Genomic DNA, 72,089 nt, shown 5'->3' on the forward strand with positions numbered 1-72,089 from the left:
AAACATTTTCACTTCTATAACCTTTGAAACTAATGGTTTTGTCAGTTGTGAGTGATACAGTGCAATCGTGTGGTGTGAATTTGACTTCATAACCCCTATCGCACAATTGACTAATGCTTAGGAGGTTATGTTTAAGCCCTTTCACAAGAAGTACATCATCAATAATAGTATAGTTAGATATACCTATTGAGCCGATGCCTTCTATGATCCCTTTGCTGTTGTCTCCGAAGGTCACCGATCCCTTTTCTTTTGGTCGAATGGATTGTAGCAGCTTCTTTTCTCCCGTCATGTGTCGAGAGCATCCACTGTCAAGATACCAAGTGCTCGATGACTTGTCTCCCCTTTGTCCCTACAAGGTTGAGATACAGTTTGATAGTTGGTACCCGTTTCTTTGGGTCCTTTGGGGTTAGTAGTAGTTGGGGATTTGGGGATCCATTTCCAATAACTATTCTTGTTGTGTTGGTGTCTAAGTTTCTTGCATTTAGGTCTTATGTGGCCTATCTTACAACAGTAAGTGCATGTTGGTGGTGTTCTTGGTTTTGCCTTTGCGATAAGACTAGCGAAGTTGACTGATTTCTTTTCATATCCTAGACCTCCTTTGTCGAAGTTACACCTTTGCATGCTCAAGAGGTTTTCTAGTTTACCGCTACTCACATTGAACTTGTTGAAGGCTTTCTCTAAGTCTCTTAGGTTTGTCTTGAGCTTAGTGTTGTCATGCATCCTAGCTTCTAGTTCAGTTTTAAGTTGCTTATTCTCATTTCTAAGTGACTTAGCCTTATTGTACATACTAGTGTAAGCGGAGAGTAATTCATCGTAAGAGGGTACCTCGTCGTCATCCGAGTCGGTCAGATGATCTTCCTTCGCCATGAAGCATAGGGTAGACTCCTCTTCGTTGTCGCTGTCGCTCCACGTGGCTAGAAGGGCCTTTTTCTTGTCTTTGTCGGCCTTCTTCTTGGAGGGACACTCGTTTGCATAGTGACCCTTTTGTTGACAGTTGTAGCAGGTCACTTCCTTCTCAAACTTTTTGTCTTTCTTGTTGAAGTTGGAACTCCGCATGAATCTTTTGAACTTTCTAGTGAGGAGTGCCATTTCTTCATCGTCGCTATCTTCAAGTTGACTGGTCAAGGCGATCCCTTTCGCCTTTACTTTATCGTCATCTTTCTTTGTCTCCTTCCGGGTAGATACTTCAAGTTCATGGGTCTTTAGGGTCCCATGAAGTTGATCAAGGTCGTAGGATGCCGCATCTCCCTTGTTGGATTCAATGATAGCTGTTCGCTTTGCATCCCATTCCGCCGGTAATGCTCGAAGGGCTCTCCTCCACACTTGTTTAGTTGGGTAGTTCTCACCAAGTTGGGCAAGCTCATTGATGATTTGGGTGAGCCGCCGGAACATGGTGTCGATATCCTCCTTGGGTTCCATCTCAAAGGTCTCGTACTTGAGTTGGAGAAGGTCTATCTTCGTTTCTTTGACTTGATTGGTTCCCTCGTGGCAAATCTCCAATTTGTCCCAAATCTCTTTGGCGGAGGTACAAGCCGAGATTCGGTTGTATTCATTCATATCTAGAGAACAATGAAGAATATTCATAGCTTTAGCATTTTGAGAGATAAGTTTCATATCGTCCTTGGTGAAGTCATCCATTCCCTTAGGAATTTCCTTATTATCCACCGTTTTCATGGGGATATAGGGACCTTTCACCGTTATTTTCCAAAGGTCGTAATCGACGGATTGGATGTATAGAGATATTCTATTTTTCCAATATCCGTAATTAGTACCATTGAAAAGAGGGGGACGATTTGTGGATTGTCCTTGGGCATACTCGCTTGCTAGATTGGCCATTTTAAAAGATTTTGAAAAACCTTGCTCTGATACCACTTGAAGAACCTAAAGGGGGGGTGAATAGGTTCTTTTAGGCCCTTTAGCGTTTTTAAAACGAGTTTGCAAAAATTGCAAGCGGAAGACTTGAGGGACAATCACAAATAAAATGAATGCGTAAAGTAAGTGCGTAAAATAAATGCGTAGTAAAGTAAATGCGTAAAGTAAAGAGGGATAGAGATGTTTATGGAAGTTCGACGAAGAGTCGTCTACGTCTCCCCTTCTCGATGAGGATCGAGGTATCACTATATCGACTTGGCTTTAGGAGCTCCAAGCTAGCTTTTACAACCACGCCTCGATGCGTCTACTTGGCCTTGAGGGCTCCAAGGATAGCCACGAACTTTACAACCCACTCGAGAGTATTACTTTCACTCTTTTTCTACAACTCTTTTGATATTACAACTCTTTTAATCAACGCACACAATAGATAGTAGAAAGCTTTGTAAGAGACAAGAGAGTGGAGTGGGATGTTTGAAAATGCATCCTCAAAGGCCTATTTATACTAGTCTTGGACGCCAAGGTTCGGATCTTCTGTTTATGCTTCGGAACGTCCGATGTGATTGAAATCAATTTCCGTAATTTTGGGATGACTTCGGATCGTCCGTTCTTGACTTCGTAGGGTCCGAACATATGCTTCGGAGGAACCGATCAAACTTCGTTGCTTCCGAACAGTTCTTTCAACCGTCTATGCACAGCTTCGGAAGGTCCGAACTCCAGTTCGTACCGTCCGAACATTCCCGCGTTTCTGGAGATTTGAAATCTTCAACACTTCGTAGCGTCCGAAATGTCCTTCGTAGCGTCCGAAATCTTACTCGATCAATCAGTCATATCAATTTGTCTCCGCATTGAAGTGATTTGATTGCTTGTGTTCGGAACGTCCGATCACGTCTTCGGACCGTCCGAACTGGCTCATCGCAGCTTCCGAACAGCTTCTATTTTGCTTCTGATTTGCAATATTTCGGAACGTCCGAACAACATTTCGGATCTTCCGAACGTAACCTGTTCTTAATTTCCTGCATGCCTCAATATAAAACATTAGTACATTTTTAAGCCAAGTTTTGGTATCATCAAAACAAAAACTTTGGGATATGTTACAGCATTAAAAACATTAATCTCATCCTCGAGATTTGTATGCGTTTAAGGCGTAACAGTAATGATTGTACTTGGCTTTATGAGAGACCATTTCAAGTCATTGTAAGCCAGCAAGATTTTGTCAGCCCTTTAGCCATGACCGATTGGACTTAGAAATCTTCGGTTATATGTAAACTAAGCCAAAATGCATGCCATCGTTCTTAAAATTTACATTATGGTTGGATTGAAATTTATGCTGGTCATGTTCATATATCGTGCTAGACCAAATAAAGTTAAACATTTTGTATTTTCCCTTGTCTATGCATGATTGAGTACTTACCTCAAAAGAACTGCACTCGTTATCACCAAACCTTGTCCAGTTTTATCACCGGCTGGTTTTGCAACTCATCCATCTTCTCTATGGAAGTAGAAAACTTGTTCCAAGAGTTGAATATAAGTGTCAATCATTTGTTTTCATTTAACATTGCTCTGAACACTCTCCGCATATCATAATTTTCAGCTTCTAACAAATTAACTTTTATTTCAGACCGTTAACCTCTTTTCGCTGCAAATAGCTAGAATTGGTTGACTTATCTTTCAATTTTTTGTTTTCTATCTTGTGTGGAGGAAAATGGACCTAAAATGCTGGTATTTATAGACAATTTGCGATGATTTTTGGTGAAACTCTCGCTATTATCGACGGTTTTTTATTAGATCGTCGCTAATTTAAAAATTGCGCCGGTTTTAAGTAAAACCGTCGCTATATATAGAACCGTTTTACGTAAAAATGTCGCTAATTTAAAAATTGCAACGGTTTTGCTTACAACCGTCAATATATAGAGCGACGGTTTAAAAAAACCGTTGTCGTTTGTCCAAAAAACACGCTAATTGACAATGATTTTCTAAAACCGTTGTCGATTGTCCAAAGAAACATGCTCAAAGACAACAGTCGTTGTCTTTTGCTTAAAAAAAGCACATACGACAACGGCTTTCACTAAAACCGTTGTTAAAAAATATACGACAACGATTTTTAGTGAAAAACCATTGTCGTAGGTGCGTTGTTGTAGGCGCTTTTTTTGTAGTGTATACTGATCCTCTGATCAAACTCATAAGCTTTCAAGTCAGCAAACAAATCATACATTTCTAGTTTGTTAAGATCTTTGGACTCCCTCAAGGCCACCGTCTATACATCTCATTCTATGAGTAATGCTCTCATAACCTTCAAAGCAATCTCACGGTTAGAATATTCCTTACCGAGATATGTAAGTTCAATAACGATACTACTAAATCGTTCACCAAACTCATTCAAAGTTTCTCTGGGCTTTATTTTGGCATTATCAAACTTCTGAATATTGAATAGCAACGGTTAGCTTGTTCTCTTTGGTCTGGTAATTGTCCTCACAGAGTTGGGTCAGTTTTTCTCAAATCTCTTTGATTGTAGAACAAGTCTTGATTTTACTACACATGTTCTTGTTCAAATTCTTGTAGAGGATATCATTGACCACATTGTCGATATTGAACTTTTTATTCTCCTCAGTCATCCACTCAAATCGGCACTTCTCCGCCATCTGTGAAGCATCATTAGATACTGCAATGGCTGGGTTGACTTTTAAGATCTTCATTGGACCGTCTGTGATAACATACAACATTGCTTTGCACATTTATGACCGATGGTTGGATGGTAACAGTTTGTATTGAATGTTTATACAAAAGCTTGTTCTGGTCAGAACTTTGAGTGACCTACTGCTTGAAAGTATTAAATAACTTGAGCAATCTTACTTCTTGACATAATAAGCTCGAACTCCTGACAGCTTGAAATGCCTGTTTTGATCCAGCTATCTAAATAAACTATTTTACATAAAAAGAAAACAGCTAGATCCTGAAACAACTCGATGTTGTTTGTTTTTGTCAATCACCAAAACTTAATGGTAATAGAAATATTCTAACATAACATATCGAAAATTCGTCCACCAGACCAAAATTTCTAGTAACGCCTCAGCAACACGTGCAAATCCCTGAACATGTTTGAAGTATGTAGTCCAATTGATAATATTATGCTGACGTTTTTAATCACATGTTCGGTTCATCGTTTTTGTTAATAAAAAAATATGATAGTAAAATATTTTTTAAAAAACACAGATTCACATACCATGGGATACGTAGTCTAAATATGTGAAATTAATATATCAGCATAACCATATTGAAAATGAGTCCCCCGGGAGATGTTCAACTATTTACTCTTCGTTCTCTTAAACAAACTAGAATATTGAGCTGAGGAAATCATTGACATCCACAAACTATTTCTGTTCTAGCAAATGATTTCGTGCCCAACAAAAGTCTTCGGAGCGTGGAAATATTTAAAATATATGGATAACTTTTATGATTTTGATTTAAATGATATATTTTCTAAAATTTTAATCATTTCATAAATCTATCTACTAAATATATCTTCACTTAGATTTAGACTCTTTTTGATAAATATTGATAGGAATATTTTATTTCTTTATTATTTTGATAAATTTATATTATCATTTAATATTTTGTCTTTCTAGATTATGAGATCTTGCTTGATTTATTTTTAGATAATAAGATCTTGGTTGATTTATATCTAGATATTATAGGATTTTTTTTAATATGATTTTTATTTTCAAGATATTTTATCCTTGTTAAAAAGAGTTTGATATCTAATGAAAATCTTGTTTCCATAATTTCTAGAACTCTTTTGTGTGTGTGTATATATATATATATACACAGACACACACACACACACACACACACACACACACACACACACACACACACATATATATATATATATATATATATATATATATATATATATATATATATATATTAGGAAGATACACGTGCGTTGCACGTGTGATAATAAAGAAACCAAGTTTTTTTTAAAACAATAAATGAATTTTTTTTATAACTAATTATATTATATGATATGTTGAATTCATACAAATAAGACAAAAAATATAAAAAGTAGTTAAATAAGTGAAACGAGTACTTAAAAAAAGTTAAATGAGTGTTGATAACACAATGAGAAATCTCTTAACGTCTCCTTTATTTTGTCGTCATAGAAGCATTGTTTGTTTTTTTGCATGAAGCCGTCGTTTAATTCGTGTTGTATACTCCTTAAGAAGCTCGTCGTCCGCAAATTCTATATTAGTGTCGTGTGATTCACTTCTACTGGGAACGTTTCTCTTCAAAGATGTGGAAGCGTAGCTCTTTGATCCTTCTTTGCTTGCATTATTTATCTTTCTTAACGATCTCTGTTTTTTTTTTGGATTTTTGGAGTGAATCGGGCGTGGTTTTTGAACACTTTCAGCAATTATTGAAACCATGTATTCACTGTTTATGACATTCCTATCCAATTTTAACAGAAATCTATGGCTCTCTATGTTGGGTAGTGATGATATCATCGATGTTCTGCACCATATGTGAGATTTATAAGCATTATATTATATACTTTCAAATGATATGATATATGGGGTAAAAATGTTTTCTTCCGATAAGTAGTAAATGTATTTATATGTATTTTTCCCTACCTTATTGCGAGTTTTGATGTATTCTTCAATAGGACGGCCAATAAATGGACAATTTCTCCTAACATAGTTAATTTTGCGATTCTAGTTCCATCTTCAATTAACACAGTAAGTTTATACCTGAGATCGTATATAATAAGCGCATCATTATATGTAGTAATCAGGATATATTTAACAAAGATCGAAAATATAGTTAATTAAAACCTTGGAACTATTTCAATGGGTATATTTGTACAGTCAAAGCAAGACATTCCACTTGTTGTCTTTGTAGTTGATTTGTTACAATGGTTGCACGCATCATAAAATAGAGATGAGTTGTTTTCGATCTTCTTTATTCTTCTCTGAACACAGTAGTAGTTGTTCTAAAAAAACAGAGAGAGCAGATTTAGTTATTTTGTTCATATATTTTTTTATGATGTTTTATATTTTCATGCATAATATTTCGAGAGCACAAAGTTGATATAAGTGAACAATGGTCATCATAAATGTCGAAGAACGAATTAAAGTACGTAGAAATTTGGTTCTTAATCTTGGTGTTTTACAATGTAATTTAAATAGTTAAAAGAGAATTGATAAATGCAACTATACTAAAAATGAGATAGACCAGGTCAGTATCTTAATTTCCCCGCTGCTTCGCACAAACTCGTCAAAAAAAATTTATTCTTTATGTGCAGTAATGTAGTTGTCGTGTTTTTTGATTTCATAGTTAAGATATAGGAAGTGGTTAATATGATGTAATGAATCCTTAACAAAGAATACCTCAGTCAGTGTGTTTCTTTTTTTGGCGAGTTGTTCTAGAGTTACTTCGAATGCTTCCGCAAACTTTTTCTTGGTCCAAAGTTCATTCACTCCATGTATAGTGTCATTCGTGTGCAACCTGATATTTATATCCCGTTATGTTATAACATAAATGAAAACCGGGATTATATCATTAAGTAACAAAATATAAATTTCATAAAGAACCGTTTATGACACGCAAAAGAATCGTTTCTTTTAGATGCATGTATTAGTTCGGGGCAAAAGTTTCTGAACTTGAAACATAGCTACAAATAGATGCAATGCTTCACAATGAAGAGATATTAAAATTGATCTTACCATTCGGTAAGTTCAACTGCTCTGGAGCATTGTGGATTGAGTAAACGTATGGTGTTGGTGTAGATTTCAATTGAGAAACATTTAAAATCGAAAGTATAAATGAGTGTTATTATTTGTAAGCATGATAAACAATAAAGATATTCGATGGTTAGTATAACTATTGTGTGTTTGCATTCTGAAGTTTCATATAGCCGCAATAGGTGCACGAGCCTCATTTTTTTTTTTATCAATTGGCCTTCATTGACAGCTAAATCATCCCACAATCCAATATCTATATTTTCGTACCTATTGAAAATATAACCATTAAAAGTGTGCACCAAAAAATGGGTAAAGAACAGTAGCAAAGAAAAGGATTTTTGTAGGTGTATTTAGTCATTGTTTATCATGAATAACCGTTCATTCATGAGGACGATATATCTTAAATGTCCAATTGTTCCAGTCTTCGGTCTCGTGAAATTATGAAGTGGTCGAACGTTTTTGACAAAACCAATTATATCTGCAAAGTTATCACAAAGTTAATGAAGCATTTTTTTTGAAAACATTTTGAAATAATTGTCGAAGATGAATCTTACGTTGGTCTTCATTTGCATTAAGCTTAGTAGTGATTTCATTAAATCTCTTGAAGTTGATATCCATTGGCATCGTTGGTTGCATAGCTTGAAATTCAGTAATCACAGACCTTGTTTGGACAGTAAGTTCGAGGCTTGGGTTGACATTAACATAGTTGGAGTTTATTTTCTTCACCAGTGGATTACAAATCAAGTAGGTTTTATTGGTGCGCAACAAGGTCTTAAATTGGGATATCACTTTCGAGAACATAATAGCGTAAATCATATTCCCCTACAAATATAAAGAAAGAAACGGGTAACACACATAAAGGATAAAGTACGGTTACTATAAATATATATGAAGATGACGTTTATTTCTGTTAAGCGAAGCAAGAAAAAAATTTGTGAAGACGGTTGTCATGCCCCGAACCGAGACGTGTCATCGGCGTTGTTTAACAATTTAAAATCGTATAACAACAAGCCACGCAGTACATCAAATAGCTAAAATCCAGTCTATTACATAAATTAACAATCATCTATACAATGCGATTAAAACAAAATGCGGAAGCGTAAAATAACTAAAAGGTAGAATAACAAGACTGATCTTGAATCGGATCATCATCTCCAAAACTATTCTTGTTCTTTTTCTTCGATTTGTTCCTCGTTCTTATCTGAGGGGGGAATGTAAGGGATGAGTACTTGGGAAATACTCAGTAAATGGGGGTCGGTCGGGCATAATGAATATCAAAGTGATAATTATACGAATATATTATCATAATTTCAATCATAAGCGTGTTGAATCGAATATGAACAAGATACAAACATAGCACTGAAAATCATCTCATTTCCATAGTTTACTGATCAGTCCCCTATATGTTACTCCTCTAAGGGGCGAGGCCAAAAGAATGGTTATTATATCCCACCGCATCAGGGTCTTAAACAAAGCATATCAAATATCGGAATTTCCTTGTCATTTTTAATTCAAATCATTACAGTACATTTCAGATATTTCAAACACGCTTTCAAATATTATAACTAATATCCAACAAAAAATTGTTCAACAATGTTCATAACAAATATGAACGAATATATCATGCCTGATCGAATTTCAAGAAACATACATAACGTATTTTTAAGCAAATGTGAACATACTTACAAAGAACAAGTATGTCGATATATATATATATCGAGTAGTACACTTATGAAATGCAAAGTGTACATAAGATTATAGCAAAAACCCACTTACCTGATGATAATCTTCAAAGATTTGAGGAAAAGACGACTAAAATTCAGACATGAAAGCGGCTGGATTGCGTCGAATCGGACAAGAATTCGGCTGTTGTGGTGCTTCGAAAATAGCTGCTAGGGAGCTCGAAAGTATGGCTATTTTTATGCTGAAGTTTTCCGAATGTTTGTGAATGTTTTGTGCCTTCTTTTTGGTCATCATGCATGGTATTTATAGGCTTGTGGAGGGGAGATGAATAGGATCTCATTCAAGGCCATTACCACCATGTTTATGGCCTCCTTAAGGGCTATTAACACCATTAAAATTGCTGTTATGGACTCTTCAAATTCAGCTTTGATTTCATGGCTTGAATGAGACTTAAGGCTGCATTCATGGCTTTGTGTAGTAAATTTTGGGTCTTCACAACGGTCCTATTTTTGTATAGGTGACGATATTACGATGCGTGGTCGGAATAAGATATAAATTACATACATGCTTGTCAATGAGTATCGACTTTCTGATTCTTATGAAACCTTTATTTGTTTGGGTTTCATAGCCTTGTCGAAGAACGAGAGCTTCGATGACGACATCAGATTGATTTTCCTTAAGATCTTTAATCATGACAACGTTGGGTGTAGCCATATAAGTTTCTTGGTTGTGTGTGAAGCTGTTGGATTTGACCATGTCAGATTAAATTGGATGTTTGCAATGCTTCGAATGGGATGCTGTAATTGGTGCCAACTTGTATTTGCTATTTATATGTAGCATTGTTTACACGTACATCAATTGTTAATCAATTCCACTAAATAAAGTAGCATAAATGTTTTAATTAGGTAAAGAAGCGTTTTGTACATAACGGTAAGGATTTAATACAATTTTTATTGATAGTTGGGACCGTCCAATTCCAATTATTGAGTAACTGTTGTTTACAATATTCCAAAGGGCAATATTTTTAAGTAAACTTCATTCATTGTTTTGTTTGCATCCAGTGTCCGATTATTTCTGTTCACTGTTTTGAATATTTACCATTATTCTGCATAAGTAACATTTATATATAGGATGTGAATAGACATTATATTGAAGTAGAGATTATGCGTATTTTATTTTAAATTAGTATTAAATATAGGTTATATATATATATATATATATATGGAAACAAATCCTAGAAAATAACAAGATTTTCATTAGATATGGATATATATATATATGGAAACAAATCCTAGAAATAACAAGATTTCCTAGAAAATATGGAAAAAAGATTTTCATTAGATATAAAACTCTTTTTAATAAGGATAAAATATCTGGGAGATAAAAATCATATTAAAAACAAATCTATAATATCTAGATATAAATCAATCAAGATCTTATTATCTAAAAATAAATCAAGCAATATCTCTTAATCTAGAAAGAGAAAATCTTAAATTGATAATACCAATTTATCAAAATAATAAGAAAATAAAATATTCCTTTCAATATTTATCAAAAAGAGTTAATCAAATTAATTATTATTTTGATTTTTCTTTGTAAACTTACTATTTTACTTTTTTTTGTTTTATAATTTGTATAATTTTCATGATATTCTTTAAGTTATTTTCTACTTTAGTTTAATAAGATTATTAATAGAGCACTTGACTCAATCAAGCTATTTATTATTTTAATTTTACTTTTATTTTAAATTTAAATTTTACTTTTTCTAAAAAATATAAATTTAATTACTTTAATTTATACAATGATCCATTATTATTATTATTATTATTATTATTATTATTATTATAATATGAGTTTGAATTGTGAGTTTATCTTTTTACCATTTTATTTATTTTATAATTTGTCATGTTCATTTGGTTCTTTAAGTAATTTTCTATGTTAGTTTAATATGTTAATTATTGAGCCCTGGGGCCGAAGAGGGCGGGAGGTGATCGCCGATGCCATGAGGTGGCACGGACAATGAGCGGCTCCTGACAGGCTTCTAGGTGGAGGGAACATGAATGAACCGTTCTTACACCGAAAGGAGAGGGATTTCGAGACTGTTCAATGTAATGGACTGTACAGTTGAAGAGTGCTTAAAAAATTTAATTGATACTACTCATATCACGAAGGTGCATCTTCTTTTCGGTAGCACATGTTCGGTTAATCGTTTTTGTTTATAAAAAAATATGATAGTAAAATATTTTTAAAAAAACACAGATTCACATACCATGGGATACGTAGTCTAAATATGTGAAATTAATATATTAGCATAACCATATTGAAAATGAGTCCCCCGGGAAATATTCAACTATTTACTCTTCGTTCCTCTTAAACAAACTAGAATATTGAGTTGAGGAAATCATTGACATCCACAAACTATTTCTGTTCTAGCAAATGATTTCGTGCCCAATAAAAATCTTCGGAGCGTGGAAATATTTAAAATATATATGGATAACTTTTATGATTTTGATTTAAATGATATATTTTCTAAAATTTTAATCATTTCATAAATCTATCTACTAGATATATCTTCACTTAGATTTAGACTCTTTTTGATAAATATTGACATGAATATTTTATTTCTTTATTATTTTGATAAATTGATATTATCAATTTAAGATTTTGTCTTTTTAGATTATGAGATCTTGCTTGATTATTTATTTTTAGATAATAAGATCTTGGTTGATTTATATCTAGATATTATAGGATTTGTTTTTAATATGATTTTTATTTTCAAGATATTTTATCCTTGTTAAAAAGAGTTTGATATCTAATGAAAATCTTGTTTCCATAATTTCTAGAACTCTTTTGTGTGTGTGTATATATATATATATACACAGACACACACACACACACACACACACACACATATATATATATATATATATATATTAGGAAGATACACGTGCGTTGCACGTGTGATAATAAAGAAACCAAGTTTTTTTTAAAACAATAAATGAATTTTTTTTATAACTAATTATATTATATGATATGTTGAATTCATACAAATAAGACAAAAAATATAAAAAGTAGTTAAATAAGTGAAACGAGTACTTAAAAAAAGTTAAATGAGTGTTGATAACACAATGAGAAATCTCTTAACGTCTCCTTTATTTTGTCGTCATAGAAGCATTGTTTGTTTTTTTGCATGAAGCCGTCGTTTAATTCGTGTTGTATACTCCTTAAGAAGCTCGTCGTCCGCAAATTCTATATTAGTGTCGTGTGATTCACTTCTACTGGGAACGTTTCTCTTCAAAGATGTGGAAGCGTAGCTCTTTGATCCTTCTTTGCTTGCATTATTTATCTTTCTTAACGATCTCTGTTTTTTTGTTTGGATTTTTGGAGTGAATCGGGCGTGGTTTTTGAACACTTTCAGCAATTATTGAAACCACGTCTTCACTGTTTGTGACATTCCTATCCAATTTTAACAGAAATCTATGGCTCTCTATGTTGGGAGTGATGATATCATCGATGTTCTGCACCATATGTGAGATTTATAAACATTATATTATATACTTTCAAATGATATGATATATGGGGTAAAAATTTTTTTTTCTTTCCGATAAGTAGTAAATGTATTTATACGTATTTTTCCCTACCTTATTGCGAGTTTTGATGTATTCTTCAATAGGACGGCCAATGGACAATTTCTCCAAACAAAGTTACTTTTGCGATTCCAGTTCCATCTTCAATCAACACAGTAAGTTTATACCTGAGATCGTATATAATAAGCGCATCATTGTATGTAGTAATCAGGATATATTTAACAAAGATCAAAAATATAGTTAATTAAAACCTTGGAACTATTTCAATGGGTATATTTGTACAGTCAAAGCAAGACATTCCACTTGTTGTCTTTGTGGTTGATTTGTTACAATGGTTGCACGCATAATAAAATAGAGATGAGTTGTTTTCGATCTTCTTTATTCTTCCTTGAACACAGTAGTAGTTGTTCTAAAAAAAACAGAGAGAGCAGATTTAGTTATTTTGTTCATATATTATTTTATGATGTTTTATATTTTCATGCATAATATTTCGCGAGCACAAAGTTGATATAAGTGAACAAGGGTCATCATAAATGTTGAAGAATGAATTAAAGTACGTAGAAATTTGGTTCTTAATCTTGGTGTTTTACAATGTAGTTTAAATAGTTAAAAGAGAATTGATAAATGCAACCATACTAAAAATGAGATAGACCAAGTCAGTAGCTTAATTTCCCCGCTGCTTCGCACAAACTCGTCAAAAAAATTTTATTCTTTATGTGCAGTAATGTAGTTGTAGTGTTTGTTGATTTCATAGTTAAGATATAGGAAGTGGTTAATATGACGTAATGAATCCTAAACAAAGAATACCTCAGTCAGTGTGTTCCTTTTTTTGGCGAGTTGTTCTAGAGTTACTTCGACTGCTTCCGCAAACTTTTTCTTGGTCCAAAGTTCATTCACTCCATGTATAGTGTCAGTCGTGTGCAACCTGATATTTATATCCTGTTATGTTGTAACATAAATGAAAACCGGGATTATATCATTAAGTAACAAAATATAAATTTCATAAAGAACCGTTTATGACACGCAAAAGAACCGTTTCTTTTAGATGCATATATTAGTTCGGGGCAAAAGTTTCTGAACTTGAAACATAGCTGCAAATAGATGCAATGCTTCACAATTAAGAGATATTAAAATTGATCTTACCATTCGGTAAGTTCAACTGCTCTGGAGCATTGTGGATTGAGTAAACGTATGTTGTTGGTGTAGATTTCAATTGAGAAACATTTAACATCGAAAGTATAAATGAGTGTTATTATTTTTAAGCATGATAAACAATAAAGATAGTTGATGGTTAGTATAACTATTGTGTGTTTGCATTCTGAGGTTTCATATAGCCGCAATAGGTGCACGAGCCTCATTTTTTTTTTATCAATTGGCCTTCATTGACGGCTAAATCATCCCACAATCCAATAGCTATAGTTTCGTACCTGTTGAAAATATAACCATTAAAAGTGTGCACCAAAAAATGGGTAAAGAACAGTAGCAAAGAAAAGGATTTTTGTAGGTGTATTTAGTCATTGTTTATCATGAATGACCGTTCATTCATGAGGACGATATCTCTTAAATGTCCAATTGTTCCAGTCTTCGGTCTCGTGAAATTACGAAGTGGTCGAATGTTTTTGACAAAACCAATTATATCTGCAAAGTTATCACAAAGTTAATGAAGCATTTTTTTGAAAACATTTTGAAATAATTGTCGAAGATGAATCTTACGTTGGTCTTCATTTGCATTAAGCTTAGGAGTGATTTCGTTAAATCTCTTGAAGTTGATATCCATTGGCATCGTTGGTTGCATAGCTTGAAATTCAGTAATCACAGACCTTGTTTGGACAGTAAGTTCGAGGCTTGGGTTGACATTAACATAGTTAGAGTTTATTTTCTTCACCAGTGGATTACAAATCAAGTAGGTTTTATTGGTGCGCAACAAGGTCTGAAATTGGGAGATCACTTTCGAGAACATAATAGCGTAAATCATATTCCCCTACAAATATAAAGAAAGAAACGGGTAACACACATAAAGGATAAAGTACGGTTACTATAAATATATACGAAGATGAAGTTTATTTCTGTTAAGCGAAGCGAGAAAAAAATTTGTGAAGACGGTTGTCATGCTCCGAACCGAGACGTGTCATCGGCGTTGTTTAATAATTTAAAATCGTATAACAACAAGCCACACAGTACATCAAATAGCTAAAATCCAGTCTATTACATAAATTAACAATTGTCTTTACAATGCGATTAAAACAAAATGCGGAAGCGTAAAATAACTAAAAGATAGAATAAAAAGACTGGTCTTGAATCGGATCACCATCTCCAAAATTATTCTTGTTCTTTTTCTTCGATTTGTTCCTCGTTCTTATCTGAGGGGGGAATGTAAGGGATGAGTACTTGGGAAACACTCAGTAAATGGGGGTCGATCGGGCATAATGAATATCAAGGTGATAATTATACGAATATATTATCATAATTTCAATCATAAGCGTGTTGAATCGAATACGAACAAGATACAAACATAGCACTGAAAATCATCTCATTTACATAGTTTACTGATCAGCCCCCTATATATTACTCCTCTAAGGGTCGAGGCCAAAAGAACGGTTATTATATCCCACCGCATTAGGGCCTTAAACAAAGCATATCAAATATCGGAATTTCCTTGCCATTTCTAATTCGAATCATTACAGTACATTTAAGATATTTCAAACACACTTTCAAATATTATAACTAATATCCAACAACAAATTGTTCAACAATGTTCATAACAAATAGGAACGATCATGCCGATCGAATTTAAAGAAACATACATAACGTATTTTTAAGAAAATGTGAACATACTTACAAAGAACAAGTATGTCGATATATATATATATATATCGAGTAGTATACTTATGAAATGCAAGTGTACATAAGATTATAGCAAAAACTCACTTACCTGATGATAATCTTCAAAGATTGAGGAAAAGACGACTAAAATTCAGACACGAAAGCTGCTGGATTGCGTCGAACCGGACAAGAATTTGGCTGCTGTGGTGCTTCGAAAATAGCTGCTAGGGAGCTCGAAAGTATGGCTATTTTTATGCTGAAGTTTTCAGAATGTTTGTGAATGTTTTGTGCCTTATTTTTGGTCATCATGCATGGTATTTATAGGCTCATGGAGGGGAGATGAATAGGCTCTCATTCAAGGCCATTACCACCATGTTTATGGCCTCCTTAAGGGCTTTAAACACCATTAAAAGTGCTGTTATGGACTCTTCAAATTCAGCTTTGATTTCATGGCTTGAATGAGACTTAAAGGCTGCATTTCATGGCTTTGTGTGGTAAATTTTGGGTCTTCACAACGGTCCTATTTTTGTATAGGTGACGATATTACGATGCGTGGTCGGAATAAGATATAAATTACATATCTGCTTGTCAATGAGTATCGAGTTTCTGATTCTTATGGAACCTTTATTTGTTTGGTTTTCATAGCCTTGTCGAAGAACGAGAGCTTCGATGACGACATCAGATTGATTTTCCTTAAGATCTTTAATCATGACAACGTTGGGTGTAGCCATATGAGTTTCTTGGTTGTGTGTGAAGCTGTTGGGTTTGACCATGTCAGATTAAATTGGATGTTTGCAATGCTTCGAATGGGATGCTGTAATTGGTGCCAACTTGTATTTGCTATTTATATGTAGCATTGTTTACACGTACATCAATTGTTAATCAATTCCACTAAATAAAGTAGCATAAATGTTTTAATTAGGTGTAGAAGCGTTTTGTACATAACGGTAAGGATTTAATACAATTTTTATTGATAGTTGGGACCGTCCAATTCCAATTATTGAGTAACTGTTGTTTACAATATTCCAAAGGGCAATGTTTTTAAGTAAACTTCATTCATTGTTTGGTTTTGCATCCAGTGTCCGATTATTTTTGTTCACTGTTTTGAATATTTACCATTATTCTGCATAAGTAACCATTATTCTGCATAAGTAACATTTATATATAGGATGTGAATAGAAGAGATTATGCGTATTTTATTTTAAATTAGTATTAAATATAGGTTATATATATATGGAAACAAATCCTAGAAAATAACAAGATTTTCATTAGATATGGATATATATATATATATGGAAACAAATCCTAGAAAATAACAAGATTTCCTAGAAAATATGGAAAAAAGATTTTCATTAGATATAAAACTCTTTTTAATAAGGATAAAATATCTGGGAGATAAAAATCATATTAAAAACAAACCTATAATACCTAGATATAAATCAATCAAGATCTTATTATCTAAAAATAAATCAAGCAAGATCTCTTAATCTAGAAAGAGAAAATCTTAAATTGATAATACCAATTTATCAAAATAATAAGAAAATAAAATATTCCTTTCAATATTTATCAAAAAGAGTCCATCAAATTTATTATTATTTTGATTTTTCTTTGTAAACTTATTATTTTACTTTTTTTGTTTTATAATTTGTATAATTTTCATGATATTCTTTAAGTTATTTTCTACTTAGTTTAATAAGATTATTAATAGAGCACTTGACTCAATCAAGCTATTTATTATTTTAATTTTACTTTTATTTTTAAATTTAAATTTTACTTTTTCTAAAAAATCTAAATTTAATTACTTTAATTTATACAATGATCTATTATTATTATTATTATTATTATTATTATTATTATTATATGAGTTTGAATTGTCAGCTTACCTTTTTACCATTTTATTTATTTTATAATTTTTCATGTTCATTTGGTTCTTTAAGTAATTTTCTATGTTAGTTTAATATGTTAATTATGTGAGGCCCGGGGCCGAAGAGGGCGGGGGGTGATCGCCGGTGCCATGAGGTGGCACGGACAATGAGTGGCTCCTGACAGGCTTATAGGTGGAGGGAACATGAATGAACCGTTCTTATACCGGAAGGAGAAGATTCCGAGACTGTTCAATGTAATGGACTGTACAGTTGAAGAGGGCTTAAAAAATTTGATTGGTACTACTCATATCACGAAGGTGCATCTTCTTTTCGGTAGCTCATCACATAAGAACTCCAAAGTTAAGTGTGCTTAACTTGGGGCAATTTTGGGATGGGTGACCTCCTGGGAAGTTTCCGAGGGTGCGTGTAAGTGAGGACATAAGCACGTTGGAAAGACCCGTCTTGATACAGTGAGGACATTCATCGAATCTGGAACGTTACAAGTGGTATCAGAGCCAACCTCTCCAAGTATGGTGTGGTTCGGGGACGAACCAAGCGGAAGCTGGTGGGCATGTAAGGCCCGGGGCCGAAGAGGGCGGGGGGTGATCGCCGGTGCCATGAGATGGCGCTGACAATGAGCGGCTCCTGGTAGGCTTCTAGGTGGAGGGAACATGAATGAACCGTTTTTACACCGGAAGGGGAGGGATTCCGAGACTGTTCAATGTAATGGACTGTACAGTTGAAGAGGGATTAAAAGATTTGATTGGTACTACTCATATCACGAAGGTGCATCTTCTTTTCGGTAGCTCATCACATAAGAACTCTAAAGTTAAGCGTGCTTGACTTGAGGCAATTTTGGGATGGGTGACGTCCTGAGAAGTTTCCCAGGGTGCGTGTGAGTGAGGACATAAGCACGTTGGAAAGACCCGTCTTGATACAGTGAGGACAGTCATCGAATCTGGGACGTTACATGTACCCATATTGCTTTCCCTCCTAGGAATTCCCCAGAATAAAATTTAATCAATCATCAGGCTTTTTTATTTGTATTATCTTTTTTACTTATACAGGTACTTGGCAATGTCTTAGAATCTGTGGCCTAGACAATCATTGTTGATTCTGGCTACAATAAGGAGATAGTATTTCAAAGTATCAGAGGACTTACTGATCACCTGTGTGATACCCTTGTCCCACATCGAAAAAATCAAACATTTAAAATGGGTTTATAATGGCTTACAATGGACTTCTATAGCAACTTGGGTTAATCATTTTCGTAAAGCGAGGACGAATACGAAATAGTTGCTATATGAGCCCATTGTGCAGTCACGCAGGTGCGGGCCCGGGCTCGGGGCGTGACAGAATGGTATCAGAGCCGGTCACCGGCATGGAACACCGAGAAATAAGTGCTATCCGGGGCAAAATGCTACGTGCATGGGAGCCACCTCTTGAACCTGCGGGGCAAAGTGCTACATGACGGGAGCCACCTCTTGAACCTGTAGGAGCCACCTCTAGATTCTCGGTGCTGGTAGATCGAGTGGTCAAGCAGCGACGAGGACGTCGCGTTCTGAAGGAGGGGTGATTGTGATACCCTTGTCCCACATCGAAAAAATCAAAAATTTAAAATGAGTTTATAATGGCTTACAATGGACTTCTATAGCAACTTGGGTTAATCATTTTCGTAAAGCGAGGACGAATACGAAGTAGTTGCTATATGAGCCCATTGTGCAGTCACGCAGGTGCGGGCTCGGACTCGGGGCGTGACAACCTGATACACTGACAACCATCCCTATCAGAGAGTTGACTGAGTTATGTCGAAAGGAACATTATACGCTCAAGAAGCTTTTCGTTTCTGACCAGAATGAGGTTGCAATATGTTACAGTAGAGGTTGAACATAGAAATATGAAAAGAGCGATTTTGGAGATTGAAGTGACATATTTATAATAGATTCATAATTAATAAGGGTGTCAATGTAAATTCACAATTGAAGTGACATATTTATAATAATAATAATAATAGATATAATATATATATATATATATATATATATATATATATATATATATATATATATATATATATTACTTCATGGTCGCAAAAAGTGGTTTTGAGAGAGAAGAGGTTTTCGTGTGAGTCTTTTGGTGTGACTCTTTCATGAGGTCGGCAGAGGAGCGCATACATAGAAGAAAAATACGAAAGCCGAACTTATTTTGATGAGAAGCTTTTGTGTGATCGAGTGATCACTTTGCAGCACAGGAGAGCTGCTGGAGTTTGTCTCTGAACACACTCATAGTTCAGAGTTGAAGATTTTCGTATGAAGAGTTTGTGTGATTGATTCGCATATTTACCGTGTTGCTGATTGGTATCGACGATACTCAAGAAAAACACCGACGTCAAGTGTTGATCGAAGAGTGTTCTTTTATTTGTTTTAAACAACTTCAGTTTATGTATCTAGATTTGATTTGTGTTTTTTATGCATATTTTGATTCCTTGGAGTGTCGAAGAATTTAGTTTTGATATTTTCACTAGTATTATTTTTGTGTAAATGATTTACATATTTTTCTAGTGAATTTTTGCCATAAAGCATCGCACAAGTACTTGTGCATAATTTGAAACTGGTATTGATTCATTAAAAGTTTCGGTGTGTTAAAAATTAATTTCCGCTGCATGTTGTATGCCCGTGTTAACAATACCAGAGCACAACACTAACTACTGAAACACACTATATATTTATTTCATATTCGTTTATGAGCAACAGCATCCTTTCAAATATAATTTTGTTTTAAGAAAATTAAGAAATTTTCTATATAGTTGAACTTGGACATGCAAGTATTAAAGCATTTGACTATGTTCTTTTCAGGTACCCATGATAAATTTCATGACATCTTCTAAAAAATGTAAGAACAAAAAGTGTAGTTTACAACTATTATGTTAACCTAAGGATTTGCCCAATACACACTAAAAAGTAGCAGATACAAGTTTCTCACGTCATTTTTAAAAAAAAAAAAGAAAGAAACACAAAAATCTGAGAAGATTAAATTTAATCAACTAACAGTGCATTAATGATGGCGAATATTGGTGTTGCAATGATGAATCTAAAACAAGTTCGTGCTTAATTAAATGATTCAGGGAAGTAGCATATATTAAATTCTAATTGAGTTTGTTGTCTCCATCAACTTTCACCCAATTGACATAGGGGAGTATGGAACACAATATAATTACCATGAATCCCATCAATGCCTAAGTGAAGGATTCATTTCATTTACTTAAAATGTGATCAAATAATGAAAAGCAAATATGACATTAAGAGAAAAAATAACTTTTGTCATAAATCATCATATCATTTAGGCCTAAAATTAGGCCTTATGTCCTAATTGTTCACTCCATACTGTTTTCATCTTTTTTGACAATGTAACAATTGACGAGAATAGTTGGTAGGTGGCTTTTTTTAGTGTCGTTTACTTGGTTAGTATGATTAATTTGCATGTTAGTCTTATCAAGTGCATATTGAATAGACTTGTCAAATTGGGTCTGTCCCGTCGTGGCCCGCAAAATTAGGGTGAAATTTTATATTTTTAAGTTTTAAATAAAAATTTGGAATAAGATCTGAATCTCTGTGTTTCTTCAAATGTTGTTGAAATTTTCGATGAAAAAACATTGGAGGGAGCTATTGTAGAATATCAAGATTGAATAGAATTTAATGATAATTGAATTTATAGTATTTGTTTAATTTCTTCATTATTGATTTAAGCACTTTATTTTTTATAGATTATGTTGTATGCTTTCTTAGTTTCTTATTCAATGTTTTTAATTATTTTATGAAACTATTTGACTGAAATATATTTTTCTTATATATTAAATGTGATACTGTTTAGCATTTTTTCTTTGAAAAAAAAAGCGGGTCGGCCCGCCTAAACCCGCGGCCCAAGGTGGGTTGGACATTTAGAGGCCCGACAAAATGACGGGCTGGCCCGCCCCGCTAGCCCATTTTGACATGTCTAATATTGAAGATGACGTATGCAAATTCTCATGTCATTTAAAAAAAATAATGGGATTGTGATATTTAAGATGTGAAATATACTTTGTATTAAAATTCAATGCAGATAATATAGAAACTGAAAATTTATGACGAATATGATATAAATTCCAAAATACAATTTTCCTAGATAATATAATGATATTATGTGTTCTTAGTTCCATGCTGATATCAAATATCATCCATAATTTTACTGTAAGAAAATTCAGAATGAACCAAACCATACACAATTTAGACATTTGTAGAGTACCTAAGATACGAACATGAAAGGATTAGAAATTATCGAAATCGAAAGATTCTTTGTTCACGACATCGATCATGATAAGAATGCATTCAATTAATGCTGGATCACATGTATCGTATCTATGCTGTGCAAAAACCTCGTTATCAGCCATTTTTTCTGCTTCTGTATTTTTTTTAAAAAAAATTTGATGATTACTTTTTTGTCTGAGATTGAATGATTGTCAAATTAAAAATGGAATTTGAAAGGGACAATTTCTCACCCTCATTCTGTTGTGTCGGGCAGCCTTCCATTACAACCTTGGATGCTTGAAACTCTTTTTTTTTTTACATTGGAACCCGAACAATGGCTTGCTTGAAACTCTATTTATATATAGGCATGATGGTTGTTGGCACAAACCATTTATAACTATGTATAAACAAAAGAAAAAAGGGGAAAAGTTTATGCAAATGGCTGCTGTAAAACTTGTGATTTGCTACACTTCTCTTTTATTCATTTCGGTTTCCTGTTTCTTGAAGAATGTCCATGCTTTGGAAGGGATCAGACAAGGTGCCAAACATAGCTTTGGCCTCTATCACACCATTGAAATCAAGTCTCTTTCGCCATCTTCCGTCTGCAATCCCTCCAAGACCAAAGGTTATTCGTTGGGTGAAATTCTGAAATCAAGGCTAAACAAGAAGCAATCATCGACATTGGAACTTGTTCATAGGCATGGACCGTGTTCTGATCAACTAGGTCGAGAAAATGTCAAAACCAAACCATCTCTCAGTGAAGTCCTCTCTCATGACCAATCCCGGGTCGACTATATCCAAGCTCAACTCGTTCAGGCTTCGAACATGAATAAACCAGAGGATATAGAAGTAAACATACCTGCAGGATCTGGCATTCCTCTGGAGTCTAACTACTACGTTGTATCACTTGGTCTTGGAACCCCAAAACAACCATTGTCTCTTGCATTCGACACCGGCGGGGACCTGACATGGACTCAATGTGAACCGTGCCTGGAGTCATGCTACAAACAACAAGATCCAATTTTCAACCCTTCTGCGTCAAGATCATATTCCAATATATCATGCAATTCACATCAATGCTCTCAACTTTTTTCGGGCGGCACCAGGATTATTTCCTCTGGATGCATCTCCGGCACATGTGTTTATGGTGTACAATATGGTGCAGAGGACACCTTCTCTTCAGGGCTCTTAGGGAAGGAAACACTCACCCTGACACCAGGAGATGAGATCTCAAATTTCCTATTCGGATGTGGGCAGTATAATGCAGGAAAATTTGGGAAAATTGCTGGAGTACTAGGCCTTGGCAAAAGCCATGTATCAATACTCTCTCAAACATCACAAAAATATGGCAAATACTTCTCCTATTGCCTCCCATCAACTCCATCCTCGATCGGGCACTTAACATTTGGCAAAAATAGGGTTTCAAGAAACGTCGAATTCACCCCATTGGTTAACTCACAACGCAATACACCATTCTACTTCATCGATGTTACCTCAATAATCGTAGGGGGGCGTAAACTACCAATCAAACCGGAAGCTTTCAAATCTCCGGGTACCATTATAGACTCTGGTACAGTCATAACACGCCTCCATCCAGAAACCTACTGCCGCACTTAGAGCTACATTCACGGAAATGATGGGAAAAAGCGTCCCTCGGGCGCCGTCTTTGGGCATACTCGACACTTGCTATGACTTGCGAAAAGTGACCCCGGAGTCCATTCCTGGAGTGGCTTTCACTTTTGGTGACAATGTAACCATCGATTCGCCTTATGGGGCGTACGTGTACGATGATGATACATCGCGTTTATGCCTCGCATTCGCCGCGAACAAGGATGCTAGGGACATGAGCATATTTGGGAGCACACAGCAGCAGAGTCTGGAGGTGGCTTTTGATGTTGCAGGAGGGAAGATAGGATTTGGATACAATGGATGCGACTAACTTTATCTTTCTCAAAAACTTCAAATAATTTGTGGCATCATGAATTCTAGATTGCAAAGTAAATGTTCTGGTTAATGTATGTTAATAACTATTACAAGGTTGTGCTTATTTATGACGGCATATAGCAAGAACTGATGAACTAATGGCAACTACTATCTATAAATTTGATATTTATCCGGCTAAATATTTTCTTAACATAATATAATATATATCAATTAACTTCATAATAATTAACTTTCCATGCTAAAATCTTAATTTTTTCAGACTCTATCTTTCTTTTTCTATTTGAATTACTGGACTAAATACAAAAAAAAAAAAAAAATTGTTGTTCTTTTTTTTTTCCTACTTGTAGCTAGACTAAACACAAGCTAGAACAAAATCTCAATATAAAAAATTATAAATTGTAGCCCGGGTGGGCTTACATATCGGCTCCGCTAGCTATTTAATAAAGCACTGATTGTTTGTTGTACAGCCTGTGAGTCGTACTGCTATTGGTCATGGGTCATAGGTTGGTTCAAGCATGACTTATAGTTCATGTTCATTCACCGTCATTCATATAATATGTCGTCCCTGAAAAGTGGTTTATTTTGTCTCCTCTAACATTTGAGCTCATGACTTCCAGACTTAAGTACTTAGATTCCTATAGTGTTGGGAGAACCGAAAGAAAGTACTTTCCAATGGTGATATGTTCTATGAGTGACAGTACATGGACATGGGCTACAGCTCATGTTGGACCACTCTACGGCTCATGGCTAGTAGTGGTGCATGAATATGAGCTGAGACTAGTGTTGGATTAGCCTACGGCTAATTATCGTTCAAGAAAAGTAGATTCCTATAGTGTTGGTACCAATTGAGCTACTAGCCCAATTAATATCAAAAATCTATGAATCTAGGTACTTAAGCGTGAAAGTCTTGGATTAGAGTGTTGGAGAGGCAAAAGAAAACGCTTTTCAGGGGTGACATACTCTATGAGTGACGGTACATGTACATGAGCTACGACTCATGTTAGACCAACCTACGACCCATGACTTATAATGGTGCATAGATATGGGTTGCGACTTATGTTGAGTCAACCTACGGTCTATGATTGATACACTCATGATCATTACTAGAGTCAAGGTTAATAGCATTTAATATATTATTTAAATCATGCACATTGTTACTATTATTATCATGACAAATAGATTATTCATAAAATACCAAAAACAAAGATTCTTCAACTCTATAAGATTTAATATATATATATATATATATATATATATATATATATATATATATACACACACATACACACACAAAAATAGGTTAGCTGAGGGTATGATTGCTGTTACAGTTAATTTCCTACTTGAAATTAACTTGATAAGAGTCCCAATTGTATCTCATGTTATAGGAAGACAATGTTTCTTATAATAGAATTGAGTTAAATTTTATGCGATTACCAATATCAAATGTGACAATAAAATATTATAACCACAAGTAATTTTTGCATATTCTGTGTGTGTGGATAAACATAGATGATTCTCAAAATTTAACCTTCAGATACTCAAACGACATCGGGAGACATACCCAGCGGAGTTTAACCACCCGATTGATCAGATCACTTGTCAATTCAAGGTCATAGCAGACACTACTCAAACTCAACTCCTCTCTGAATTGTTTTTTCCTATAAATTAACTGGACCGTGATGGCTCGCAGCAAAGTAATACATCTCATGCCTCGATGCTAGGCCCAACGAGCGCTAAGACACAAATTTATTGTAACGTAAATGTGTGGCGATAGTGACAGCTAAACAAGAAAATAATCCAAGATAGTAGAAAAATCATAACATTAGGAAACAAAGATTTCGGTTCAATACCAATCCAAAGCACAACTTACTCTACTTTATCAACGAACTAAAGAGTAAAGAAGTTACTAAATATTATACTGAACGACCCCACTTGTACTCAAAAACCACGCGCTATAAACAAACAACCATGCCAATCAATTTGTTTTCACAAAGGGCAAGCAGCTATGACAAACCTATCCCATTTCTTCATCCACCACTGGTCATAATGATACAATGGCAACTCAAGGAAAAGCGTTCCAGAGAGATGTTAAATTAGATCAGCCACGTTCATTGGCATTTCATCAATCTGAGTACTGTAATATTGCTCTATGTCCCTTAAGATTTTGATGTCATCACTTTTCACAAAGTTTATAGCAACACCCTGCACAAACAAAATAATAAATTCCAGACCCAATGAAGTTTAGATATCATATTGATATTAATACTAACAGCCTCAAAGAAAGTAGATACTTCAAAATAGATTAAAAAAATATATTGTTTTGAATTTTGATGTACTATTTAGGGTATCAAACACAGTTGGGGCAGGAAAAATTAACAGATTTAAATATAAGAATTAAGTTATGCTAAAGCCCGCTTGAACATAACACTTTTACAGCTCCACATTTCTGCAATTTTTACATTTTTGCATGGCATTTTAGATGAGGACAACATTGACACGAAGTCACAAATTGAGGGTACCTTTCTTCCAAAACGACCAGACCGACCGATTCGATGAATGTAAAGCTCTCGGTTGTTGGGAAGATCATAATTAATCACCAGGGAAACCTACAAGAATTCAATATGTTCACAAGAAATCAGCAACACATCTTCCGTCAATAATTAACTGTAGGATGAGATAAAACTTGTGAGAAGTAAGAGAGATTACAGAAGATTTATTTTTCTCCCGACAAAACTAACAAAATGTTCAGAAAACTAGCAGTTTGTTCTACTACAAATAGTTGGCCATAAAATATAAAAAAAACATCAATTCACACAAGAATTCATATGTATTAAACAAGACTTTTATGGAATTCCCTGCTTAATCAAGAATACTACGTGTTCATTTTATGATGGGATTTCTTAGCAATGATCCATCTCCCCAAAACTTTTGTAAAATGCAATTAAAACTTCCACATCATTATTTTCAATTGTGATCAACTGGTTGACATAAGAATATCTCCCAGCGGATGAAGTTTCTTCTAAAGTCAAATAAAAATCAAAATAAGGAAATAAGAATGTGGAGTTTGCCTGTTGAACATCAATTCCCCTAGCCCAAACATCTGTTGTGATCAGAACCCGAGTTTGACCTGAGCGGAATTCTTGCATGATTGCATCTCTTTCTTTCTGAGGCATGTCTCCATGCATAGATGAAACAGTGAAATTATTCTCAGCGCATTTTTGCTGTTAGCCAATCCACCTGTCATACATGGAGGAACAGCATGAAACCCCCAGAAACAAGAAACTGCAACACATTGATTTTCCATTAAATTCAATAAAGTTTAGACTTGTAAAAAGACATGTCACTCTTTCTTCTAGCAAAATCCAGACATTCACAAGTATTGTAGGTTCACTCCACGCATGACTCCAATAATTTATGAAGACACTTTCCTAGAATCCACGCAATTAATATTAGCCCCCAAGTATGCTTTTTTCATATAACATTTCGACAAAATGACAGATCATAAAGTAATATAATTAAATACAAAAATGTTCCAGGATTCAAGATGCTCTTATGTGGCACAGGCTCAGAAAAAACAAGCAAACTTGATCAGGAAAAAACTTGGAGCCCAAAGTAGCTAATACCTTCCTCTTCGTGTTACAGAAAATAACAGCCTGAGTAATGGTAAGGGTATCATACAAATCACAGAGAGTATCAAATTTCCATTCCTCTCTCTCTACTGCAACAAAGAATTGTTTGATGCCCTGTCAAAATATATAATAAGAATCAGATAACAAGAACCATACACAATTTCCGGTATATGCTGAGAACCAGGAAAGCCAAGGCCCCTATTAAAATATGCGAGACTGCTTGAAGATTTGGCATGGAAAATAAAGAGTTCGTAAAATCAATATTTTGAAATTAACAAAGCCAAATTTTCTTATATTCTTTTGTTTATCAAAAAAATTGATGAGTTTGAATGAAAATACAGACTCATAAATCTAGCACTTTCTTTCCATCTAGCACCCCCTTTCATTTACAGTCTTTTCCCCTTAAAGTAGAAAATTAATCACGAAAACAGGCCTACCTCCAGAGTCAATTCATCACGTTTTACAAGAATACGAACTGGATCAGACATGAATTTGCTTGTGATCTCCAGTATTTCATTTGGAAGGGTTGCAGATATCAATACAACCTGAAAATGCAATGAGTACACTTCATAAATCTGCTGGAAATCAGCACATAGAAGTTATGTGATAAATGATAACAAAGTCATGGTTCATATACTTGTTACATGGTGGATGCAAGACTAAACAAGAACCAAGAACCTCCAAGATGATCGTTAAAATGTCATTCCATGCAGCCAAGGGGTAAAACCCTTAACACTTGTACAAGGCAAGGGATGGGTGCCTTTAAGAATATTTTTACAGAATGCACTGAACATATCAGTCATCTAGTAATAGTTTCAAAAACTTTTGCACGTGCACTTCATAAATCATTTACACACGTGGTCCGTGGACATACTGGTTTAACAATGAGGGAAGAAGAAATAGAGCACCTGGAGTTCTGGAGGAAGATATCGGTAAACATCATAAATCTGATCCTTAAAACCTCGACTCAGCATTTCATCAGATTCATCCTGATAAAATTCAAAAACCAAAAAATAAAAGGAATCAGAACTGCCTAATTAAGACCACCAGGCTAACAAAAACATTGAAACTCACGAGAATTAACAATTTTATGGATCTGGTTCGCAGAGTTCTCCTCTTAATCATGTCACAAACTCTTCCGGGTGTCCCTGACACCACTTGAACTCCATGTTCTAATCTTCGAATATCCTCGCCAACACTTTTACCTCCAATACAAGCATGTGCCTGAATATTAATATAGTCACCAATAGCCAAAATTACTTTCTCAGTCTGAGCAGCCAGCTCTCTTGTAGGAGACAATATCAAAGCCTGGACCCTACAATAAGGATTAAACGAAAAGGAAATAATCACTGAATAGGATGCTCAACATAAAGGCTAGGCTGCTAGCTAATCAGTTAAAATGTATAATAGAACTATGGGAATAGATATGCCTATTGTCATGCTTTTGAACCCCAACTATATAGTATAGTTACTCTCAAGAACTTCTCAAGTAGTAGCTGAATAATTCAAAGAAAATGGGGAGCTTAAAGGTTGTAACTTGTAAATTTTAACCAAAGGTCCAAAGAAGGCGAATTTTATGAGCCACATAAATCAAAGTAGCAAAGAAAAGCATTTATAAGCACAATCTCAGACTATGGTAATATTATGACAGAAACCCGGAAACTAAGCTCTGCCAAAAAGAAGAAAGAAAAATAGTACAGGCATAGCAAGAGAAAAGCAATATAACAAGGTTCAACTTCACCATGCACCAATACAACTCCCACCACAATGCATAATACAAGAGAAGAAAAGGGCAAAAAAAGGACCGAAACCATACTCGGAGGACTTGGTGTCGACAATTTGGCAAACAGCAAGGGCAATCATGGAAGTCTTTCCCGTACCAGACTGCGCCTGAGCTATTACGTCACGGCCGGAGATTATTGGAAGCACGGCTCGCTGCTGTATAGCCGAGGGCTTCTCGAATCCGTAGTTGTAGATGCCTCTGAGTAAATCATCTTTTATCCCCATCTCGTCGAAGCTCAAAATTGGCTCCACACCCTTGGAAGTTTCGAAAACCAGATTCGCGTCGTCCTCCCCCATAGCTCGCCGCCCACCGCCTCCTCTCTGTACCGCCGGAGCTGCCATTCTTCTCCCAGTATTAATCAGCGTGCGATCGATAAACTTTAATGGGGAACTCTTATTAGGGTTCGCGGAAAAAACACCAAGCCCTACTCCGCTAATTTGTTATTTCATAAGATATATATTTATATATATCTCTCTCTCTGGTGTTTCATGATATACCAATTCCTTTTCCCCAAAAATTATTAACTTTAAATAAAATAAAAAATTAATTTAATCTCATTATATTTTACACAAAAAATTATTATATATAAACTAATATTTTTTATCGAACTTTAATTATGTGCACACATTACATGGAACGGTTTATTATTATTTTATTAAGTGTCGCGGATTTTAAAAACAAATTCAAAGAATAATACAATTAATTTCAGTTTTAGACACAGTTATAAATATAAAATATTTTTTTATTTTTTATGTTCAAAGTAAATTTTTCGTTAAAGTATATTTTTGTCTATATATATAAAGTCCCTTACGTCTTACAGCATCATGCATTCTCGATTTAATTAATTTTAAGAATTTAATGCTATTATTTAGAAAATAAAATAATTTTTCTTTATTGTTCAGACATTTTTCGTATAGTTAACATGATGAAGTATGAATTTTTTACAATTTTCCTAAAACATTATTATCATGTTTCATTCACCCTTAAATCGAATTTGAATTTAAGGATTTAAAATTGAAATTTACAAATTTATTTTCTAAACTCACGGCATTTGTTCAGTTGTTTTTAATTTGAAAATTTTGGTCATGTGTGTTTTACTCCTACGATTTTGGTTATTTATGTTATTAAAATTTTAAATTTAGTCATTTATATTTTAATTTATGCCAATTTTAATGATCTTTTCATCGAACGTGATTAAATCTCATTTTTCTGGATCAAAATTGTATGCCCTTTATTTTTTAAAAATTATAATTATCTTTATCATCGACGACACCCCTGATTTGAGATGGTCTGAGGTATGCAGTTATTTCATTTTAACTCGCAAGGGAAAATAAGGTAAAAATACTAAAATTGCAGAATTGGTATTGAACAACATTCAACCTGATCCCACCAAACATCACACATAATCACCGACAACAAGTAGCAACAAAGACTCACCAAACACAAGACACGGACACAAGCATACGTTATATAGACAAAACGATATGGCGCAGACACAGGAAGCTTCTTCTGCTTGTTTCCAAATACAGCATTGGTGAAATGCCACAGAGAGAGTGCCTCAGTTTTCTGAGCTGCAAGATGTCTCACCAGACGAAGAGCTGTCCACCTGTAGACGCCTCATCTCCTCATAAGCCCATTCAAGACCAGGGCAATAATGGAGAGGTGGATTGAACCTTGTATCGTTGATGTCGTCCGGTAAAAATGCCCCATTTTCAATGAGGAACTTGATTGCTTTCTTCTTTTTCTCTTTAGCCGCATGGTGAAGTGGGGTCCCTGCATCCGATAAATTGTGAATAAACACCTAATGAACGTTGTACTGTCTATAGAAAGGAATAATAGCTATATTGACAAAATACTCACATCCACATGCACCCTTGGTCCGTGCGTCAATGTCAGCACCACGCTCTAGCAATTTATCCATAACTTTGAGATGGCCACCTTTAGCAGCTAGATGGAGAGGGGTTACACCAAGCGACTTTGGGCCCCAAGCAGCCACATTTGCATCCTTTCCTTCATTAAGAAGACGTTTAACCTACAAAATAATTAAAGATCCTTGTAAATAGTCGAATAAAAAAACACTACCATCCAAACAATTCCAAGGATTGACATCATAAATGTTGATAAACACCATCAGGGGGATGTGTGGCATTGGAGAATTAAACATATTATACCATTACCCTAGTTTTTTAAGTTCACAGTTACTATAAGATAACAGTGACCAATAAGATTTTAGTTATAAGTTGAGAAATTGAGACGAAAACACACGTTGGCTTTTCATTTTCGCCAAAGAAGTAGTTCCAGTTAAAGAATCATCGAACTGAATCCCTCCTACTCAGTTTAATGTTTTAGTCAGTGCAACTGAGCAGAAAAGAATTGGTGAAATTCCAAGTCCTCATCTTGACATTTTGCTCAGCTATTGGACTTTGAGTTGCTTCATGTTAGTCAACTGATACAACATATTAATTTAAAGCACAAGGCACAGATATCCTGGAGCTTTAGGCGCAAGGCGAGCCGGGTGATTTATTGAAGTAAGATGCACCGAACATTAGTTTTTATAATGTACATATATAAAGTGAATTTTGCAAAAATATTACATAGCAACAAAAATATAATTTACAAATAATTAAAAAAATAAAAATCAACTGTTTATTGACAAAATACATGGCATAATTTTAAAAAAAAATTCAATCATCTGAGACTTTTGGTAAAAGAATTAGGATTAGGATCTTGCTGGAAGGTAAAATAGAAAAGACTGGGAACATAAGATCTTGATGGAGCCAGAACTGAATTATTGTAGTGAAAAAAAATAAAAAGAAAGAGTTGCTGAGTATACAAGTTATGAATTAAAGAACTGTCGGAATTGGGTTAGATTTAATTGGGCTGGACCATGGTTAAATTTTAACATAAAACTGAATGTGTACAGTATTAGATTATTGTCTTGAATTGAATACCAGTGCAGCACATAAGGCAGTCACCTAAGAGCACCTTTTGCAAGGGCTGCGCCCAGGGCTGTAGATTTAATTGGGCTGGACCATGGTTAAATTTTAACATAAAACTGAATGTGTACAGTATTAGATTATTGTCTTGAATTGAATACCATGCAGCACATAAGGCGTCACCTAAGAGCACCTTTTACAAGGGCTGCGCCCAGGGCCTAGGCAGCCAAGCACAGGTCTTTGACAACCGTGTTAACACTAAATCAACTTATATAAACCCATACCCATGTGATCTAGAGCTTTCCCCAAATGAACTTGAAGTTAGTGATGCCTGTTCGCTAAGTTATCCATCAAATACATTCCCCCCAAGCCATTTGTTGCAACAGGTGTAGCTTTTAAGTGGACTCGGTCACAAAAAATGTGATAACTCAGGCGTTCAGCCCAGCGCCTACAATTTCTGGACTGTGAACCTATGATATAAAATAGGACTATACACTCATGTTTAACAAGGAAAACACCATAAAAACACGACAGTTAAAACTCGTCAAGTATCAAGTTAATTTCAACACCTCCCCTCTACCATCACCATCACCACATGTAACCAACCTCCCACTTCTGGCACAACACCCACCATTTGGACAGTTGAAAGTATGTCAAAATAAAAAAGACGTAAAGGAATTTTCAAACCAATGCAAACTTAGCACGATTCTTAAATCATTCTAAGAATTAACCCACAAAGTAAAATCGTAGTTCTCTTTCCTGCCGCATAAAAAAGGGACAAAACAACTAAAAGCACCAATTGATTCTCCAAACAAACTCTACATGCGGCATTTCAATAAAAACACAAGTTTCAGCGAATTAGAATCCACTGAAGTGTAAACAGGGAAAAAAACCCGTGTCAAGATTAAAGGCCGACAAAAAAGAATCATGATACTGGAGTAGCGTCGTAATAACAAAAACAGGCAGTACACCTTCTTGTGGTCTGCACCAATTCCCCCAACAGTTAAACTCAGAAAAACTTAAAATAGAGCCCGATAGAATTTATTTCTCATTTACATGCACAAGCAAAATTATTTATTTTCCCATTCCTTATTCCATACAGCTAAACAGTAGGAAATATCCGTCTGCTTGTGTGGTAATCATGTATTAATTAATCCAAAATAAACTGATTTTAGCACCATTTAATACATATATCCTCACTTACAGAAGGAGTGCTAAAACTAATAGACCTCTAAAACCAAAGAACACGAAACTGCATAATGTATCACATGTGAATTAAAACTCGAACAAAACAATGGTCAGAAAAATTAAAGACCGTACCTCTTTAAGGTCACCTTTCTTGGCAAAGACATGAAGTAGAGTCCAACCTCGATCATCTGTGTCGCTATCCGACCTACTCAACAGCTTCCTGCTCCTCCTAATCGAATACTGGTACTCCAACATTATAGATATTTATTTTTCTTCTTTTTGGTGACAGGTGACAAAGACAAACACTTTCTCGATACCCTATAATCCCAGAGTCTTGGACCCCCAAAAGCTTGACTTCTATCCCAATAAGTTTATCCAAGTAGATAAACTAAATCACCCCAAATCTTACTCACATGCATAAAACGAAAATGATAAACCCACAAATGAAGTCCGGACAACCACGGATGTCTTCTCTTTTCACATTCCCCAACAGTCAGAACCACAGAGAACCCGAAAGGCAACAAAATTCCCACCTAAATTTTATATCTTCTAAACACTAAATTTGGTATTATTTTCGAGTTCCCGGAAACTTATGCAAGAAAGTATCAGTTAAACAACAAATGATCACAACTATCTGGAATTTCAGAAAATTTTCATCTATCACTGAACAACTTTTCACATGGTCCTTGGAACAGCTATAGAAAGAAAGATTTCAAAAATTTAGCGAGAGGTGTGTTGGGCCATGTTATAAGGAGCGAAAGGATTCAAACCAGGACCAAAAACGCGAAGATTATCACTCGGCTTCACGTAGAAGAACGATGTGAAACGAAATATAACAGAGATAATCATAATGAGAGCCCTAACCTTGAATCAGATATAGATTTCCACACACAATAACTCGGGATTAATCAAATGAAACCTGAAGGGAATCCAAACATATTAGACGGTCGCGTGAATCTGCGCGCTGCTGAAGAAAATATATGAATCGGATAAAACCCTAGACGGAGAGGTGCGATGGCGTTCGGCGAATTGGGGGTTGGAGATTCACAATTTGATTGTTTTATATTTGGAACAGCGTCGGGATTTATCCGAACTCCTATTATCACTTATCATCTAAACAAACTCCAAGTAGAATTATTTATTTTTTTATATTTTTTAAATTAAAAATAAAAATAATGATCTAAAAAATATAAATAACCATAATATTCGATTTTAAAATACAGATAAAAATATAATTTAAAATATTTTAAAAAATATTTATTTTAGGAAAATAAACAAAGGTTTATCAATGAAGTTATATAATGAGTTTTAAATAATTTTAATTATAATATTATCTCGATTTCATTTGTTGTTGTAATTTAACATTCAAACTGATATACTAAAAGTAAAAATCATCGAATATAAAAATTTAAAAATATTATACATCAAAATACACGTACTTGAGTAATCTAAAAAAGTATATTTTTTATGTCAATGTGAAAACAAATATTTTTCTACTGGTCATGAGGAAGACAAATGCTCTGTTGTTCCACAAGAACGATTAATATCTCGTGACGGAAGAGAATGTGTGAAAATAGAGTTTATTTAATGGAACAATCCTCTTCTTTGAATGAGATCGGGTAAAAAAGACCCTCGTAACTTGACAAGAAACTTAGACAAGTTTGAGTTGGAAAACACAGCGCAATAGAGGCCAAAAAAACAGTAGGACTAGCTCAATAGGGTGAGCAACTGGGGAGTGTTATGTCGGGTGATCATGCATAATTTGCCGCGGAGTTGGGAGGTATGTGTTAGGGAGATCAAAGGTGTGTTGGCCTCATGGTATGGCGAGCTCCAAGTTATTGGATCGTTTCAGATGAGCACCTAAATGAGGTGTTTCGGTCAAGAAGTGTAACACGATGATATTGACAGAGTTAGAAAAGGTGATAAGTGTCCAAAGGAGCTAGGAGGTGTGCTGGTGTCATAATGTGAGCTCGCCTAGGTGAGCTCTCAGCTATTAGCTCACCTGGATGGTCGAGCTACAGAGAAGCTATATGCATGTAGTCCTCATCTTTTCTCTTATATATATATCGGGTTTGGGGACTTTATTATCATTCATTATATTCATAATTTGATATCATATGCTTAGCTAAATGCTTCTAAATACTTGTACTTGTCTCACAACAGATTGTATCGTTAATATATCAAAATATATATATTAGCAGGAAGTAGTAAATTGAATGTTAATTCTTTCATTGTCGATCCCATGAACATATACTTTTACCTATCAAGATTCAAGAATGAGCATGCAGTACATACTTTTCATCACACAAAAATATTGGTGGAAGCATTTCTTGCCACTTTTAAACAATTAAAAATGCCTTAATTAAAAACTATTTTTAAATAGTTTTCATTTAAAGTTTAAAAGCAATTAAGCACTTGTGTGTTTCTGGGGCAGTTTCCTGCACGTACAAAAGATTAATTGGTAAAAACCAAGAAAAAGGTCTTGGCATCGATGTCTGTGTGTGTGTGTGTGTGTGTGTGTTGTTTCTTTTGATTTGTTCACACCAGTACTGTGCTTATTTTTATTTAATAATTCCAGATTTTCATGTCTGATACTTCAGCAACATCATTACATGGAGATCTTCCCTGCTCTTCAAAGGATATCATCAAAAAGTTGGAGAGCATGAATGAAGATCGATTATATAATTGGGGTTGGTGGCTTTGGGTCTGTGTACAGACTAGCAATGGATGATGGCAATGTATTTGCCTTGAAAGGGCTTTGATCGTTTTTTTCTAAAGGCAGCTTGAAATTCTTGGAACCATCAAACATAGATACCTCGCAAACCTTCGAGGATATTGCATTTCTCCGACATCAAAATTGTTGATATATGATTTCCTACCAAGAGGTAGCCTGGATGAAGCTCTTCATAGTATGTTATTACTCCTGTTTTTCTTGTATTTGACGATGCAATTTTGCATTTCATCAAGTTTGGAAAATGCATGTTTTGGCTCATGTTGAAAAGAAGGCAGTACTACATAATTAAATGATCTGATTTTGTTTACCAAAGTCTTACTAAACTGAGTCTTCCACAATCGCTGATTTTTCAAGTTATGTTTTGCAATGATCCTACTTGAGTTTTGTACATGCATCTGTGTATAACATTATGTGAGACATCACTGCAATTTAATATATATGTGGTTTACAATAAACTTATCTGGTTCTGATCCATTCATATTACCATAAGCCAAATAAACTTGTCTGGTTCTGATCTATTCATATGTCTTGTCTGCATCATTATTGTTCTCCTTTGAATTGTATCCTTCTTCGCTTACAACAAATGAATGTGATGACTAATTAATAAGGCATCAGAAAGTCATACAATGCCTTCATCATTTTACTGCAATTGGTTTCATGAACTCATTTTGTCAAGATAGTTACAGACATGGTGATTCTAATCCTTAAATTTGATAGAAAAATTCTTAGATATATTGCTTTGATTAAAATATAGGACATACCCTGTTTTAGAAATTATATATTTGTGATTTTCCTTCTTGTCAAAATTAATATGTTCCAGAGAATTCGATCGAGTATATGAGAGTGCCAGAGTTAAAAGCAGTCGGTGATTGGGACTTGAGGTCACATCCTTTCTTTTAAAAAAAATGAGAATTGGTGCCACGTACCAAAATTTAAGATATCTTGCATGCACATACCTTAATTTTGTTTATAAATTTAACAACAATGCATTTTTTTAATAAAGAGAGAAATGAAATGAAAACATTGACTGCTTCGGGAACATTTGAAAAATGATTTTTTGTCAAATATTTTGTTTTTATTTATGATCTTTCTTCAAAGAAATTTTGAAAAATGACCTTCAAACATATAAGAAATTTTACCAAAATGTCGTTAGATTGTGTCCATCGAGTTTTACATATTGCTCCTCACAATCTAATTACACTTTACAAACAAGGCAAGATAGGACTAATCCTTCATGTTTACAAACTTTAGAAAATATTTTAAAATGTTTAACATATTTATCCATATTTTTATATGTTATTAAAATATTATCAATATAGACAAACATAAATTCTAGATAATCTTTAAAATATTATCCATCATTTTTTGGAATATCTGATGTTCATTTGTCAATATCATTGGAAGTACTTCCAAATATAATGTATTTGTGGAAATTTGTGAATTTTATGTTTTCTTCATTCATCCGAATCTGATAAAATCCAGACTTACAATCTAATTTAGAGAATATTTTTGCATTGTGTATACATCTTATTAAAAGTTATATGATATGTATAAAATATCTATCAAACTCCAGAATTTTACTAATTTTCTGGATAATTAATAACTAATTTGTGTTTTTTTATTTTGATCTCACCATAATTTTTAACAAGAAAGTCTGGACTGCTATTATGTGATAATCATGTTTTGATTAAAGAAACGTTCAAATGTTCCTTGATAAAAATCTATATATCTTTTTTATCAACTATGATCATCAAGATAGAGTTACATCTGACGAACTCATATTCCTTGTCTTCTGTGGTTTTAAAGTCGGCTTCAAGTTAGTTTCCTTTCCACCATACCAAGGGATTTTAATTATAATTTTCTTTAATTCTTTTTTTGACATCTTCTAGATATCTTTGTTTCTAAATCTATATCTTTATGATGTAAAGCTAGTTTGAGGACATCTATTTTTCCGGTTAGAGGTTTACTTCTACTTTTATTTGGAGCATTTTTTTCTCCAAATCTTCTGAAATCTTTCATTTTTGTGTGTAGAAGTTTTCATTCATCACCATACTTGCTCCAAAACTGGATTGATAATTTTCTGTAAAATGTCTCTCAGTCTCTACTCTATGATTTTGTGATAACATAGTATTGTGAATATTAATCGTCTGGTTTCATTTTTTTGATTATATGATTTAAAAATTAATTTGAAATAAATTATTTTCTAGTAAAATATCTGCCTGTGTATCATAAAATATATCAGTGGTGTTTTCACCTTGTACCAAGGTTCTTTGTAGCAAAGTGTTTATCCAGTATCTCTGATTAATAGTTCGTTCATCTAGATCCTTTCACATATGATAAAGATTCATTCGGAGAAATATCATCGAGCAATCTGAGTTAATTCTTCTTCAAATTATTTTGGAAAACTTCTTCTTTTTGTTGTACAGATTCCAGTTCATGAATCAATAGAAGCAGCAAAGTATTCTGCTTTATTTGTTCAAATAACATTCCCAATAGAATGTATATCAATAATGAACTCGTGGTCATTGAATTTTCCACGTTCTTTTTACTACAATAAATTTCATCCTGATTTCAAGTCATTTCCAAGGGTTATGTTCATCTAGAAAGTTTAATCTAAGAACCAATGGATCCAGTTCTTTTCCTGGAATTCCTCTTGTATGAACTTCAGATTCAATAATCCTTGGTAAATCTTTATCATAGGCTGTTCCACATAGTATATGATATTACAAGGAAATTGATTTCTTTGTTTTGTAATATATAATATCATTTCAACTCATATTCATCATTATGGACATCTATGCTTTCCTATTATTGAAAATATTTTTACTACTGATTGAATTTCTTGTACAAGTGTTTTTTTCCACACGTGAATTGTTATCTTATTTCTCTGAAAAGATAGTCTTCTTGGTTCCAGTCTAAGATTTTGATTTATATATAGAATCGGTTTTTCTTAGATCTGGATATCTGTTTTATGTATTAAAGAAAACTCGATTTTTTCTAGATAAATTTCTTGAGCAAATTTTTCGAATATTTCAATAAGTTCATTTTTAACAAACAATTCTGAATGATGTATATCACAAAGAGCGTGTGAAATTTGATAGGTAGTAGAATATGATCTATTACCTTCTTTCATTAGATTTTTTTCTTGAAGTTTTAATGCAACGTCAAGGTTCGACTGAAATCTCAATCTACTAGATTATAAGCAATTTGGATAAATTACTCCTACAATTTTTCTTGCACAAATATTTCCTGAGATAGTTCCCAGTATCAAATTTTGAAGATAATTCTTTTTTATTGTATGTAGAAATATTAATAGGTGAATAAATCCCTTCTTTAAAAGTAACTTTTATCATGATCTGGACTTCTCCAATATGAATCCATTACATTATTCGTGCTACTTGTGGTTTGAGATTCTGTAATTATTCTTTTATTTCTTCAAAATGAATTAATTACATTTACATCCGATATCTCGTTAATTCCATGAGAATTGTCATTTTCCTTCCGCAAACCCTATAGATTAGATGATGTTTTCTTTTTTGTAGGCCAAAATTTACTTAGAACTTTTCAACATGCCATGTAGAGACTCCATGATGCCACTATAGGCTTAAGTTTTCTTTCATGACCTTTTGGATCATGTTATGAGATATGCTTGCCTGACTAAAGAATCCGGACAAATCTTCATGTATTTCGTGTCAAAACACTTTGTCTTCAGTCGATTCTGATTATATTACATCGTATTCTTCTTGTCTCAAGATTTCTTCTTCTTCATATATCCTCTCGTATGAGGGAATCTCCTCAACTGATATATTTGAACCAAGTCTTAGTGATAAATCGCTTCCTCGATATATGGAGTTGATTCAGAGCACCTTAGTTTATTTCTATCATTTTTTTGACAGTTGGTCAAAATATGACCTCTTGCTCTACATGTCCGACATTTACAATTTTTAAAATTATCATTAGCTCTAGTGTGAGCTCTTCTGAAATTTTTCTTTGTTGGTGTTTGTCTCGTGCTTCAAGATAAGTTCGATGCTTTATATTTCATCACACTCCTTGATGATCCACTCTTTGTCTAGATTTATCAGATCTGGATTTTTTTGTTTTTCCAATAACTTCCTCCATTCTTTCTGCTTCTGTCATAAGGACTAGATCTAAAAGTTTTTTTTTTGCCTTTGTGGCTTATTTTCGTTGGAATGTCATTTTATTTACAACATAGAGGAGTACGTTTATTTATACCTCTTAATCATTTGTACTTCTTTTGCAATGCTTCAATATGATACCATTCTACAAGTTTCATTTGAAAACGAGGCTCGGTTGGCCATAGTATATAGATTGTCAGTGATATATTCTCTTATTAGCATTTCTCTTTAGGGACTTGGTATTTTGGCGAAGAAAATTTGCATTACTATATTTCTTCGACTCATAAATTCTACCTATATTTGTTGAATAACATAATGTATTAATCAACTTAACATATATCATGTAATCCAAAACTATACAGAGTTTGAGTATATTTCCTTTTCTTTTCTGTTTCTTGAATATGGAAATAATCTACTCTTATAAACTGAGATTTACATGTAGTAGTCATTATTCTAGCTATTTCGCTAATCAATTCTCTGGCTAGGACTGATTTTTTGGTATTTGCTAAAGCTATGTCCCAGACGATTTTGACTGATCTCTCATTTCTAAAAGTTTAATGAATCATATTATATTGAGATCAAGTATTATTGATGCGATTTCCATAGCCGATGTCTAATCATATGTGAGATCTTATCTATTTTTAAGTCAATTACATCAAAGTTAAGCATAACCCCGTAAAGATATATTTGTTATAAAATAGTCTTTCTATAGGTTGTTTGGTGCAAAAGAATTTGATTCCTTCTTGACCTCGTTCCCGTTGAGTGTGCTTCTCCATCAACTTGAAAATCATTTCGGGGTCTTCATATTTGTATCATAGGATCACACACTTTTCTTTTTCTTGAGAAATGATTATGTTAACTAGGGTCTGTTCACCACTGATTTTGTTCATTTTCAGATCTAAGATCTCGAGGTTTGCAAAATTCTTTATTTGGACTTGGAGATAATCAATGCCAATCATTTCTATTGTTTTCATCAAATTATTTTCTTTCTTGAGACAGTTTTGATGAGATTGATAATTTTCTCGTCATTGGTCAAAGGTTAAGCAGGATTTTCCACTATCTTGGTTTTCCCTCTTTGATATAATAAATGTTAGGATGATGATAACCTTCATCCCGAAATCCTATTGCTAGAACTGAGTTGTTGTTCTAAGGTCATGTTTGAATATCCTTTAAAGTTCCAAGAATTTCTCTTAAGGATTTATTCAATTTTTCGTGGTATATAATATATCTGATTGTCATGATATTTTACCGTCTTTTGGATTTATCAAAAATCTCTATAGTTGAGAGGAATATGAGACTGTTTCTAGAAATCTATTACTTTGAATCATAATTCTATCTTAGTAATTTGATTCATTTCTAGTTTTGATATCTAACTTTGGTTAGAGCTTCTTATTTTAATTATTCCGTTTTATCGGTATAAAACTTGAAGAGTATGTGTGGGGACCCGGACGCTAATCAAATTCTTAATCATAATTGGGACTTATTAATCAATTAAAAACAGGGTCTAAATTTTTTTTTTTTAAATGCGGGACGTAGTGAAATCAAACTCATATACATATCAATATAAAATAAAGTACATGTCATGTACCGTCTACAAACCAGTAAAACTAAGGTACAACATCTATATATCAAGTGTCACACCCTATATACATCAAAGTCCGAAGTCTCCACTCTATCACGATCTCTCCTCATCTCCTGGACCCTGATCCTGTCCCACCTGTTGTCATGTACACATACAAACAAGACAACAGCCGGATAATTCCGGTGAGAATATGTAGTGACCCGTTCCAGAATCACCTACTAGTCAAGAACTAAGCATGCAACTAACTTAATTAATTATAATCAGAGATAACAGCGGAAATATGGCCAACAACAATAGTTATACAACCCAATCGAAATCGAAGTCTAGACTAACTCAAAATGAAATATCCAGTACAACCATATCGAATCAAATGGAAAACACTGAAAACTAAACCAACCAGCTACTCAACGTCCTCCTCCTGCTCCTCCTGAGCCATCCAACCTGAGGCCTGCCCCGTGGGAATGGGGTGTCCAAGAATAAATAAAACCGAGGACGTGAGCGATAAGAACGCCCAGTACAAAAATATGAGTATACAAACCTATATGAAATGCACATGCTATGATATGATACCAGGGTAGTCAAGAAACAGGAATCACAAAGGATCTCAAAATGCTCAGTCTAGAGGCGCCAAGTGGATAGTGCCGCGCGGTCCAACCTCTGGGTCACTGCATCCACTACAAGACAGACGTGGACCTAAAATGTCCCGGACCACCGAAGCCCTCCCGACCCGTCGGCCACTGTGTACTCTCGGTGTCCATGCGTCCACAAGACAGGGCTGAGCGGCCCCAAGATATAGCTTATCTCGAAAGAGATACAGCTCAACAGTAAAGGCTATCTCGAAGGAGATACGGCTCAACATGATATGCAATATGCATCATAACTCGTGACATAATAGCATGCATCATATGACATATAACAATGCAGCAAATACTCATGCAACACATATATGAATGTATACTCAACCAGGATATCTCGGATAGTACTTTCGTACCTCTATCACAGCAAGCCTAGCCTTACGCAACACCGCTAATCAGGTTTAGCACAAGCCTACGCATCAAAAGCATACTCAATCAATACTACCATGCTCGACTAGCAAAACCAGTACTCCCTAGTACTACCAAAGGTTTAGGGTTTACCTTCGTCCGTCGACAGCCCTTTGATGTCGATTGCCTTGAAACTCAGGCGCCGCTACGCTACTACTCCTGGCAGCTCTTGGCTATCGCTCGACCAACAACTAACCCTAGAAACCTTCCAAATCCTCTCAACTATGAGGCAAAATCATGAATTGGCAAGTCACAAATGAGAAATCCGAGCACTATTTATAGGCCATGTTCGGATCCTCCGAACAACACTTCGGAACGTCCGAACGCTACGTGTCCATTGGCTCTTGACAGCTCATGATCGGATCCTCCGATCATACACTTCGGACCGTCCGAACATGCATGGAAAATGACGTGTCGATCAACACTTGACACCTATGATCGGATTCACCGAACTACACTTCGGATCGTCCGAACTCTTCGGTGCTTCCGAACCCTCTTCGGTCCGTCCGATCATGACCATAGCCAAAATTACACCTTAAACCTTCTTAATCACCATTACTCCGTTAATTACCCAATTTGGAATTCGGGCTACTACATTCTCCCCCCCTTAAAAGATTTCGTCCTCGAAATCAGGCTTAGAGAATGAACAAAACGAAATAACAACATCATTAATACATCTCAATTGTTGTTGAATACAACTGATACTATGATTACAACTGAAAACACAAACTTATACAAAGCACAACTCAAAAGAGCTCTGGATGCTCCGAACGCATACGACTCTCTAACTCCCAAGTGGCTTCTTCAGTGCCTCGACGCTGCCACTGCACTAAGACAAGAGGAATGATCTTATTCCGCAACACCTTATCTTTGCGATCTAGAATCTGAACTGGTCGCTCCACGTAAGACAAATCCGTATCAAGTTGAACTTCAGATGGATGTAAGATGTGCAACTCATCTGCTACATAACGTCTCAACAAGGATACGTGGAACACATCATGAATACTTGATAGGTACGGCGGCAACGCAAGTCTGTAAGCTAAATCTCCCACACATTCCAGTATCTCGAATGGACCAATAAATCTCGGAGACAGCTTACCCTTGAGACCAAATCTCAAAATCCTGCGAAAAGGCGAAACTCGGAGAAACACCTTCTCACCTGGTTGAAAATGAAGAGGTCGACGCTTTGTGTTCGCATAACTAGCCTGTCGATCCTGAGCAGTCTTAATCCGCTTCTTGATTACTGCAACCTTATCTATAGCCTGCTGGACTAACTCCGGTCCCTCTACCTGTCGTTCCCCGACTTCATCCCAGAATAATGGAGTACGACAACGTCGCCCGTACAACGCCTCAAATGGTGCCATACCAATACTACGATGATAGCTGTTGTTGTACGCGAACTCAATCAAAGGCAAATGATCCTGCCAAGCGGGTCCGAAATCCATAACACAGGCTCGCAACATATCCTCAAGCGTACGGATAGTCCTCTCTGATTGACCGTCAGTCTCCGGATGATAAGCAGTACTCAGACTCAGTGTAGTACCCAAAGCTGACTGGAAACTACCCCAAAACCGTGAGGTAAAACGAGGATCTCTGTCACTAACAATACTGACAGGCACTCCATGCAAACGTACAATCTCCTGAATGTACAATCGAGCCATACGATCGAAAGTGAAATCACGATTATACGGCAGAAAATGAGCAGACTTGGTGAGTCGATCCACCACTACCCAGATAGCATCGCTGTTCCTCGAAGATAATGGCAAGTGAGTAATGAAATCCATCGTAATATGCTCCCACTTCCATTCTGGAATAGGTAAGTTCAACAACAATCCTCCCGGTCGACGGTGCTCTGCCTTAACCTGCTGGCAAACTAGACACTTGGAGACAAACTGATACACGCTGCGCTTCATCCCTTTCCACCAAAACCGCAGCCTCAAGTCTCTATACATCTTGTTGCTTCCTGGATGAACACTTAACTTGCTTCGATGCGCCTGAGACAATATCTCGTCCCTCAAAGTGTCATCCTCTGGTACTACAACCCGATTAGATAAGCACAGAAGACCATTGGACTGATAATGGAAATTACTATCACCACCAACTAACCGAGCTAATCTCTGAGTCTTGAGATCAGACATCTGAGCTTCTCGAATCCGAGTGAACAAATTGGGCTCAGATAAAATGGTAGCAACACGAATGCTCTCCATACCTTTCCGATGCTTGAAGTTAAACCCCAACGAGCAACTATCCTGGATGGCACTAGTCATAGCACAAGTCTGAAGTGCAGAGGCTCTCACCTTGCGACTAAGCGCATCAGCTGTGAGATTCGCAGAACCTGGATGGTACTTGATCTCGCAATCATAATCCTTCAGCAAATCCATCCAACGACGTTGCCTCATGTTCAACTCAGCCTGAGTGAACAGATATTTCAGACTCTTATGATCAGTAAAGATTTCAAACTGAACACCGTACAAATAATGACGCCAAATCTTCAGCGCAAACACAATAGCTGCCAATTCCAGATCATGAGTGGGATACTTCTCCTCGTGAGATTTCAGCTGTCTGGAAGCATAAGCAATCACATGACCGTTTTGCGTCAACACACACCCTAAGCCTTGAGTGGAGGCATCGGTGTAAACACTGAAACCATCAGATCCTGACGGTAACGCCAAAACAGGTGCGGAAGTCAGAAGTCGACGAAGCTCTCTGAAACTATCTTCGCACTCGGATGACCACTCAAATGGAACATCCTTCCGAGTAAGTTGCGTCAATGGTCTGGCTATCTGAGAGAAATTCACGATGAAGCGACGATAATACCCTGCCAGACCTAGAAAACTACGGATCTCAGCCACCGTCGTCGGACGTGACCAATTCAGCACTGCTTCAATCTTGCTGGGATCCACAGAAACTCCTTCCTTGGAAATCACATGACCAAGGAATACCACATGATCAATCCAGAACTCGCACTTACTCAGCTTAGCATACAATTGCTTCTCGCGAAGAATCTGCAACACAATCCTCAAGTGTTGGGCATGCTCTTCCACACTGTGGGAATAGATCAAGATATCGTCAATGAAAACCACCACAAACTGATCCAGAAAATCTCGGAAGACTCGGTTCATCAGATCCATGAACACCGCTGGCGCATTCGTCAATCCGAATGGCATAACTAGAAACTCGTAATGCCCATAACGAGTACGAAATGCAGTCTTGGAAATATCATCATCTCTGACTCTCATCTGATGATAACCTGATCGCAAGTCGATCTTGGAGTAAACAGAAGTACCCTGAAGCTGATCGAACAAGTCATCAATACGGGGTAAAGGGTACTTGTTTTTGATCGTCACCCGATTCAGCTGGCGATAATCAATGCACAACCGCATCGATCCATCCTTCTTCTTGACAAACAAGACTGGAGCTCCCCAAGGCGAAACACTCGGGCGAATATAACCCTTATCAAGAAGATCCTGCAATTGCTGCTTCAGCTCTCTCATCTCTGACGGAGCAAGACGATAGGGGGCACGAGAAATCGGTGCAGTCCCTGGCATTAAATCTATGCCAAATTCCACCTCTCTAACCGGAGGAAAACCAGGAATCTCATCTGGGAAAACATCAGGAAATTCACAAACCACTGGAATATCCTCTAGACCAACACTACCTGTGGATGAATCAATCGCATAGATGAGGTAGCCTTCCCCGCCCGACTCTAAAGCACGACAGGCTTTCAGAGCAGATACCACTGGCATCGGAGGTCGCGCTCCCTCACCATAGAAAAACCAACTAGAGCTTTCAGTCGTACGAAACTGAACAAGCTTCTGGTAACAATCCACAGTAGCTCGGTAGGTAGTCAATAAGTCTATACCCAAGATACAATCAAAATCTTCCATCTCTAGGATCATAAGATTCGCAGTCAACTCGTTACCCTCAAAATCTAAGGGACAACCCATCACTAGACGCTTCGCTAACACCGAATGACCCATCGGAGTAGAAACAGAAAGAATGACGTCTAGAGAAACATAGGGTAACCTATGACGCTTAACAAATCGTGCAGAAATGAAGGAATGAGAGGCTCCTGTATCAATAAGAACAAAAGCAGGAATACCGCATAAATGAAAAGTACCTGCTATGACTCTCTCCGTCTCATCTGCAGCCTGATCCTGGTTCAGCGCAAAAACCTGACCTTGGGCACGAGGTCGAAGATTCGAACTACCCACTGCCTGACCCTGCCTCCTCTGCTGAACAGTCGTCTGAGATCCAGAACCGGATCCTGCTCCACCTCGCAACTGAGGACAATTCTTCTTAATATGCCCCATCTCTCCGCACTGATAACAAGCTCCTGCGGCTACTCGGCATTGCTCCGATGGATGGTTCTTCCCACAATGCGCACAAGACTCCTTCTTCTTACCAAAGCGGAAAACACCACTAGATCGAGATCCAGATCCAGAAGAAGATGAACCAGATTTCTTGAATGACTGAGATCGAGGCCTCAAAGTACTCGGAGGTCTAGAAGAAGAAAGAATAGCCCTACCACGCTGGAGACTGATCTCTGCCTGGCGACACCGGTTCACTAACCCATCATAAGAAGTAGGATTATCACAGACAGTGACTCGATCAAAGATCTCCTGATTAAGGCCCTGGAGGAAATGATCATACTTGGCCTCAGAACTGCCACTGATATGAGGAGCGAAGGGTAACAACTCAAAGAATTTCTGCTGATACTCATCAACAGACATACTCCCCTGCTTAAGGTTCAGGAGCTCAATCGTCTTGGCCTGGCGAAGGGCTGGAGGAAAGTACAGCTGCATGAACGCTGCACGGAAATCGACCCAAGTCGCTCTACCCTGCGACTGAACTATCGGCGCAGAAGTCGATCGCCACCACCTGCGAGCACGGCCCTCGAGAAGAAAACTAAGGGTCTCCATCTTCTGCTCATCGGTGCACTGGAATGCGCGGAAACAACTCTCCATGCGCTCTAACCAATCCTCCGCATCATCGGGAGTCTCACCGCCAACTAAAGGCTTAGGCCCCATCTGCATGAAACGATGCATATCGAAACGCCTAGGACCATCCCGACGATGACGATGCTCACGATGACGTCTATGATCGTCCTGGTCACCCCATCGACCTACACTCCCCTGACTGCTCCCGTCATCAAAATGGTCAGCCATCGCTACAAGATAGAATAGGGAAAATGGTAAAATGGTCAACGGAAATCCCAAAACAGAATCTATATCCCAAAATCATACGCATGCTCTGATACCATAAATGTAGTGACCCGTTCCAGAATCACCTACTAGTCAAGAACTAAGCATGCAACTAACTTAATTAATTATAATCAGAGATAACAGCGGAAATATGGCCAACAACAATAGTTATACAACCCAATCGAAATCGAAGTCTAGACTAACTCAAAATGAAATATCCAGTACAACCATATCGAATCAAATGGAAAACACTGAAAACTAAACCAACCAGCTACTCAACGTCCTCCTCCTGCTCCTCCTGAGCCATCCAACCTGAGGCCTGCCCCGTGGGAATGGGGTGTCCAAGAATAAATAAAACCGAGGACGTGAGCGATAAGAACGCCCAGTACAAAAATATGAGTATACAAACCTATATGAAATGCACATGCTATGATATGATACCAGGGTAGTCAAGAAACAGGAATCACAAAGGATCTCAAAATGCTCAGTCTAGAGGCGCCAAGTGGATAGTGCCGCGCGGTCCAACCTCTGGGTCACTGCATCCACTACAAGACAGACGTGGACCTAAAATGTCCCGGACCACCGAAGCCCTCCCGACCCGTCGGCCACTGTGTACTCTCGGTGTCCATGCGTCCACAAGACAGGGCTGAGCGGCCCCAAGATATAGCTTATCTCGAAAGAGATACAGCTCAACAGTAAAGGCTATCTCGAAGGAGATACGGCTCAACATGATATGCAATATGCATCATAACTCGTGACATAATAGCATGCATCATATGACATATAACAATGCAGCAAATACTCATGCAACACATATATGAATGTATACTCAACCAGGATATCTCGGATAGTACTTTCGTACCTCTATCACAGCAAGCCTAGCCTTACGCAATACCGCTAATCAGGTTTAGCACAAGCCTACGCATCAAAAGCATACTCAATCAATACTACCATGCTCGACTAGCAAAACCAGTACTCCCTAGTACTACCAAAGGTTTAGGGTTTACCTTCGTCCGTCGACAGCCCTTTGATGTCGATTGCCTTGAAACTCAGGCGCCGCTACGCTACTACTCCTGGCAGCTCTTGGCTATCGCTCGACCAACAACTAACCCTAGAAACCTTCCAAACTCTCCAAAATGAGAGAAAACTCAAGAAATTGGCAAGTCAAAATGAGGAAATCCGAGCACTATTTATAGGCCATGTTCGGATCCTCCGAACAACACTTCGGAACGTCCGAACGCTACGTGTCCATTGGCTCTTGACAGCTCATGATCGGATCCTCCGATCATACACTTCGGACCGTCCGAACATGCATGGAAAATGACGTGTCGATCAACACTTGACACCTATGATCGGATTCACCGAACTACACTTCGGATCGTCCGAACTCTTCGGTGCTTCCGAACCCTCTTCGGTCCGTCCGATCATGACCATAGCCAAAATTACACCTTAAACCTTCTTAATCACCATTACTCCGTTAATTACCCAATTTGGAATTCGGGCTACTACAGAATATATCCCAGTATAAATCAACGAAACATGCCATCATATAAACAAATATAAAGCATGTAATCAGGTACATATATATGTATCAAAATCTGAAACATAATCAATATCAAACTGTCGACAATGCTCGTGACTCCACGACTCAGACTAGACTCAATCCTAGCCTAGGGATCCCGGTTCCCAGACATTGGCATTCTATATCGACCAACAGTAATAGAAAAGACTCCAGTTCTATCCACGTCGATATAGTATCGATCACCAGTAATAGAAGAAGCTCTGTTTCTATCCACATCAGTATAGTATCGATCACCAGTAATAGAAGAAACTCCGATTCTATCCACATCGATATAACATCGATCAACAGTAATAGAAGAAGTTATAATTCTATCCACATCGATACAGTACTGATCATCAGTAATAGAAGGAGCTATAATTCTATCCACATCGATAGCCAATTATCCAGTGACAGACTATGGCACTACCGCCAATACAATATCTCATGACATCGTGCAATGTGCTCGTGGTGATCCCACCACTATCAGGCACTTCTGTCATAAGACTACTCGTCTAATACCTGCTATCTATAAATCAAGAGAACAAGTATATCAACCAAATCAATGCAATATCAATGCAATAAAGTAAAGTATGTGATTTAGGGAAACTCAAGTCTAAACCGACTTAAGTCGATCTCCCAATACCACATTGACTTATACCTTTCTTTCGTCGGTTTCTGGCTCAGTCGAAGTCCTGAACTCACAGCCTGTCTGGCAATGACAATATCAATAATCTCATGTCAATATACCTTTCAAATCAATACCAATCTGATTACTTTTTGAATTTAATTCAAATCATCGGCATAACGGCACAATCTCAGTATTCCCGTCAATACCATATCACCAGATATTAATTACAAATCATAACTCATATCCATTACAGTTTGTAATCCATTCATAATCCAAATCTGTCCGGTATAAATCAATATACCCTAAAAATTCATAACAATTCCTTAATCAGTCCGTTTCTTAATCTGACTTTGATTCTACGATGTATAACATATCAAGAACATCATATCTGAATCCTATTCAATTCTGACAATAGCATAATTTCAAAGCATGTCAAAACGTAGTAAAACTTACGTCAAGTTGTAGCCTACGTTGATAGGATTACAGTACTGAAGTCAGATTACAATTCGGACGGACGGATTTCTCAGAAAAGGCGTAAGGATATTTCACAACTTCACAGAAGCTTTCTCTACGATTCTTGCCTTTTTGTTTCTGAAGAATTGCAAGGATATACGTATATATATATCCTAATTGCATGTATATGCAACGTGTTAACTTTTCATACAATTCAGGCGGTGCTCGAGCGGTCAAAAACTACCGCTCGGGCGCCGATCACTCTGTCCAAGTACTCGACTAGTCACGCACTGGCGCTCGGGCGGTCACAAACTACCGCCCGGGCGCCACTTCTTCTGTCCGACGCATGTGCTTATCGAACATTGGCGCTCGGGCGGTTATTTTCTACCGCTCGGGCGCCAATAGTTCTGTCAAAAAATACATCCTTCATATGATTTGGTCAATCTGGTCTCGTAATAGCCCGGTTATAATTATATCTATTCATAATCAATAATCATCTCAGATTACGATAATTAATTTCTCAGGCATTACAGTATGTCTATTGTGAGACGGTCTAACGAATCTTTATCTGTGAGACGAGTCAACCTTACCGATATTCACAATAAAAAGATTCTTAGCATAAAAAGTAATATTTTTTCATGGATGATCCAAATAAGATATCTGTCTCACAAAATACAATCCGTGAGATCATCTCACACAAGTTTTTGTCAACTTGAAAATAATAAATCTTGAACATTTTTGATAGAACTCTCCTCCTCATCAATAAAAGATAAATAATAATAATTTAATATGTCAGGAATAAGAAACAATTTTTTAAAATCTTTCTCCCAAAAAAATGTAATCTTTTTTATTTATTAAAAAATAATTTATTTATTTAAATATGTATTGTTTTAATTATCGAAATAATTTTTTTTTTAAAAATTGTGTATTAAAGTGTCAAATCTATTTACCAGTAACATGGTTACTAATAATAATAATAATAACAACGACAATAACAAGAAAATCTTGTATGTGCTTTGGCGGGCATGCATGCACTAGCAGATTTTCGCAAAACTCCCCGATTCACACTCATTTTACGAATAAAAAAAACCTGTTTTAACTGTTTTACGCAGTCAAAAAAATCCACTCGCTTTTCCCAAGTTTTCAATGGATGAATGGCCGAGTGGTAAAAGATTAGACCCAGCTCCACTATATATCACCAAACCTCCGACTCATTCCTATATATAATATATATAGTGCAAATGGGTGGGGACTTTTATTAAAGTCAGCCCACCTAACAAAAGGATAATTTCGATCACGTCTCCTCCAAATCTGACAAGAAAATCGCCAAGAAACGGTTGAAACTATGGAGATTGTGAAGCGGAGAACGGTGAAATCGTTGGTGACCAAGATGAGTTCTGTGTCGGAGCAGACCCGTATCGAATCCATCTGCGAGCTGCGTTTGCTTACTAAAAACGATCCCGAAAGCCGCCCGTTAATTGCGGAGGCGAACGCCATACCCTTGATCGCCGAATCCCTTTATTCTCCGGTAAAGATTCTTCAAGAAAACGCCACCGCCACGCTGTTGAACTTGTCTATATCCTGCAAAGAGCATCTCATGTCTTCTCATGGGGTCCTAGATGCCCTCTCCCACGCCCTACGCAACCCCGCCTCCCCTTTCTCGGCCCAGTGCGCTGCCGCAACCATTTTTAGCCTTGTGAGCTTCGAGTCGTATCGCCCCATTATCGGGCACAAGAGGGATATCATATTCGGGCTGGTGGAGATCGTGAGGAATCAAGGATCGGCAGCTCGGTCGATCAAGGATGCTCTTAGAGCCCTTTTTGGGATTGCTCTGTATCCGATGAATAGAGCTCAAATGGTTGAGCTTGGAACTGTTCAGGCTTTGTTTTCATTGATAGTGAAGGATGGGAGAGTTGGACTGGTCGAAGATGCCACCGCTGTGATTGCACAAGTGGCAGGGTGTGAGGAGAGCTGGGAGGCATTCAAGAAAGCTTCGAGCGTCAGTGTTCTGATGGATTTGTTGGATAATTCCACGGGTTCGAGTCATAGGACTAAGGAGAATGCGGTCTACACAATGTTGAATTTGGTGCAATGTGGGGGGGAGAAGGTTGTGAGTGAGTTGAAGGGGAAAATAGAGGCAAGGGTGATTGAAGGGATTCATGATGTGGTGGAAAACGGTAGCGAAAAGGGCAAAGACAAGGGCTTGGCACTTTTAAAGATTTTTGATTTCAAGGATGTGCGGTCGGAGTCTTTGTCCAGCCTCTCGTCGTGAAAGTTTGAGGTTATGCTGTTGTGATTCTCTTGTAAAATTATTTGGATTGATCTTGTGTTTGTATGTCATGTCAATTACATTGATGAAACTAATATAGCTATGACAATACTGTGGTGCAAGAAAAAGATAGTAAAAATTGGTGTATTGTGCTTAGAAGTGCAAGATTTTTCACAATTGTTGCATTGTATAGTCTTTCTAAGTGGTATTGTGCCTTTGCCTTTGCTGACTTTATTCTGATACGCCACCAATATCGTGAGCACAAACGCTTTAGGCGCTTCTCTTACGTTTTCGTGTATGATTCCTTGAACCTATAATCCACTCGAATAAGATGAACCGATTGCTTATAGAATCCTATTTGATTACAGCTTATTTATTTTAGTTGTGTCTCGACTTTCTTGCTTGCTAGCTGCCTATTGTTTGATCGGGCAAATTTCCACCATTTTGTCCGAAAGCTCGCGTAAGTGCATTTTCTTTTAAGTAATGTGCTATGGGTTGACGTTGATTTTGTTGACATAGCCTGTATTTGCAAAATGAACACATGGGATATGATAGTGTTGAACATGGAAGTGGTGTTCATGTCACTGGAAGATTTGCGACCAAGAAAGATTCGTAGATCGGTTACAGGAGATACTGTGGTTTGCCGCGGTCTCTGTTTCCTTGAATTCCTTGCTACCAAATAATATACCTATACGTTGTTGGGCAGAATATGTGCACCAAAAAGACTGATGTTCACAGTTTTGGTGTTCTGGTGTTCGAAATCTTAGGTGGAAAGCAGCCAACTGGTAATGCTTCGTTCATTGAGATGGGGTCTCAACATTGTTGGATGGGTATGCCTTCATTTCCTCCCGTCTGTCTGAATTTTTAGTGACTGAAGGTTGATCAAAAAATATTAGCAGAAAGAGAGGGTCGATTTAGTTTTTGTTCGAAGGCATTGGTTATTCTTTCATGCTGATAAAAATATTTGGTTTCTCAAATGTTCTCAGTAATGTCAAAATTGACTTGTAAGACCAATTTACGGGATATATATATATTTTAAGTTGGCTTTTTAAAGTTGTGATAGATGTTTTCTTAAGTCAGTATCGAAATTTTAATCATTCTCTTTTTCTATATATATTATTTATTAATTTTTTTTCTAAAATTAATCTAAAAAAAAAATTAAGTCATTAAAACCTTAAAATTTGAAAGAATTGAATTAAAGATAGGGTCGCAGATAGAAGAAAAGATGTTTGAGTCATTAGAAAAATAGAGGTAGGTAAATTGAGGAAAATTGATTTAGGATTTGTGTTGTGCTTCTATTTTATGAATTTAATTTTCTTATTCTTAAAACTATTATTAAAATAAAAGAATGATAATAATTGGATTATAAAAGGGAAAGAAGATTTTATAACTGGTGGACAAACTTTATTTCAAAGTACATATATAAACATTAAAAAAAAAAAATCAATATGCAACATCTTGTATTAACTCGAGGAACAAAATTGAAAAATATTAAACTGATAAAAGAAAATTATATCAATCAAAAAATGGAAGGAAAAAAACCCCTCTAATAATGATCATCACATCACATACGTGTAAAATATCAATCATTTTAATAATAAAGTATTTACTTCAATCAAAATAATACTAATAAATAAATAAAAGCATAGTTTTTTCATTTCTACCAAAATCAACAAGCTTTAATAGCTCATAACAATGAATCCAAGTTACTCTGAAGGTATTATTCTAATTGTTGATAAATTGGTTTATATTATGTAACATTAAATCTATTAACTCTGATTAGTATTATCGATATTGGATACACGATCAAAATATTCTTGGGTGTCTTATGATTCAAATTCATTTGTATGAGGTTTTAAAGATTTTATCTTTGGGTTGTAAATGTTGAATCCAAGTAACTCGATGTTTAGGTGGTAATAGCTCTTATTATAACTCCCTACGAACAATAAATGAGTATGAGGATGAATTTAATAAATAGATATGGGGATGGATTTATGAAATCTGACTCATACCCTACCCATTGTCATCCCTAAATATGTACCTGTATTTGGACTTTGGCCCAACTTAGATATTTCTTATTGGACTTGAGCCCATTTACAAGGGAGATGCAAACAATCTGCTGTTGAGTAATGGCAATAAACAAGAAAAAAAGTAATCAACAATCTAGAACCCTTTCAGAACATAAATTAAATGTATCATATTCTAAAAGATCGTGCACAATTTCGAATATATATAATTGCTATAAAATTATATTATATATTTATATATATTTATATTATATGAGTTGAACCAAGTATTAAATTATACAGATGCACTGTATTGTTATATATTATATATTTATATTGTATAAATAATATAAATACTGTTTCTCGTCAAATGGGGAATGACATGTAAGAATCAATTTCTTGTTTGGAAAAAAACATAAATTTGAGTATAAAAATTGGAAATCTTATGGATCATGCACGGTTGGCGAAAAACAGGGTGAGCCACCGGAGAGAGAAACTCACGGTAGGTGGAATTGGTCACCATTCTCTATTTTTATAATAATAATATAATATAATATAATATTTTTGTTAGAAAATGGTATCCTACGACAAAATGGTATCCTACGACAAGGTATTATGAATCTGCTCGAGAAGTAGCAGGGGAGGTATTATTGCACTCTATTCTCTTCTCACTTCAAAGGTTGTAATGAAATTTTTATTAACTATTGCGGCGACACACGTATTGTATGTTTATATAATATTTTTTTATAATGTATCTGATTTATATTTAAATGACGAACAAAATATAATTATAAGAACTAGTGAGAGACTACATTGTAATTTTGATATATATGAATTAGAAAAATTAAATAAAAAAATGAAAGGAAAAAAATACTAAAATATAAATTGAACCTACAACTTGATGCTAAAAAACAATGACTCTATCTGTTAAACAATATGTGAATGTTATTAATATATATAATCATTAATTCAGAATATGCCATAAAAAATTAGTTAATTTAAAAATCTCAAACTTTATAATATATTATATATAATGATTTTAAAACGATTGCATAGATTTATTGGTAAAATTTATAATAAACATTTGATATAATATGATAGTTAATCAAATCCAACTTTAACCATTGTTAAGTAAAAACAACCTTAATGTATTACTATTACTTTTAGAAATCATCAAGGATGTAGAATAATTATTTTGGTGTTATCGACTTTTGTATTACAAAATCAAGTTAGTCAAGTAAATCGTATTTGAAAAGTTCTGGATAACACATTAATTCGAGAAATTATTGGTAAAAAGAATCAAATTGTTGATCATTAATCAAATGATGAGTACTCTATTAACTCAAAACAATTATTATCATTTTTATGATATAACATTAATTTTATATATATATATAAATCCATTTAATACTAAAATATTAATTTTATTTTATATTAGAAAAATAAAATAGCATTAAAGAAGTGCTGAGTCAACAAGCAAGTGGATGAGGTCGGTTTTAATCTTATCATGATCCGAGTAAGATGGGTCCCACACACTCACAGGCATTTCGCCGATATATTCCCAATCAAATTCAAACCTCTATTTGCCAAATACACATCGTCTTCCCGGTCACGCCGCTCAATTTTTTTCCTGATCGACACTTCACTCAATTCTCTCCGCCGCCTGCCAATTGCCCAAATTATCTTCCGTCAAAACTCGCCAGGGAAATAAGAATCAAGGGCTTTTTAGGTGGGAGAAGCACTTTTCTCTTCCTCTAATTTTTGGATTTCTTGCTGTTTTTGGTTGTCGATTGAAAATTGAATGGCTCGTGCTTTTTTTAGGCGATTTGGCATGATTCAAACGGTCTTTTGTTGTGTTTTGGTAAATTTTCGTTCGGATTCTTTTTTAACGGTCCAAAGAAATTAATTCTGTGTATCGCGATGACTACTTCGAAGAGGCGCTCTCATTGACTTTGATTCATAATTAAAAAAAATTCTGAGTTTTCTAGATTATAATTGACTTTTCATTTTTTTTGTTAGCTGCCCAGAAAGATACCTTTTTTTAGAGTTATTTTATATTGGTCAAAATGATGAGATTCCTGTTATCTAGCCAGGTTGTCGCGTTAAGGTATGAAATCTAGCTAAAAACTAGAAATCTAAATGATTTTTCACTGGTGGATACAATGAAACATCTCTTGCCTATTATGTCAAAGTCTTGGTTCGAACTACAGAGCTAAGCATAGGTAGGGGTAAAATCTTCGGTTCTTCCGTATAACTTCCTATTTGTTTCAGTCTTAAATAAATGTTCACAACTTTCTTATGAATAAATCCATGTAAGACTTCAATCTTAGATTTCGCTTTAGATCAATTTTTTTGTCGGTTGAATTTAGCGTTTCTTTTGGCTCGAGAATACTTGTAGCTGTCGGATGTTTTTATTTTTTTTTTCCAACTTCTGTGGTATGATGATGTCTAAATCCTGAGATAATTTTCTTGGTTTTTGTTTTTCAGACATGAGAATGAAGGGTTCAATTATGTCCGAGGTTGATTTCATTAGCAATCTACCTTGTAGCATAATAGAGAACATTCTTGGATGCTTGCCTCTACGAGACATAGTCAGAACGAGCATTTTGTCGAGAGAATGGAGATATAAATGGATAACATGTCCTGAAATCGTGTTTGATTTCTGGTTTGACCAAATGTTTCTCGGAGGTCACAGACTCGAGACCCTTGTTCACCAAATTCTTAAACTTCACAAGGGACTTTTGCTCAGATTTGCACTCTTAGTCCCTGATCTGAAAAGTAGCCACCATATTGATCAATGGATTCATCTGCTTCCAAAGAATACCCTCCAAGATTTAACCCTTCACGTATCTAGGGGAGACAACCACAAGCTGCCTTCTGATATATACGCCTTCCAAAATTTAAGAAATTTAAAGCTCTACAACTGTGCATTCAATCCTCCCTCGGGTTTTAAAGGGTTTAGTAAACTCGAGAACCTTGATCTTCAAAATGTTGTACTAGTACCTGAAACTTTCGGAAAATTCTTTGCTTCTTGCCCCGCAGTTGAAAGGCTGAGGTTGGTTCACTGCACTAGCTTCGATTGTCTCGAAATTGTTGGTCCGAAGTTAAAATATCTTGAGTTTCATGGCTTACTCAGATCCATCTCTTTTGAGAAGTGCCCCCTTCTCAAAGATGTTAAAATATCTTTCTCCTCCATGGATTTCAAAAGGGGAAACCGATTCTCCATCGATTTGGTTAAGTCCCTAAGCTCTCTACCCGCACTCGAGGAGCTACAACTGCAGGCTTATGCCTTGGAGGTGAGGAAATTTACCATGTATCAGTTGACACAAAGTTTGAAAATAATACTTAGGTCAAGTATTATGCGTGATCTCAATTAATGAACTTTTGTTGGCACATCTATAGGATCTTGTTGAGTATGGCGCCCCCAAGAAACTGCCTGTGGCCTTGAGAACCCTGAAAACTCTTCACCTTTCAGATATGTATTTCGAAAAGATTCAGGAAATCGCTTGTGCCATTTGTTTCATCAGAAGCTCCCCAAGTTTACAAAAGCTTAAAATCACTGTAAGTTTCTATCCAGTTCTTGAATTATCATTTTGTTTCCAAAGTATTCAATCAAGAACCAATTTTGATGAAATTTCCATTATCTCCAGGCCTTCACATCAGATGTTGTGGATTCTGTCTTGGAATTTCTCCGATCCCAGAAAAGCTCGGATACATTGACACACCTTAAAACCGTCACTATGCAACTTTTCTCCGGCAACGAGTCTGAAATGGAGTTCATAAAATATCTATTATCATCTGCTACTGAACTAGAAGAAATGTCAATTGCCCCCCATTCAGGTAGTGTTTTTGATGAAGAAGAGTCCATATTGAACGAACTCAAACAGTTTCCTAGAGCATCTCCGAGGGCGGAAATCATTAATTCGGATAAAATGCAATAGACATACATATATTGTAGCATATTCCTTGAAGCCCCTATGAGTATGCTGCACTTTTGTAATTAGTTTTGCTTGGTTCTGTCTGTTCTTTTCCATTTACGGCCGTGGTTTTTACTGGCCTTTTGTGCTTATAGTTTCTGTATTTAGTTTGAATTAATCTGGAACCAAGAATTGTCTCATAACATTGATGGCGGTATTGTTATTGAAGGATATTATGATCAATCCATTCAAAGATTGGTTTGAACTATTTTATAAATCTTATGGTAATTTGAATTCACTATTTTCATGCAAGAATCGTGTTAGATCTGTAGCTATGAGTGGTAGGGATGGTTTGATGAGACGAATGGAATTGATTGATGCAGGAGCTCCGCTAAATGTTCTGCTGGGTGGAGCAACTCTGATACGATATTTTCGATTCATTGTCCTATATACTTTTTCCTATGGGACCATTGAGTTTAAATTATTTTCAATCTAATTCAAATATTATTTGATTATGCTTCATTGGATTTACTGGATTTAGTTTATAATATTAAAAATAATACTAGAAAATATAAGTGTCTTATCAATCTATGTTTTTATGATAAAATTTGGTTGACAATAAACAGACAAAAATAGACGATTTTATAAATTTATATTTATAAAATCTATATTTATAAGATAGGTCGATTTAAAATATATTTTTTTTCGTTTTTTATAAAAAAAATGATCATTATTATTATTTGATAACTAATGGCAAGGGTGCCACAAGGTACAACGATCAATCAAATGGAGATATTTTCAAGGCGAATTGAATGTGAAAACATAGACGATCATTATTATTATTAGAGCGTTGATTTGATACTTTACATGTTAATTTCACATCATCACTACATTTGTTCCACATCATCACAAGTCGAAACAAAGAACAAAAATCGGCCAAAAAAAAAAAAACAAAAATATCAGATTAAAATTGAAATTTGACGAAATCGGTTATCAAAATCACGAAGAATCAAACATACATGAACATAAAATAAACTTTTAAAATTACATATAGTTTTATCTCACTAATAGTAGTATTGAACGCTTGTCAGCAAGTGCAACAACAATAAAAGACAAATATTTTAATTCATACAACTGATCAATCTCTATATTTTGATCTACCTCCTGACAAAAACAATTTATTGTTCTCCAACATGAACTTTTCACGTACACCATGGTCACCAACTTTGTACAATAACTATTAATTAAGATAAAATTATTTAAAACGTGACCCAAATAGAGGACCAACAAATGTACGTATCTAACTTAGCCACGCTTTTTACCAAAAGTCATTTTAATTATCATTATATATTTAGTGCATCTCTAACCCAATCTGCTTAATATTTTGGAGTCTCCTATATTCCGACACTTGCCCAAATAACTACATAGACAATTTTCCACGTAAAGACAAAGCAATCCAAACAAATCAAGAAACAAAAGAAAATCTGCAAATAAATCCAAAGACCAAAACAAAATTAAATATAAATATGCCCCTATTAAGTAGAGCGGTTGGGGTAGCTAAAGAGAGCATGTCATGTCCTTCGATTCCTCGTGCATTCTTCCTTATAAGTTCATGCCAAAAATCTACGTGAGTTGGTTTTACGAGTCGTATTTAGTGAGACAGATATCTTATTTGAGTTATCTATGAAAAAATATTACTTTTTAGGTAAAAATTTGTGTAAGACGTTCTCATGAGTCGTATTTTGTGAGACAGATCTCTTATTTGGATCATCCATGAAAAAATATATATCACATTTTATGGTAAGAGTATTATCTTTTATTGTAAATATCGGTAAGGTTGATCTGTCTCACAAATAAAGATTCGTGAGACCGTCTCACATGAAACCTACTCTAAGGCCATTACACTTCTCAAATTATGGATAATTACAAAATATTATTTAAAACACCATTTTATAAATATTTATTTTTAGCTAATCCCATTAATATTTAGTTATGATCCAGGGAAACCATATGAGTCACTCGTATATGGATAATAAAATATAAAATCCTTAATTTATACACACTATTTTTAAATATAATCTTGATTTTAAACATATTCTCATAGCATAAATTTATAAATTCGAATTTTACACGAAAATATTTCATATAATTCCTTCTGTTTTAATTCAAACAATATATAAGTTTACGCATAAGGTATTCTCTCCGGCTCCATTCAAATGATAGATTATATTTATATATATATATATATATATATATACACACATATATATTATATATATATATGAGGCAAAATAGCATTTTTGGTCCCGAAGTATATGGTGTGACATTTTTAGTCTTGTAAATTTTTTTAAGTCCTCGCATGTGTATTTTGGTAATCAATTTTAGTCTTGTGTGTATTATCGATATCAATTTTAGTATGCTATATTTGCTCCGATCATCTCTTTTAGTTCTTTTAACCGGATTTTTGTCGTCATTAACGAAATTTGATAAAAGAAATACTCATGTTGTGGGGACCCGGACGCTAATCAAGTTCTTAATCATTGGGACTAAATCAATTATAATGAACAGGGTCTAAAATTTTTTTTTTATTTTTAAATGCGGAAGGTAATGGAATCAAACTCCTATACATATCAGTATAAAAGTATAAATCTGATAAAATATACAATCATACATATTCAGGTTCAACAACTACTATCAAGTGTTCAAACCCTAGCTCTAGTCCAAGTCCGGTATCACCACTCTAATCTCAGTCTGTCTTCATCTCTGTGACCCTGTACCTGTCCCACCTGTTGTCATGCACACATACAAACAAGACAACAGCCGGATAACTCCGGTGAGATATAAATATCCCAGTATAAACAATGTATTAAATGCAATCATATAAAACATATATAAAAGCATAAACAAACATCGAAGCATGTATCTAATCTGACTACATGAATCAATGACTCGTGATCTAATATTATCCTATCTCAAATCTAGGGATCCCAATCTAATTTAGACTTTGGTATGCTGTATCGAGTGTGTCTGAGATAGACGTCGATCTACATCTGAAGCTCGTCGATACACCGTAAGTCTAGAGTCTTATCGGTTCTGAGAAAGACTCGGCGGTTCTGCCCTAGCTAGGCTGATCTGCCTTAGACTCGGACTCTGACCCTGTTCTAAGTCAATACATGCACATATCAATCTGATAATCTGCAAATATCAATGCAATAAAGTAAAGTATGTGATTTAGGGAAACTCAAGTCAAACCTCACTTGAGTTGTGCAATCCCAACTCAACATTTATTTATACCTTTCTTGCTGTCTTTCTGAATCTGTCGAAGTCTCGAACACAAGGTCTGTCAATACTCAATCTGGCAATGACATATCAATATATTCTGTATCAATAATCTAATCAAATCACAACACATCTGTTTTATCAAATTCTGGCGGTACAACAGCACAATCTTGCGATACTGATAATACTATATCAGTCTATATCGATTCCAATCATTTACAATCAACCACCATATAAATCTGATATCAATTCTAGTCAATTTCCTTCTGAAATTCATAACAATTCCATATTCAGTCCGTTTCTTAATCTGACTTCGATTCTACGCTGTCTAACATGTCAAGAATAACATATATGACGTGTATTCAATTCTAACAACATCATAATTTCAAAACATGTCAAAACTAATTAAAACTTACGTTCAGTTGTAGCCTACGTCGATAGGAACTCGGTACCGAAGTCGGATTCAAAATCTAACGGACGGATTGAAATATAAAGGCGTAAGGATTTTCACTCTTTTTCCCAAACCCTTTTCTCGGTTATATTCTGAAGATTCTGAAGAATTTCGTTTGTATATATGTATATATATATATGTTGCATGATTTCAAAACGTGGCCTCTTCCTTTGCAAAGCACGTCTCTCGCTCGGGCGGACATAAATTTCCGCCCGGGCGAGCAACTCTCGGCCCTGCTGCGCGATTCAGTCTCGTTCGGGCGAGCACAAACTTCCGCCCGGGCGAGTAACTCTCGGCCCTCTTGCATAATTCTGTCTCGCTCGAGCGGACAAAAACTTCCGCCCGGGCGAGACACTTTCGGCCCACATCTTGGCTCTTCCTATTTCTTGGTCCAATAAAATCTCGGACTGGCCCGGCTATAACCACATTAAGTCATAATCCATAATCTCATATTAATCTAATTAAAATCTCGGGCATTACATTTCTCCCCTCCTAAGATACGATTTCGCCCTCGAAATCACAGGTATTTTATTCGTATCACTAAGGAGTATATATACAAAACTGTATGCAAATTTACATCATCGAAATAACTCTGGGAATTCTTGTCTCATATCTGATTCAGTTTCCCAGGTTGCTTCTTCAACACCATGACGAGTCCATTGAACTTTTACAAGTGGAATAGTCTTCGTTCTGAGCTTTTTTTCTTTACGATCAATAATCTGAATCGGTTTTTCAATATAGCTCAACGTCTCATCCAGTTCGGCCTCGTCTGGTGGAATAGCATGTGAAGCATCAGGAAGATACTTCCTTAGTAACGATACATGAAAAACATCATGTATTCCGGATAATGAAGGCGGTAAGGCGAGTCGATAGGCACGATCTCCTATTTTCTCGAGAATCTCATATGGCCCAATATATCGTGGAGACAATTTCCCTTTCTTGCCAAATCTGACAATTCCTCTGAAAGGTGAAATCTTCAAAAATACTCGGTCTCCTACGTCAAATACCAATGGTCTACGTCGAACATTGGCATATTTGACCTGTCTGTCTTGTGCTGCCTTCATTTTCTTTCGAATTAGCTTCACTTTTTCTGTCATATCTCTGATCATATCTGGTCCAATTTCAGGCACTTCAGAGATATCATCCCAATAAAGAGGGGATCTACACTTCTTTCCGTACAACGCTTCGAATGGTGCCATCTCAATACTCGTCTGATAGCTGTTGTTGTACGAAAACTCACAAAGAGGCAATGCATCTTGCCAATTAGTGCTAAAATCTAGCACTACTGCTCTCAGCATATCCTCCAGTGTCTGGATAGTCCGCTCTGACTGTCCGTCGGTCTGTGGATGATATGCGGTACTCAGATGTAACTTCGTACCGAGAGCCTGCTGCAAACTCTGCCAGAAGTGCGAAGTAAATCGAGGATCACGATCTGATACAATCGACTTCGGCACTCCATGCAATCTGACCACTTCTCTGACATAGATCTCTGCCATCTGGTCAAATCTGTACGTCATCTTGTACGGAATAAAACATGCGGATTTGGTCAATCTGTCAATCACGACCCAAATCGCATCACAACCTCGGGAGGAACGCGGCAACTGCGTCACAAAGTCCATGGAAATGTGATCCCATTTCCATTCAGGAATGGACAAGCTCTGTAATAAACCTCCTGGTTTCTTTCTTTCTGCTTTCACCTGTTGGCAATTCAGACATTTGGAAACAAATTCGGCAATGTCAGTCTTCATTTGTTTCCACCAGAACTGTCTTTTCAAATCGTTATACATCTTTCTGCCACCAGGATGAATACTGAACCGACTGTTGTGCGCTTCTGACAATATCTGTCGTCTCAAATCTGAAACATTCGGCACAACCAGACGATTATTCACATACAAAACGTTATCACGTACCTGATACTCTGATCGATGTCCTGCTCTAACCATCGATACTGATTTCTGTACATTCTGATCACTTCGCTGAGCTGCCTTAATTCTCATAATCAGCTCTGGTTCTACTTGCACCGTATAAAGTCTCAACGGTCTATAATCGGTTTCAAATTCTAATCCAGACAAACAGCAGTCTTTGATCAAATTTGAAACACCAATCGTCGATAAGGATAAAGAACATACCTTTCGATTTAGTGCATCAGCTGCTGCATTAGACTTTCCTGGATAGTATTTGATTTCACAATCAAAATCTTTAAGCAAATCAAGCCATCTTCGCTGTCTCATATTCAGTTCAGATTGTGAAAACAGATATTTCAAACTCTTATGATCAGAATATATCTCAAACTTCTCACCGTAAAGGTAATGTCGCCATATCTTTAATGCAAAGACAATGGCTGTCAATTCTAGATCGTGAATTGGATAACGAGTCTCATGTGGTTTAAGCTGTCTTGAGGCATAAGCGATAACATGCCCTCGTTGCATCAGCACACATCCCAACCCTCTGTGAGAAGCGTCGCAATAAACCACAAAATCACCAGTACCGGATGGAATAGTCAACACCGGTGCACTGGTCAACCTCTTCTTCAACTCCAGAAAACTGGTCTCACATTCTTCAGACCAAACAAATGGAGCATTCTTTTGAGTCAGCTGAGTAATTGGTTTAGCTATACTCGAGAAATCTTTAATAAAACGACGGTAATATCCGGCTAAACCCATAAAACTGCGAATTTCAGGTACTGATGTCGGTCTTGGCCAAGAAATCACGGCTTCCACTTTACTGGGATCAACAGATATACCATCTCCAGATATAATATGACCCAGAAATACTACCTGTCTTAGCCAAAACTCACATTTCGACAGTTTAGCATATAATTTCTCAGCCCTTAGAATTCGCAACACAGTTCTTAAATGCTCAGCATGCTCACTCATATTCTTTGAATAAATCAAAATATCATCGATGAAAATAATCACAAAATCATCGAGATATTTCTGGAAGATACGGTTCATCAATCCCATGAATACAGCTGGAGCATTCGTCAGACCAAACGGCATGACAATAAATTCATAGTGTCCATACCTGGTTCTGAATGCCGTCTTTGAGATATCAGAATCTCTGACTCTCAGCTGATGATATCCCGATCTCAAATCAATCTTGGAATATACTGAAGAACCCTGCAACTGATCGAATAAATCATCTATACGAGGCAAGGGATATTTATTCTTTATCGTTGCCTTGTTCAGTTGCCGATAGTCGATGCAGAGTCTCATCGAACCATCTTTCTTTCTTACAAACAGTACTGGAGCACCCCAAGGAGACACACTCGGTCTGATGTACCCCTTGGCCAGTAAATCTTCCAGCTGGTCTTTTAATTCTTTCAATTCAACTTGTGCCATTCTGTACGGAGCTCTCGAGATCGGCACGGTACCTGGCATCAGTTCAATGCTGAAGTCTATCTCTCTAACTTGAGGTAATCCCGGGATCTCATCTGGGAAGACGTCAGCAAACTCACGTACCACTGGCAGATCTGCCAATGCTGGACTCGACTTCAGTAAATCTACTGAATATACAAGGAATCCTTCTGCTCCTTTCTGTAACAATCGAGTCATAGATAATACGGATACTAAAGGAATTCTCGATCTAGAACCCTTACCGTAAAATTTCCACTCTTCAGCCATATCTGGTCTGAATCTCACTATCTTGTGGAAACAATCAACTATCGCTCTGTACTTGGTTAGCATATCAACACCGATAATACAATCAAAATCTGACAACCCAAGTACGATGCAATCTAACTCAATCTCATGCCCGTCATACTGTAGTACACAATGGTTAACCGAATTTACGGATATCAAACCCATCCCCAACGGAGAAGAAACAGACACTACAGTAGCTAAAGACTCTACAGGCAATGCATGACTCAATGCAAATCGCTCAGAAATAAATGCGTGTGAAGCACCGGTATCAATTAATACGTAAGCAGAGTAACCACATAAAGAACAGTTACCTGCTACATCGTCATCTGGGGCTTCCTGGGCCTGCTCCTCTGTCAAAGCGAAGACTCTGGCCTGCTGTCTCGGAGGCTGGCCAACTGTCTGGCTTCCTCCTGGCCTCTGCTGTGACTGAGCTGGCGCTGGCTGAAATGTGTGAACAGTAGCTGATCGTCTCTCAGTCTGTGTTGCTGATCCTGACGACTCGGCCCCCTGAGTTCTCTGCGAACCTCTCTGTGGACACACTTTAGCAAAGTGTCTCGGCTGTTTACAGAAGTTGCAACTACCAGTCACTCCCTGGCATTGCTCCGTAGCATGTCTTCCTCCGCAAGTCTTGCAATAAACTCCAGTGTAACTCTGGCTCAGTCTGGAACCACCGGAGCTGGAAGAACTACTGCCAGATTTCTTGAATTGCTTTCCCCTGGCTTTCAAAAATTCCTTCTTTCCTCCACTACTGCTGCCACTCTCAAATCTGGGAGGTGGTTGCTGTGGTCTCGGTGCTGGAGGCACAAATGAAGCTCCTTTCTGTCTCATCAGACCGGCTTCTGCTCCCTTGGCTCTGTTCAGGGCATCAGTAAAATTATCGGGTCGCCCTGTGTTCACCAATGTGAAAACGTCGGGGTTCAGGCCATTGATGAACTGGTCAGCAGTAGCTTCCTCGCTATCAGCCACATGTGGAGCAAATTTCAACAAGGAGGAGAACTTTGACACGTACTCCTCTATGTTCATCTGTCCCTGCTTGAGATTAGCAAACTCCGCCCCCTTGTCCTTCCGGTACGACACTGGAAAGAAACGTTGGTAGAATTCAGTTCTAAATATATTCCAGGTAATCATCGTACCTCTATGCTCCATGGCTCTCTTCCTCGTAATCCACCAGTCCTTGGCCACATCGTGCAGCTGGTGTCCAATTAATTTCACCCTCTTCTCATCGGTATACTCCAAGGATTCGAACAGCATCTCTATATCATCGAGCCAACTCTCACATTCCACAGCGTTCTCTGTGCCTTTCAAGGTCGGCGGATGAAATGATTGAAATCGTTTCAGTAATGTTTCCATTGGAGTCGGTGTGACATCCATTGGAGGATTTGATGTACTTCCCTGTTCTGGTACTCGTCTCGGAGGCATATCTAATAATCAAATAAATTAGTAACAGATACAACAATTCTGTTGCAACCTCCTCTGATTATCTTACTGCTGATCTAGAATCAGTACTGATCCAATCTCAATAAAACATATTACTGTATCAAATCAGATAAAGAAGTAACATGTAATAAAGCAGTAAGACATGCTAGCATTCAAAAGCAGGAAAGAAAACCTCAATCTACCCCGCTCACTAGCCTCTTCTATCTCAATCTAAAGGAACTATTGCTCTGATACCACCTGTTGTGGGGACCCGGACGCTAATCAAGTTCTTAATCATTGGGACTAAATCAATTATAATGAACAGGGTCTAAAATTTTTTTTTTTTTAAAATGCGGAAGGTAATGGAATCAAACTCCTATACATATCAGTATAAAAGTATAAATCTGATAAAATATACAATCATACATATTCAGGTTCAACAACTACTATCAAGTGTTCAAACCCTAGCTCTAGTCCAAGTCCGGTATCACCACTCTAATCTCAGTCTGTCTTCATCTCTGTGACCCTGTACCTGTCCCACCTGTTGTCATGCACACATACAAACAAGACAACAGCCGGATAACTCCGGTGAGATATAAATATCCCAGTATAAACAATGTATTAAATGCAATCATATAAAACATATATAAAAGCATAAACAAACATCGAAGCATGTATCTAATCTGACTACATGAATCAATGACTCGTGATCTAATCTTATCCTATCTCAAATCTAGGGATCCCAATCTAATTTAGACTTTGGTATGCTGTATCGAGTGTGTCTGAGATAGACGTCGATCTACATCTGAAGCTCGTCGATACACCGTAAGTCTAGAGTCTTATCGGTTCTGAGAAAGACTCGACGGTTCTGCCCTAGCTAGGCTGATCTGCCCTAGACTCGGACTCTGACCCTGTTCTAAGTCAATACATGCACATATCAATCTGATAATCTGCAAATATCAATGCAATAAAGTAAAGTATGTGATTTAGGGAAACTCAAGTCAAACCTCACTTGAGTTGTGCAATCCCAACTCAACATTTATTTATACCTTTCTTGCTGTCTTTCTGAATCTGTCGAAGTCTCGAACACAAGGTCTGTCAATACTCAATCTGGCAATGACATATCAATATATTCTGTATCAATAATCTAATCAAATCACAACACATCTGTTTTATCAAATTCTGGCGGTACAACAGCACAATCTTGCGATACTGATAATACTATATCAGTCTATATCGATTCCAATCATTTACAATCAACCACCATATAAATCTGATATCAATTCTAGTCAATTTCCTTCTGAAATTCATAACAATTCCATATTCAGTCCGTTTCTTAATCTGACTTCGATTCTACGCTGTCTAACATGTCAAGAATAACATATATGACGTGTATTCAATTCTAACAACATCATAATTTCAAAACATGTCAAAACGTATTAAAACTTACGTTCAGTTGTAGCCTACGTCGATAGGAACTCGGTACCGAAGTCGGATTCAAAATCTAACGGACGGATTGAAATATAAAGGCGTAAGGATTTTCACTCTTTTTCCCAAACCCTTTTCTCGGTTATATTCTGAAGATTCTGAAGAATTTCGTTTGTATATATGTATATATATATATGTTGCATGATTTCAAAACGTGGCCTCTTCCTTTGCAAAGCACGTCTCTCGCTCGGGCGGACATAAATTTCCGCCCGGGCGAGCAACTCTCGGCCCTGCTGCGCGATTCAGTCTCGCTCGGGCGAGCACAAACTTCCGCCCGGGCGAGTAACTCTCGGCCCTCTTGCATAATTCTGTCTCGCTCGAGCGGACAAAAACTTCCGCCCGGGCGAGACACTTTCGGCCCACATCTTGGCTCTTCCTATTTCTTGGTCCAATAAAATCTCGGACTGGCCCGGCTATAACCACATTAAGTCATAATCCATAATCTCATATTAATCTAATTAAAATCTCGGGCATTACACATGTATAGATATTTCAACTAATTATTTCATCATTAAACTTATAATTTGTAATTTAATTCATTTTATTAACCTTTTTCGAGTTTGAATTTGGAGAGTTTTGGGTAATTTTTGTAAAGTAATCAATTATAGAAGCAACGTAAGAGTGTTGCATACTTTGAATTAAGGAAAAACATGTTTTCATGGCGAAATATGTTAACGGCAAATATTGTAATATAATCATTTGACTGTAATATTTCGAGAATGTTTAAATTTAACATAAAATTTGCTGACTCGATATGTAGCTAGAAAGGTGGTGGTACACATAATTTATTACATAAATTTATATTATGAAATCTATATTATATTGTTAAGTTAAAACTCTTAGAGTAACTAACTTTTGGTGTCATAGTCTGTTTTAATAATTATATATATTAATAAAGTATTAAACTTTAATATATGTCACATGTATTTTAGTGAATAAAGTATTTGTTTTCTAAGCATCAAGTTGTAGATTCAATTCTTATTTGGTTTTTTTTTTCTATTTTTTTTTTAAAATTCATATATCTAAATTATACCGCAGTCGCTCACTATTTTTTGTAATTACATTTTGATCATCATTTAAATACAAATTAAATAAATTATAAAAATATTATATAAATACGCAACGCGTGCGTTGATGAACTAGTGTCAAAAAATTATTATTACTAAAAGTGACATATACCGCTTTGGAGTTGTTCTACGGGAACTACTTGGGGTAGGCCTTACTTAATAAATAGCCGGAGATTATGGTGCATAATGGACCCTCGTCTTGCGGGCCAGTACTCGGTCAAAGGGGCTAAGGAAATCGGCCTACTAGCCCAACAGTGTGTGAGATTGAACTCAAAAGACAGGCCCAAGATGCCGGCCTTTTTTGATCTCTGGAAAGCCTGCAGAATTTGAAGGACATGGCCGGAATCCCCGAAAACGGGTCGAAATGTGAGCTACCCGAATAGAATGAGGAGGGAAAACGGGTTCGGGTGCAAGAGTTCTGCTGTTGCTGTTGGAGTCCTAGAAGCTAATAGATAGGATGCATTCGAAAAAGTTGGCTATGACTTTAGAGCTTAGGGTTCCCATCTTTTTTTTCTTCAACTGGTGTTTTCACTCACTACTAGAGATAGGCGTTCGGTTATGATATCGAGTATCCGAACCAACCTGTTCAGATCGAGTTATTCTTTAAAATATCCGTACTAATTTTAGATATTCTATCAGGATCAAATACGCGAAATGCATTTAAAACTATATATTTTCGAGCAATAATTCAAATAGTATGCGAATATGTTCGAAATATTTAGAGTTGAATTCGAACTTGAGCAATAATTTGAATTAAATTAGAATCAATTTTCGAATTTCGAATCGAATTCGAAGTAGAATAGAACTAATTCAAGCTAAATTTGATATTTCAAATTTTTCGTTTTATTTGTTTCGATTCAATTCGTTCATGCCTCTGTTCATGTTTTGAACTTTTCGGGTTTGGTTGACGGATCCGAAAATCCGGACCTGTAAACCCCAAACTCATTCAAGCTTGTTTCTTGAACCATTCGTGGCCATTTTAGCTCCGCCAACCACCTCGCCATATCTCATGGCTTCCCTTCCCAGTTCCCACCATTCCAAATTCCACATTCAGACACTTAACTTGATGTATTGCACAGAAATATAGGTTTTTTCGTATGGACGCGAGAAGGTTGACGGTCTCCAAATCCGCCGTCACCGCCGCCGCATTGATATTTCAACCTATCAAACGTCCGTTAACTGTCTCTTCCTCAAGGGCTCCGCATCCCTTGCAAAAGCCCAAGAAGCCAAAACCCAATTCACAAGAAGTGGGGCTGTCAAATCCAGCTCCAGTCCCTGCGGCAGCAGCTTTTAATCAGAGTTTTCACGACAATAAGAAGTGGGCATCCTCCATTCTTTCAGGCCCACATTTGAATTCTTTCCATTGTAAAGATTTGTTAGCCAATTTTACGCCTCACCAGTTTGATGCTCTGTTGTGGGAAATCCATCATTTTGTGGACCCGTCTACTGTATTGAAGTTTTTTTACTTTTCCTGCAATTCTTGTGGTTTTAGATTCACTCTCAGATCCTATTGTCTTTTGTTCTACTTGTTAGTTGGCAAGAACATTGATTCTGCAGCGCGGTTACTCTTGATTAGATTGATTGATCAGAAGTTGCCCGTCACTATGGGCCATGGTGTTTTGAATACACACACAGAGATTGCTATTGTTTTGGTGGATACATATTCGGGTTTGGCAGACTTGAAGAATGAGACTAGAGCGTTTGATATTTTGATTCATGTTTACGCTAGTCAGTTTGTGAGTTTGGGACTTGGTGTTGCATTGGATGTTTTTAGTGTTTTAATGGGTCGAGGGTTACTTCCCTCTTTCAAGACTTGCAATTTTTTGATGAGCTCACTTGTTAAGGCAAATGAATATGGCAAGAGCTACGAGGTTTTTGTTATG

General features: G+C 36.2%; 5 protein-coding genes and 1 pseudogene across 13 annotated transcripts in view; 4 read left to right on the plus strand and 2 right to left on the minus strand.

Moving 5' to 3' along the window:
• The first annotated feature begins 22,186 nt into the window (after positions 1–22,186).
• Positions 22,187–23,939, plus strand: LOC140813433 (aspartyl protease family protein At5g10770-like; annotated as a pseudogene).
• A 1,659-nt stretch (positions 23,940–25,598) lies between these two features.
• LOC140814068 (eukaryotic initiation factor 4A-3-like) lies at positions 25,599–29,655 on the minus strand. The gene is given in 9 exon segments (XM_073172927.1): positions 25,599–25,997; positions 26,315–26,401; positions 26,864–27,004; positions 27,006–27,032; positions 27,419–27,538; positions 27,862–27,969; positions 28,333–28,413; positions 28,499–28,739; positions 29,241–29,655. Coding segments are annotated over 9 exon segments (1,227 nt in total). The 5' UTR covers positions 29,549–29,655; the 3' UTR covers positions 25,599–25,883.
• Positions 29,656–30,546: 891 nt separating this feature from the next.
• LOC140814431 (phytochrome-interacting ankyrin-repeat protein 1-like) lies at positions 30,547–34,432 on the minus strand. The gene is made up of 3 exons (XM_073173407.1): positions 33,464–34,432; positions 31,068–31,239; positions 30,547–30,980 (listed from the first exon to the last, which is right to left on the minus strand). The coding sequence occupies exons 1-3, from the start codon at positions 33,584–33,586 to the stop codon at positions 30,766–30,768; spliced, it is 510 nt and encodes a 169-aa protein (XP_073029508.1). The 5' UTR covers positions 33,587–34,432; the 3' UTR covers positions 30,547–30,765.
• A 17,465-nt stretch (positions 34,433–51,897) lies between these two features.
• On the plus strand, positions 51,898–53,175 carry LOC140814822 (U-box domain-containing protein 17-like). The gene has a single exon (XM_073173913.1). It carries the CDS (start codon positions 52,018–52,020, stop codon positions 52,942–52,944), a length of 927 nt encoding a protein of 308 aa, XP_073030014.1. The 5' UTR covers positions 51,898–52,017; the 3' UTR covers positions 52,945–53,175.
• Positions 53,176–56,463: 3,288 nt separating this feature from the next.
• LOC140814415 (F-box/FBD/LRR-repeat protein At1g13570-like) lies at positions 56,464–59,117 on the plus strand. The gene is made up of 4 exons (XM_073173385.1): positions 56,464–56,676; positions 57,435–58,243; positions 58,350–58,508; positions 58,598–59,117. Exons 1-4 carry the CDS (start codon positions 56,469–56,471, stop codon positions 58,886–58,888), a joined length of 1,467 nt encoding a protein of 488 aa, XP_073029486.1. The 5' UTR covers positions 56,464–56,468; the 3' UTR covers positions 58,889–59,117.
• An 11,967-nt stretch (positions 59,118–71,084) lies between these two features.
• The window catches only part of LOC140814487 (uncharacterized), a 5,152-nt gene continuing 4,147 nt past the window's right edge, over positions 71,085–72,089 (plus strand). For all 9 annotated transcript variants that reach the window (XR_012114116.1, XR_012114110.1, XR_012114112.1 and 6 more), the window contains exon 1: positions 71,085–72,089. This exon is cut by the window's right edge and continues 1,814 nt beyond it. Coding sequence is in view for 1 of the 9 variants with exons in the window: in XM_073173495.1 (XP_073029596.1) it covers positions 71,304–72,089 (786 nt within the window). In the remaining 8 variants the exon portion in view is untranslated.

Source organism: Primulina eburnea, chromosome 15 (genome assembly GCF_022965805.1).
Source record: "Primulina eburnea isolate SZY01 chromosome 15, ASM2296580v1, whole genome shotgun sequence".
Taxonomy (NCBI): domain Eukaryota; kingdom Viridiplantae; phylum Streptophyta; class Magnoliopsida; order Lamiales; family Gesneriaceae; genus Primulina; species Primulina eburnea.

Bases quoted from the DNA above. Each gene is read 5' to 3' on its own strand.
- LOC140814431 (XM_073173407.1), bottom strand. From the start codon at position 33,586: ATGTTGGAGTACCAGTATTCGATTAGGAGGAGCAGGAAGCTGTTGAGT. The intron at 31,240-33,463 runs GTACGGTCTTTA...ATTATTTTGTAG, and splicing joins AGAAAGGTGACCTTAAAGAG to GTTAAACGTCTTCTTAATGA. The intron at 30,981-31,067 runs GTGAGTATTTTG...TATCGGATGCAG, and splicing joins GACCAAGGGTGCATGTGGAT to GGACCCCACTTCACCATGCG.
- LOC140814822 (XM_073173913.1), top strand. From the start codon at position 52,018: ATGGAGATTGTGAAGCGGAGAACGGTGAAATCGTTGGTGACCAAGATG.
- LOC140814415 (XM_073173385.1), top strand. From the start codon at position 56,469: ATGGGTCCCACACACTCACAGGCATTTCGCCGATATATTCCCAATCAA. The intron at 56,677-57,434 runs GTGGGAGAAGCA...TTTGTTTTTCAG, and splicing joins AAGAATCAAGGGCTTTTTAG to ACATGAGAATGAAGGGTTCA. The intron at 58,509-58,597 runs GTAAGTTTCTAT...CATTATCTCCAG, and splicing joins TACAAAAGCTTAAAATCACT to GCCTTCACATCAGATGTTGT.